The sequence below is a fragment of the Peromyscus maniculatus genome, chromosome 10 (assembly GCF_049852395.1).
Source record: "Peromyscus maniculatus bairdii isolate BWxNUB_F1_BW_parent chromosome 10, HU_Pman_BW_mat_3.1, whole genome shotgun sequence".
Classification (NCBI taxonomy): domain Eukaryota; kingdom Metazoa; phylum Chordata; class Mammalia; order Rodentia; family Cricetidae; genus Peromyscus; species Peromyscus maniculatus.
The window spans coordinates 98,539,389-98,611,477 of record NC_134861.1 but is presented as its reverse complement, the minus strand read 5'-3'; the positions used below and the strand labels follow the sequence as shown (position 1 = coordinate 98,611,477).

At 41.3% G+C, this 72,089-nt stretch overlaps 1 protein-coding gene, 1 long non-coding RNA gene and 1 pseudogene across 4 annotated transcripts; 1 reads left to right on the top strand and 2 right to left on the bottom strand.

The window, feature by feature from the left end:
- Positions 1-11,950: 11,950 nt before the first annotated feature.
- Znf326 (zinc finger protein 326) lies at positions 11,951-59,768 on the bottom strand. Of its 2 annotated transcripts, XM_076546875.1 has the most exons (13): positions 59,609-59,721; positions 57,395-57,439; positions 50,050-50,085; positions 49,844-49,955; positions 47,646-47,806; positions 47,401-47,517; positions 44,905-45,103; positions 38,139-38,250; positions 23,977-24,124; positions 22,817-22,916; positions 18,447-18,577; positions 17,141-17,236; positions 11,951-13,159 (listed from the first exon to the last, which is right to left on the bottom strand). In XM_076546875.1, exons 4-13 carry the CDS (start codon positions 49,881-49,883, stop codon positions 12,782-12,784), a joined length of 1,482 nt encoding a protein of 493 aa, XP_076402990.1. In that variant the 5' UTR covers positions 49,884-49,955; positions 50,050-50,085; positions 57,395-57,439; positions 59,609-59,721; the 3' UTR covers positions 11,951-12,781. The 2 variants fall into 2 exon arrangements, with proteins under 2 accessions (XP_076402990.1, XP_076402989.1); XM_076546874.1 differs by having other exon boundaries at positions 47,401-47,806; positions 59,609-59,768.
- Positions 59,174-63,583, top strand: LOC121820992 (uncharacterized). Of its 2 annotated transcripts, XR_013043081.1 has the most exons (4): positions 59,174-59,536; positions 60,130-60,290; positions 60,639-60,729; positions 61,413-63,583. It is a non-coding gene; the product is annotated as an uncharacterized LOC121820992 (long non-coding RNA). The 2 variants fall into 2 exon arrangements; XR_013043080.1 differs by lacking the exon at positions 59,174-59,536 and having other exon boundaries at positions 59,921-60,290; positions 61,398-63,583.
- A 6,418-nt stretch (positions 63,584-70,001) lies between these two features.
- On the bottom strand, positions 70,002-71,397 carry LOC143267499 (adiponectin receptor protein 1 pseudogene; annotated as a pseudogene).
- Between the last annotated feature and the right edge of the window lie 692 nt (positions 71,398-72,089).

The window sequence follows — 72,089 nt, the reverse complement described above, 5'->3', positions numbered from 1 at the left end:
CTGGCACCGTCCAGAAAAGACTGGAAAGAACTGGACGTCTTACAATGGTCTAAGTTACTGTGAACTATGAAAGTAGTTTCATTTCCCACGCTTCCTCCAGTCCAACAGGAGTCAAGAAACTGAGGAATCGCAGCAGCAGAGACTGTGACAGAGTTCTCAGACGCATCTTCTTCCAAGGGACATGTGACAGACTTTAGTTTTCCGGTGCTGGGGATGCAGGCAGGGCCTCAAGCATCCAAGACAAATGTTTTGTCATGCCGCTACACCCATGGACCCACATATTTCTTTTCTTCATATAAACACCAATCTTCAGGGTGGAGTTAGCCCTCGGGCTAAAAGGTTCCCACCCTTTGAGTGCCTACCCCGGTCTTCCCCAGTATAATCGCATCAGATCAGTCTTAAGACACTTCTTAACTTTTTCTTAAAATTGGTCGCAGTAAACAGCTCAGAGACACATTCTGCCAAGTAAAGTTTATATCCACGTTCCCCAAGACAGAAACTTGAGTACAAAATTATTCTTTCCAACTTTAACAAAGAGATACCGCTTCAGCAAAAGTAAGATTTACAGGGCCTGGAGCCCTTGGAATCACCTTTGAAAAGTAGGGCTCTGCTGCCCTCTGCTGGCCGCTATAAAATACTGCATAGAGCGGACCGAAATCATCCCATCAGCCGACCCACGCTCCCCCTCCCCACCCCCCACACACACCCTGAAGTTTGCTTCTGTTTTCATGCTATGATAAACACCATAACCAAAAATCACCTTAGGGAGGAATCAGCAGACTTGCCTTAAGAGTCGCAATCACTGTCAATCACTGGGGAAGCCAGGGCAAGCAGGAGTTGAAGCAAATTTCTCAAAGATTATATAACCCGGCCCACCTGCCCAGGGTGGCTCCACCCACAGTCATCAGACACCACAGACACCCACGGGCTCATCAGATGGAGGTTAAGTCCTCACTCAGCTGAGGTTCCTTCCAAGGTGTTTCTGGCTTGTATCAAATTGACACAACACAAACTTGTAATCCTCTCCCCTCGACCTCTCAATTAACTGGGATCACGGGCCTCTGCCACCAGCCCTAGCTTCTGTCACTGGTTCTTGATGTCCAAACTGCATGATCTCCAGGCCCTCAGAGCAAAGACCATTTCCCACATGGCCTTCCCTAATTCAGTCGGGATGGTCTCTCTATAATCACTCTTTGCCTCAAATGAACAAATCTATTGAGTTACTACTGTGTCCACAGATACGCTTAGTCTGGGCACAGCGGGGCAAAGAACACACAATCCCCATCCTCGACTATCAGTCTGATGTTTATCCTGTTCCAACTGGGATGGTTCAGATCTGTGAGTCCTGCATCATGGATTCAACCCACCATCGATGAAAACCTTTGGAAGATTGCACCTGTACTGAACAGGTAGATGTTTTTCTTCTTATCCCCTGAACAAGAGTCTAACAGCTGTGTTTCACAGAACCCAGTGTTCTGGATAGTCTAGAGATGCTTTAAGCACACAGGGTTCTGTCCATGAGTTACTGCAGATACTCTGGTGTGTCGGTGCCCACAAACCGAAGTCGTTACTGTTCTGTGTTGCTGTTTTTGTCCTCTGAACCACAGTGCATCAATGCTGTTCTGATTTGCTTCTATTCCAGGGATTTGCATGCTTCCTTAGATCCTGTGGTAGCCTCTGCTGACAAGCCAGCTGAAGAGTCAGCCCCAGACCCCTAGCCCCTCCCATCGCCCTTCAGGCACCGAGGCATGGCCCCATGACCAAGTGCCGTACAAGGTGGTGTAAGGAGAGATTTGCTGGGAAATTCCCAGGAAAATCCATGTTTTCCCAATAACAGAGAGATAGGCCCTGGGGATCCTGTCCCCAGTGTCCCTCCTTCCTGCCTCACCAGCAGGCATGCTACCAGAGCTGCGACAGCATGTTGAGATTGGGGGGGGGGGGGGAGGAGCTGACTCAGCCACCGGGCAGATAAACCAGGGAGGAGCCGTCTAATGCCAACCAAATGTATACCAAACAAATATCTTACCAAAACTGAGAGTGGGGGTGGGGAGGGCCCAGAAGTCTACAAGGGATTCAAACCATGCTAAGAATCATCCTGAAACACGCTGGTCCTGAGCAGCCAGAAAGACCCACTACGAACCTTAGTCCATCCCTTTAGATGCTGAGAAGCCAGAATCCCTGTCTCGTGAGCTGACGTTCTGGTGAAGGAGACAAGTGATAAACCATGTCAAAGAAGTCTAGATGGCACGTGATGGCAGAGCAGCGTGCAGGAGGCCCTGGGGAAGCTTCAGCTCACCCCTGCCCAGCGATGAGCGCCCGTCCATCATGCCAGGGCTAGGTGGAAGAGCATCGTGTGCAGCCGATGTGAGGCCAAGGGGCACAAAGGTGGACCGCGCAGCTGTGACACCATGAAAGCACGGCGGAGGACAGCTCAGAAGGGCAGTGGCGCACGCGTGAACTACCAACAAATGTGGTTCCTAGGAAAGGCACACGAGGCCTGAGTCGGTTCAACCGCATTCAGTGCGCGCGCGCGCACACACACACACACACACACACAAAGAGGGGCCATATCCATCCTACACAGAAAGAAAGGAGGTGGAAACTTCTCAGAAAAAACAAAAAAACTAGCGTCAGTCAGTAAATGGGCCACTAGAGAATTTTGCCTGTCTTTGTTACTGGGCCCGCCACTGGTTGGTTCCTGATGGAACAGGGATACATGTGTAACCGAGGGGGCAAGAGAACTGTTCTACACTGTGCTTTCTCCCCCCAAATGCACCTTCCTGCACTGAGTCCTCAGATTCCTCCAAAGCCCTGTGGTTGGGAAGAGAGCAGCTGGAGGGACTTGTTCCCTCATTACCAACGATGGCATCCGCCACACTGAGCCTGAGAAAGGCTGGAAGGGGTCTCTGGAAGGGAAGGGAACCCAAAGAATCCAGTGCTGCCAGACACACCTGGGTCACTCCTGAGTCGTCATTGTCCGTCTTTAAGATCCCCAGGCCGAGGAGTATGTCTGCTTTGTCCCTGGCCACTGAGTTCCTGCCGCTACCATCTTGCACATAGTGAGCATCCAGAGTAAATTCAATGGAAGGACAGATACATACATCTAAGAAAGCTATCTAACAACAAGCTCATTCGGGATTCCATACGTGGCATTCCCTGGGCTAGGAGATGGAGACAGAGGAGTGAGACCTTTCAGGGAAGCAAAAGTCAGTGGACAAAGGAATGTCCTCTGCATGTCTGCACGTGCTCTGACAAGCTTTCAGGGGCATGAGCCTCGGAAGCTCTAGGTAGAGAGAGGGGCTGGGGGGCCCTGAGACACTTGCCGTGAGCGATGAGTCAGGAAGACTTCTTCTGGCTTGGACTCTGCGTTAGGTAATCCTAACACCTTCACGAGAACACTTAGAGTTCAAATTCCACACTTCTCTTCCTCCTATTACCTAGACCAGTGGTTCTCAGCTAGGAATGACTTTGCCCCCCCCCCAGGGGGGGCCTTTGGCAATGACTGGACAATGTCTGATTGTTGTAACTGACTTCCTACTCCTGGACTTGGTTAGGCAGAGGCCAAGGTTGCTGCCAAAGAGGCTACAATGCACAGGCCAAGCTCTCACAACGAAGAGTTATCCAGTCTAAAATGTCAATAGTGCCAAGACTGGACGCCCGTGCTCCAGAATGAAAAGTCAGAACGTGGCTGAAGAGGAGGAAGGCTCAGTGGGTAGGAACGCATACTGCTCTTGCAGAGGACCCAAGTTCAATTCCCGGGGCCTAAAGTGGCAGCTCATTACCCCCTGTCCTCTTCTGGGCCCCACGGGCACCTGCTTCACACACACACACACACACACACACACACACACACGCACGCACGCACGCACGCACGCACGCACGCACGCACGCGCACGCGCACGCACACGCACACACACACACACTGTTTACTCAAGGTCTCTTTAACGCAGTTAACATGATCACAGTGATCATTAATTAACTGCCTCAACTGCAGGTCAATGAAGCACCAGCACAACTTGTAGTAACTATGAGTGAAGTTTCACACACACACTTCAGATATATTAATCAAGCATATTCCTCAGTATTACATATTAAGTCCAGGGTCTCAGGTAAACATTGCTCAATCAGCATTCCAGCCGGAAAAACACCATACGTGACTCTAAACCACGTGGTTTTCCTTTTGTCGCTGTCGGCTTGCAGCATGGAACAGACTTAGCCTGTTCCTTCTGAGTTCACAGTTACACCAGTCACATGTTCAGCGGCCCTCGGCGGGTGTGTGTGCTCCCTACAGGAGCTTTATGCGGAATGCGAATTGGGAGCGTCACAGGACTAGCTCTCGAGGATGCAGCGTTGTGCAAACAGCATTGCCTTATCTGACGTCGTGGCTTTGGATTGGTCTGTCTGGTCGCCCCAGGGCTGACTGGCATTACGGACAGGGACATGACTGTCGTACCCCAGCTGCTGCAGAAAGCTACAGGAAGGAAGGGAGACTTATGGGTATGTGGGCTATACTGGACCAAGGATGCAGCAGCCAACAGCAGGGAACCTGGGGCCTCTGAATCGTAGGCATTGTGCCAAAAGAACATGCAGAGTGAGGTGCCGAGGGACTCCTCCATCTGCAAGAGGGCATCTTCGCAAAATCTCCAAAGAATAAATTTAACAGTTATTACGGAACTCCACCCCACTGTCACAGACTCTGAACTTTATGCCACCAGAAGGGACACTGGGATTTTCAGGAAAACATCTGTTATTTAACGGTGACAGTGACCTCAGCACTGACAAGCAACTCAAGTCTCAGCTGAGAAGAATGATTTAACCCTTTGTGGTTGGCCAAGCTTAGAGAACTACCATTAGCAGTTATTGATATTATTGTTCACTGAAGATCTTTGATGCCAGAGGAGAAAGACCATTAATAACTAGGAGTAATTCTGTTGAATGAGATATTATTTTCTTCCCATTGTATCAAATCAACAGGTCTTGATTTTGTTAGTTTAGAACAAAAGCCTACACAAACCTTGAGAAGAAATGAGTGCGTACAATGTAATCATCAAAATGGACTATGAAAACTCAAGACTAAGTCAATTTTCTCCAGTAGTACAGCCACAAGCAAGATTCCCAGGCCCCGTACACAACCTAATGAAACTGTGGGCCATCCACAGAGACGTGAAGGCAGAGAAGGCGGAAGAGGAGGACTGTCAGGGAAAAGAGAAGGAACTGGGGGTGTAGGGGAAACAAGGGGGTAACAGGGGATGGATACAATCAAAATACATTATGTGCATGTAAAAATGTCATAATGAAACCAATCCTCATGTATAATTAATGCATGCTATAAAAACATTTTTGAAACTAATTCAAAGTAAGAAATCTTTAAACCCAAATGTCTACATTAATTCTACACACAGACTTACCAACCAACACTTGCTTTACTTCTATCTAGCTCTGATAAGTAAGTTCTGGCTTTAGGTAACAGTAGGAAAAGTGAAGCCCTCAGGCACTTGACAGAATGAGGCTCCTCATTTGTCTCATCTTTGGAGCAATGTTACCTTCTTCTCACGGGTGAGAAACTAAGGCATTTGCTCCAATGTCTTTCTTGAGAAAAAACTTTTAAATGACAATCCAGGTCTGGCAAGAATGGAGGATCTGCCAAATCCGAGGCCAACAACTGTTCCATGACGTCATCACAGGAAATCTGGTCGTCACTTCACAGAGAAGTATTGCTGCTGCTTTTGTCCACCACGTTCTTGATAACACCATTTCAACATCCCAGATGCAAAGCCAACTTTACATGCTCCCACACTGATTCAGCATCTTCCTCCTAAGCCTGGTATTCAGTTTCTCTTACCCGAGGAAGCAGTATCAACGTCTAGCTGTGTCTAGAAATAATCAGGAAATATGAAAGGGGTCGTGAGGAAATACACAAAAACTGCTAGAAGTGCTCTAAGTTCGTGGATTCTGTTTCTACTTTATTATTTCTCTATTTTCAATACACTGTAATGCTATTATATCTGTTCAAGATAAAACCAGAAATAATAGATTTGGAGAAAAAATTCCCCCCATCCAGATGTAAGTTCCCTCATCACAGGTGAGCACTATTTGTTTATCCTTTCAGACACTTTTCCTGTAAATAAACTACCTTTACAGGCTGTTATACAAATAGCTTGGACTTTATGTATCTATATATGTATAGAGAATTTCCCAAATGGAATTCTAATATATAATATAACTCGCTTTTTCTTTCCCAAGTCAGCACTTGCAGGCTTTTTCTTTATGATGGCTACAGAGCATGCACTTGTGATACCTGTCCCATGATTTAACCATTATTCTTACTGATAAGTAGATGGGTTATTTCCAATTTCTTGTCACTACCAGGAATGCTGTGAAGAGCAGCCTCAGAGAGACTTTAACAGTTTTTTGTTTGTTTGTTTGTTTTTCGAGACAGGGTTTCCCTGTGCAGTTTTTGGTGCCTGTCCTGGATCTCTCTCGCTCTGCAGACCGGCTGGCCTCACAGAGATCTGCCTGGCTCTGCCTCCCGAGTGTTAGGATTAAAGGCATGCGCCACCACCGCCTGGCTTTAGCAGTTCTTAAATGAAGAGTCGTCCGTCCCCCACCCCCATTTAATTATTTCTGATGCTGGGGCACATCCTGCCACTGATGATGGCGTGGATTTCTTTTATGAAAATCTTTGGGACATCTTCCTGTAAGAACAAGAAAGAAAGCATTTGCCTTAGTACAGCCTCATTACCTTTTAGATTAGAAGTTAACAGTTACCTCACGTTACTAGCATTTCAGACCCTACCATTTCAGCAAATGTGTGGCTCTTTAAAGATACAGCTGATGGATTGACGAGTGTATACATTAGATTATACTGCATAAACCCAAATTGCCCACTACATCTTGGAAAGGACATTTCTTCACCAACAGAGACCATTGCCAATCTCCGAATGAGCTGGAGCTATTGGTTTAATATTCTCTTGTCACTTGCATGTATTTACAAACATTTCTTCTGTTACTCTTCCATTTTGTTAGGATAATCTTTCACCCTGCAGTACTCCCACCTCTGCCAGCCTTAGGCTAAACTCAAACTCACAGGCTAGGCTTTGTACTCAGGATGTTCCTGCCTTGGCCTCCCACAAGCTAGGTTTACAGCTGTAGACCATGTTGCTCAGCTTTTGACTGATTTTCATGGACCAAGTCTGTCACTTTTTCCTTAGGACTTCTGGGATGGATATCTCGCCTAGAAGATTCTCTATTCCAAAACCAGAAGTGAGTTTCTTATGTCTCTATTTTAGCACTGCTGTGTGCCCCTCAGTCTACTTGGAATTTATGTGCCTTGTGTGGTACAGGCGTCTCTTTTCCCAGTGCCTCTAGCTCCTTCACAGGCTCTTTCCCACAAGTGATCCTAACATGATCTGTCTTTGTAAGCTCTTACTGTACTGGTTTCCAGTGTGAAGTAGGAACCATCTTGTCCTCGTTGCTCCGTGCACTGTCTTTGCACACGGGTTTCTGAGTCAGTTGCAGCGGCCCTAACCTAAGTGCTGCTGTCTGTCCTTCCTGCTGACCCTCCTGTGCAGCCACTGCCTCCGAACTGAAGCATCCCTTCCTACAGAGACAATCTTAAGACTCAGAGTTAGGAATCTTACAGATTCACAGAGCCTTTCCCCAGGGTCACGTGACGATAAACAGTTCCTGGGAAGGAGACTCTTGCTATAACCAAGCTGCCAACAGGTTGTGTAGGAAGCTCCAGGGAGACAGATTTCCTGAGTGGTCACTCATGCTGGGGGGAAGGGGGGCAGCTGCACCACACTTCCTGGTGATGCAGCTGCCTTGAGTTATGCTCTGGTAAGTGACCCCAATAAACTCACTGGCTCCTAAGCTAGACTTGGGTGAAATCAGTTCTTGGATGTGTCTTCAGTGCCCTGTGTGGCATTTATTCACGTCTCCCCAGGCAAAGACACAAGAGAAGCCCTGGCTTTCTATCTGAAGCCCCAGCCTTCCTGGAAGCCAACCGGAAGTTCACATGGCTGCGTTAAACAACAGAACTGATCTAGAGCAGTTCAGGGCTGCTGTTAAGGCAGAGCTGAGAGCCTTTTTCCTTTTCTCTCTCTTCACTGGATGGCTGGGGCCAAGGTTTTAGGCTGCAGAACAGGCTACCGGAAGGCTGTCTCTGACACACTGGTGTGCCCAGTGGCCCTGCACTCGCTGTTTAGACTTCTAAGACTCCCTTTCTGTGTGCCTGCCACTCAGTGCTCGGTGCCAGAGGCCAGAAGAGGGTGGTGGGTCCATCCCTTAATCCGGAGTTAGACAACTTAAGTCATCGTGGGTGCTGGTAACCAACTTCAGGTCCTCTTCAACAGCAGCAAGTGCTGGTAATCCCCGAGACACACTTCAACCTTCCATAAGCCACTTACTTTTAACTTTTACCCACAGTCAATATTCAAACAGTTGGGATGTAAACTTATTAATCCACTTGAAAAAAAAAAGACATATAGACAATCATTTTTTAATAGACAGGAATATAAACCAGGCAGTGGTGACACACACCTTTAATCCCAGCACTCAGAAGGCAGAGGCAGGAGGATCTCTTGAGTTCGAGGCCAGCCTGGTCTACAGAGTGAGTTCCAGGACAGCCAGAACTACACGGAGAAAACCTCAGGGGAAAAAAAGACAGAAAAGAGGTGGTTTTGTCTACTCAAGTATTTCATATTAACTAAAACATGTAGCTTCTTTCATAGAACTCACCCTTCCGCGTATTTCCGTAGCATATAGTTCAGATTTCTGTTGTAAATAGAATTTTAAATTTCCACTGGTCACTGCTAGGAGAAAGTTACAGACGTCCACGAGGGAACTACTAAACTACCTATGATAAGTCTATCAGTAACAGTCTTCAACTGGTATCTGGAGGTGTTGCCTCCATCACCACCCTGCCTGAAATGTCTGGTGTCCATCCCTAACGTTCTCAGGTTAGGTGAATTCGAGCAGCATCCTCTGGACTGTAACTTGAGCCTGAATGTTTGCTGAAGTTTACTGGTAACAGTCCTCGGCCATAATAAAAAGGTTTCCTTGGGCTGGAGAGGACCTGGGTTCAAGTCCCAACAACCCCATGAAGGCTCACAACCATTTGTAACTCCACTTCCAGGGAATCCAATGGCCTCTTCTGGCCTCCAAGGGTACTACACACACATGGCACATACATGCAGCCAAAACACCCATACACCAAAAAATAAAAAAGAAATCTTTTTTAAAAATTGTCAAGGTTTCTGGCTGTTCTCAGTTTAGCCTGACAACAAGTGTTAAGTCTAAGGAGGTACCTCCTGGTTCTATAAAGACTGCCCTGTGCCTGTCCTCCATTAATGCTCCAGGAACTGTTCAGGCTGAGTTCAATGGATTATGCTGAATTCAATGGAAAAATTCTACTTTGCCCTTAAAAACAAAAACTGGAGAATTCAAGAAGAACATGACTTTAAATGAACACAGCCCACCCCTGGACAGCTGCTTAGACGACAGTGCTGTGATCACCCTACATCATCTCACTGTTAGTGACGAGGACAACTTGAAAAACAGAAGCTAAATTGGCCTTCTAACCGTAAAGAAAACAAAACAACAGAGACAGTAAGGATAGCAAAAATTAATCTGCATGTAAAATACACTGCAAACCTTGTCAAAATTTGTCAAGTGGAAAATACATACATCTCAATGTCTAAAATATACTTTAATACCACCTTGCAAATCAGATGGTCTACATAAATACTCATCACTTCTTAGATGCTCCTCATTCTAATACATTATCTCTTAAAAATTGTTGCAGGGATTTTATATGTATGAATACATGACTCTTCAAATCTCAACCAGACCTCCAGAGACATTCTATTTAAAAATCTCCAACTTGGGACCAACACAATGGCTCAGTGGGTAAATGCACCTGCCTCCAAACTCAACAATTAGATTCCCAGGCCCACATAATGGAAGGAAAAAACCTGTTACTGGAAGTTGTCCTCTCACCTCCACATGTACTGAGTGACATGAGTGTACATGTTCACACTCGCAGACAACATATGTATTTACACCTTAGTGCCAAAAGGACCAATTAACAAATTATTATTCCTTTACCTTAGCTTTCCCACAGATATCTTTAAATAAAAGAGTAAAGCCAGGCGGTGGTGGTGCACGCCTTTAATCCCAGCACTCAGCAGAGCCAGGCAGATCTCTGAGTTTGAGGCCAGCCTGGTCTACAGAGCGAGATTCAGGACAGGCACCAAAACTACAGAGAAATCTGTCTCAAAACAAACAAACAAAAAGAGTAAAAAGGTTGATCAAGTCCTAGGACCTTTAAGAAGTTTCCTATGCAGTAAACAGACTCCTAAGTAGGATCCCAATTTTCTAGTTTTCAACTAACCTTCTTGTATTTGGTTCCAAATTACTACAATTAAACGCTTACCAGATTTTTCCGCCTTAAATGTAAGCTAAACAGTTTATTATTAAAACATAATGGTCCAGAAAACCCATACTTGTCCCTACACTTGTGCATGTGTATGTATATAGGCACACTGCGGGGGTGGGGGGGTGGGGGGGGTGAGAGAACGACACCACACGACATGACTCGTGTGGAAGCCTGAGGCCGACTTCAGGCATCTTCTTCCATCACCCTCCACCTTGTTTCTTGTTCTTTGGAGCAGGGTCTCTTACTTGTCAGTACAGCTAGTCTAGGCTCACCAACCAGCCCCTGGGATTTCATCCACACCGTCTTCACGCTGACATTACAGGAGGCTGCCACACACAGCAGTCATTCACACAGCTGCTGGGCATCTGAACTCTGGCCCTCAGTCTTACTCAATGAACATTTTATACACTGAGCCACTTCCCCAGCCCTAGAAAATCTAGTTTCAAAGGCCTGACTTTAGCTGGGCAGTGGCTCAGTAGCTAAGAGTGCTAACTACATACCCGAGTTCAAATCCCTAGAACATACATAAAAATCCAGGCATGGTCACACACAGGCCTGTAACTCCAACACTTGGATAGAGGCAGGAGGATCTCTTGGGCTTGTGGGCTACCAACCTAGCTTCAGCTTCAGTGAGATCCTGTCTCAAGGGAATGAGGCAAAGCATGGCAAAGCAGGACACCAAGCATCTTGCTCTGGTCTCCTGAGTACAGGTACATGCACCCCCACACAGCTCCCACACACATGTACACAAACATGTAATACTCACACACTTCTACAAATGCTCATACATTCGACTTCGTGTTTTATCATCTAAGTTGCCCATTCAATGCCTCAAATTTTTGAGAAGTTAATTTCATTAAAAAGTTGTCGCCTCTTATATAACTTAGTCTACTTGTGGGACTCCTAGCAGTGGGAGCAGGGCTGGCTCTTGGGACCCTACTCCTCATACTGGGTTGCCGTGCCCAGCGTTCACACAATGGAAGGAGCTTAGTCCCACTGCACCTTGCTATGCCATACTCTGTGGACACCCATTCGAGGCCCCGCCCCTTTCTGAACAGAAACAGAGGAGTGGGGGGGGGGGGTGGCAGAGGAGAAGTGGGGAGGGAATGGGAGAAGAGGAGGGAGGGGAAACTGCAGTCGGATGTAAAATAAATTAATAAATTTAGTCAATAAAAAACATTTTCCAAACTCAAACAAAACAACAAAAGGCCCCAGCTGCACCCCATCACAAGAAAAGGCATGTTAATGACTTAGGAGTACAGCTCATGCTGATCACTAAGAGGCTTGTGACTGTAAGAACACTGCTTTTCAGTTCTACAGGCGGCCACCTGAAGATAATCACGTAAAAGTAGGCCAGTCTCCTGTCCTCTTGATGAAGATGTAGGTACAGTTTATTTTGTTAAAGGAAAGTATTTGTTAAAGGAAAGAAACAATTCATTGTTTTTTTTTTAAAAAACAGAAAGCTTGGTTCTTGGTTCTTCAGGCAAAACAGACACGACAAAAGAACACAAATTCTTTGTATTAAATTGTATTTTCAGGAAGATTCCAGGTTTGACATAGGCACAGAGAGAAGAACAGACTAAAGCTAGTATAAACAGGATCAGTTACAGCCTGACCTCTGAAATGTGTTATAAAATACACAGTAGTCACACTTTTTAAAAATAGGATTGAGGAAAAATGTTTTAATTCAAGTCTTCTCAATCACTTGAAATACTTGTGAGCTAAACTCATACATTAAGGCAGATATTGATTTTTAAATACTCATTTAATTGATGAAATGTTTAACTTGCAATCAAAGGAGAAAGTTTTTGTTTAGAAAGAAAAGAAAAACATTTTATTGCTACAAAGGTAACTGTACACAAAAGCCATTAAGCCATCTTAATGCTAACTGCTATTCAATGTATATATAAAAAAAAGCAAAACAACAAAAAACCCACAATCAGGACAAAATACTTGCCCAGTTCATCTCTTCTAGAGTAAGTACTCAAAAACTGAATGCACACTTAAAGGCTCACTCCCAAGAGCAGCATTGAAGTTCAAATGATTACAACAGATAGAGGAACAATACACGTCTAGTATCCTGAACACCAGTTAAGGTAATAAAAATTAAGCTTAAAAATTATACAAACAATTTATCATATCTAAGTTTGGTATCTATAAAAACTAAACTGAAATCATCTTAACTTCATTTTATTAAACAAGTGCCAAACATTTAGAAATTATATAAAACAAATTTTATATGTGGAATGCATGCAATATGGTATCAGTTCGTATCATAAGCTATTAAATGTCTCCCCTTCCTACAGTAGGACAGAGTGTAAAGCTCCACCCAAGTCTAATGCCCTACACCTGACTGTGCTCAGGCTGCTCAGCAGGACAGCTGGCAGACTCCTCCTTCCCCTCCTCCTTCCCCTCCTCCTCTGCCTCTGCCACGTTCTCATCACCCCCTTCCCCTGACTCTGCCGTTCCCTCCTCTCCCTCTACTCTCTCCTCTCCCTCCACATCTCCTTCTCCCTCCACGACTCCAGCTTCCGCTCCTTCCTCTTCTTCTTCCACCTCTTCTGTTTCCCCCACTTCTTCTACTTCATCTTCCTCCTCTTCCTCCTCCCCCTCTTCCTCTTCCTCTTCTTCTATGGGTTCATCAATCTTCTCTTCATCCTCTTCATCTCCTTCTATCTGCTGATCCTGAGAATGATCTTGAACTTCAAAAGGATTCTCTCCCTAAAAAGAGAAATTGGCATTTAGTCAACACATTTGTTTTTGTATCAGTGATACTTGCTATATCATGGAAAAAATACTATTTGAAGTTCTTTTTACTTAATGGCAAACCTATTAAGGCTGGTGCTACACTTTAAGATGGATCAGACAGGAATGTGTAGAATGAAGTGAAATAATAAATACCTGGGTGGTGCAGGTTAGTGATACACAATGGGCTTAGGAGGCCCAGTGGTCACTCTCCATAAGAAAGAAAAGGGGAGGGGGACACTGGTGAAGACAATTCTAATGGCCACAGACAAGAACACTGAGAGCTGCTGGTAGCAAAAGACCACTGGAGTACACAGCAGGTGACTGGTGCTCAGAACCCAGAACCCTGGGTTCTGTTGGAGAAAACTATCACACAAGGCATTATGGAATTACTGCCTTCTGAATGAACTGGATGTTTCTTGTTGTAAACTTCTTGTGCAATAAAAGCTATGGTATCTCTCCATTTACCCTGATTTCCATGTAATTCATACATGTAATCTCATGAATGCATCTCAATCTTATGGGCACACATAACTGTGGATAATCTAGAAGATTGTTTCTTAATTAACTGTACAATTTTTATGAATAGAAACATTCTAAAATATGCTTCATACTAGGGCTATTGTTCCATGTGGACTGTAGACACTTAGAGGTCTTGTTCTCCATCCTTAGCCACTGACAAGGTAAATACTGGGCAGACAAAGAGTCTCTGTAGAACTTTCACAGAGCGGAATTGCAGGTGCCTGACCTTTTTGGATCAAAACCTTTCAGAAGTGATAGTGCAGGTGTCTGGCCTTGGTATATCTCAGTCCTTCTAGAGATCAACAGCACCTATGTTGTCCTAAGCTTCCTCCACTGGAACCTCCACACTCTGATTCAAAAAACAATTAACACTTTGTCTTTATTTCTACACCAGTTTTTAATGCAAGATTTTAGGCTCGTTACACTACCTATGTATATGTCCTGAAATTCAGATGGTTAACAGAAAAAAGGCTGTTAACTGACTAACCATGTGTGGATATTATTAATCATATAAAACAGTACATGTATTCTTTGCCTTTTCCACTGGTTTAATTTATTCCCTTGTAGCTATCCCTTTAAGAGATAGCCAGATGTCTGGTGGTGGTGGCACATGCCTTCCTTTAATCTCAGCACTCGGAGTTTGAGGCCAGCCTGGTCTACAGAGCGAGATCCAGGACAGGCACCAAAGCTACACAGAGAAACCCTGTTGAAACCACCGCCCCCCCCCCCCAAAAAAAAGAGAGATAGCCAGAACTGTTTACAACCTACAGCTGTTGTCAGTCACCAGTTAAGCTGACCAAGTCTTTGCCAAGTGTGACTCTTATCAGAATATTCGTCCCTGAGAGTTTACTTTGTAGTTTTTATTAACAAGTTGTTAAGGAATGGACACATATATGCTTGGGGGGAGAACGAGAGGAAGAACTAAGATAGAACAATGAGAGAACAGAAGAAGAAGAGACAGGAACTAAGTGTGAGAACAGAAAGGAAGCTGTGCAGAGAGGACTGACTTAGAAGAACGAAGTGAATGGCTAAGGAGCTCGGTGTGCATAGAGTCTTCCCCTATCCTAGATGACCCTCAGCTGGCTGTTAGGTTCTTCCACGGATCCTGGGAAAAGGCTATTTAGGAGCTGGACCCTAATAGTCTTTGTTAAAAGAATATGAAAGATGTGGGACATTAACAGAATAGGTACATTAGAATGGGGAGAGAGGAAGTGGGTGGGTACATGCTGCAGACAATCAGAATCTGATATATCTAAATGTTTACAGGCACCTATAAATTTTCAGCTCAAATAGAAGAATGTCCAAAGTAAAATATTTACATTACTAGATTACTTGCATTGAGCAGACAGTGGAATTAGAGTCCCATGTGGGATAGCCTAAGGTGGACTATAGGAGCAAAACCCTAGAAGCAGCCTACACAGAGGTGAGAGAAGCAGAACATTACTTGCCAAAAATGGTAGTTTATAGAAAAAAATGATAAATGGGCAGTGTTAAACAATAAAACAGATAAAGGTAAAAGTATTGAAAAAATCATTAGAGTCCATCACTACTGAATGAAGAGGGCTCCTAAGGATTTAGTTTTACATGTTTTAAACAAAAGAACCTTAATTTTTGTGTTTGCGTATGTGAGTGCATATGTGTGTTCAAGTGTGTGTGGAAGTCAGAGGACAACTTCTGGTGTCATTCCATTCTGTACACCATGATTTTTGAAGCAGGGTCTCTCCTAGCCTGAGGCTTGCCAATTAGGCTAGGCTAGCTCACCAGAGCCCCAGAGCCCCAGGGGTGCTCCTACCCCATCTCCCAGCACTGGGATAACACACTTCGTGCCCATGCTCAGCTTTCTTAAATGGGTTGGAGCTCACTCAGGCCCCTCATTTGCACAGAAAGTGGTTTACCAAATGAGCTGCCGCTCAAGCCCCAGTGTGTTAATTTTAAAGCAGTGGCTGTGACAACTGACCACTGATGACCTTAAGAGAAGTTTTAAAAGGATGATGGAGTGGGAGTTACAGCAATAGCAGCTGTCCAAGAGCACATCTCTACAATCAATTTCCTATCAAGTTGACAACAAGCACACTGCCAGGCACTGGAGCTCTTTCTGAAAATACTAATTTCTAGTCACTCTCAGACCTTCTGAATCAAAACTGCCAGGTAGAAGCCTAATAAGAAACACTTCAGGAGCTGGGTGCTGGTGGCACACATCTTTAATCACAACACTCGGGAGGAGAGCCAGGCAGATCTGAGTTCAAGGCCAGCCTGGTCTACAGAGTGAGTTCCAGGACAGGCTCCAAAGCCTGAGAGAAACCCTGTCTTAAAAAAACTAGCAAACAAAAAAACAGAAAGGAAGGAAGGAGGAAAAGAAAAGAAAAAAAGGAAAAGAAACAAAACATTTCAGGATACACTAATCTGAAAAGTTCAGGGAATTAATTCAGAGGGTCATTAAAAGGGCTTGGGTGGTTTCTATTGAACCATACCTTTCAAAAAGGCCCTGATTATGCTCTTCCAGGTGAGACCTATTCAGTTACAGTAAATTATAGGAAGCAAAGAGCCTAACGTAGGGCAAGCTATCTTTTCAAGTATGGTAAGAGGAGGCAGTGAAAAGTGAGTCCATGAAAAACCAGGTCACCTTTTAGTTAAGGGAAGTAATGAGCACTGTCTGTCTGGAGAAGACAATAATAAGGGGAGAAATCAGATCCAAAGGGGAGCGCGAATGATGAAACCAGAACACAGATGATGGGAAGACGTAACAGAGGTGAGGACCACACACACACACAGAAATCGGGTGGAGACTCGTGTTGCTCTCTACTCCCTAGTGCAAGCAAAACAGTACGGGAGTGGAGAGGACAGGGGTGAAAGCTGGGCTACGTGAAGAGAGGGAAGGAGCTGAAGTAGAAACTACACAAGACATAAGCCAACCAAACCAAACCAATGGCTGGGGACACAGCTCATAGGGTGCTTGCCACATAAACACAGGGGCCTCGGTTTGAGCCTCAGAACCCAAATTTAAAAGCCAGGCCTGGTGGCACAAGCTTGTTATCCCAGAGTTGGGAAGGCAGAAACAGCAGTCTTGATAAACATGCAAGCCCCAGACCAATCACAGACCCTGTCTCAAAAATAAGGTGGATGGCTCCTGAGGTGACATGATCGAGGTTGTCCTCTGGCATCCACATACACCATCACAGGAAGCATTTACAATCACACGAACATATGTGAATAAAACTAACATCTTGATCTTCTCTTCTGAGGGGATGAGAAAGGAATTATTGCTCCCCTGTCCTATAATCCCAATAATTAAGAGAAACAATGTGCTACCTGTAAGCAAGATAGTAAGTAAAATTCTTCCCAGTATGTGGTACTGTATTTATTTTAGTATCACACTATGACTATCACCATTTAATTATACAATACTTCCCAAAAAGCTTTTGTCCAACGTCTTACCTTAACGAAGCGTTCATACCGCGCCTTCACAATTGGATTATTTAAGATGCTTGTAGCTGTCAGCACACTTTCTCTTTTTATCTGTTCCTTATAAGCCTAAGAACAACAGGACACAGTGAGATACTAGAAAGGATGGCATGAAAAGTCTATAGATATAAAGTGGTATTTTACACAAGACCCTATATTTAAATGACTTTTGTAATAAATCAAGCTATGAATAACTATAGCTACCAGGCTTGTCATCTAAATCATTCATCACTCAAGACTACGAACTTTGATAAGCCAATAAAAAAGTACAGCACTCCCAAGTGCAAGTCTAGGTGTCTAGACATTTGATTCCTACCCTTTTCATTCTACACTTCACACTATCAAAACAGAATAATCCAAAAATAATCAGTCTTCTTCAGGGTTTCTAAGTAATTAAAAGAAGTATTATACAGAGGGGGAAAAGGTAATATGAGTGTGTACCAGCAAGACAGCATGGCTCAAAGTGTGTCAGAGAATCTGGGGTATGTGAAATTCACTTCATTACATAACAGAAATGTAAGACTCAAGTCTCTTCTATTTAAATTTAAGCTTAAATCATTAATTTTTAAGTCTTCAAATACATTTTACAAATTCCCCACAATATAAGCACTCATGTTTTTTGAAGTAAAGCTAACTAGAGAAAGCCCAGCATAAAGAGCAGAAATGTGTACTAAAGAACAAGTAAACACTAAGCTGTTCAGGGATATCCTATCCCAAAGTCACAACAGATAGTAAATGCTAATACTAATTTTAAATGCATTTTCCCAAACCATGAGAAAAATAAGCTAGTTGTAATAAATGCTAACTTTAATCTTTAAATGTATTTTCTTCAACTATCAGAAAAATTGGCAATAAAAATTCCCTTTCTTATTTGTTCTAACACGCACATACTCACAAAACCATTTTGTAGCAACTTTAAAAGAAAATAACAAAAACTGCTTAACAACTATGATTTACTGAATGTTTACTATTACCAGCCACCATTTTATTAGGTATTACAAACTAGTTAACTGAGTCCTTAAACAAGCACAAAGGAATGGTGCCAGTCTCATCTTACAGACAAGGAAAGTTAGATAAGGAACTCCTTAACACCAGGATTCAAATCCAGAAAGCCTTGCTCCAGAGTCCACGACCTCACCTGTGATAAAGCTGCCTCCCAGCAGACATGCAGCTGTTCACATTTCATATTATCAGGGCGGTATGTATGAAACAACAGCCAAAGCATGATTAAAAAAACTGGCACAGATTTAAGAATTTTATAAAGAGATTAAAAACTTACCTGCTTCCCTTTGACATGATCAGGAGACTTGAGGTGCTGCTGAACTGAACTATGAAAAGCAGGGATATACATGCTGCAGGCACCACAGTGAACAGTCTCTACTTTCACCATGTGATCATCTGCAGTAACACCTACAAAAAAGTTCATTAGGGAAGGAATGCTCTCACATTCTTCTTCTTGACAAATCAAGTTCTTACTAGTTTTCATCACCATTTGTATTCCTTACAAGAAAAGGATCAGAGCATATAGGCTTATGTCAAGTTCTTCCACATATCTCATATCTACATATGTACATTTTTTGGGTCTGATTCTCCTAGAAGGTGGAGTTAAAAGTGGTTGTGCACTACCCAAAGTGGATGCTGTAACCCAAACAACTAACAGTTTCTTAACTGCTAATCTGACTCTCCAGCCCCATATTCTCTCATCATGTTATTCACTCATGCTTCGAGTCCTGTTGGTCCATCTCCTCAAAAAGCATAAAGTAAATGGATGTTATTTTTAGCAAATAAGAATTTCCATTATTATGAACATAGGTAGGCAGGAAAAGCAAAAAAAAAAAAAAAAGATGCTGTAAGGAACAGAAGCATCCCTTCTCTGTCTTCAAAATGATTATTCTAAATGGACCCTGGGCTGGAAACTGCTCATGGGTAGAGCACTTGCCTAGCTCTTCCTACCAAGTGCAGTGGTTTGATTGAGAAGGCCCACACAGGTTCTGGGACCTGAACAACTGGTACCCTTGGTAGTGCTGTTTGGAGGCTTACCTTTGTTAAAGGAAGTATGTCACTGAGGGCAGCTTTCGAGTGCTTAACGCCTGGCCCTGTGTTCAGTTTGCTCTCTGCTTATGGTACAAGATGTGAGCTCTCAGCCCCCTATTCCTGCCACTATGCCTACCACTTGTTGCCATGCTTTGGTGTGCCATGCCTAGGAATTTTGGCCTTATACCGTACAAGATGAAATTACATGACCATACAGTAGAATCCAGTCAGAAAAAAAATACTAAAAAGTATTCAGAGAACATGTGACGACTTGAATAAATTCAGTATGTAGATTTATTTTATGTTTGAAAGTTTTGCTCATAAGTATGTCCATGAAGCACATAGGTGCTTGGTGCCAGGGGAGGTAGGTCATTACAGGGTGTTGGATCCCCCAGGAGGTATGAACGTTGTGGATGACCATGTTGGTGCTGGGAATCAAGCCTGGGTCCTCTGCAAGGTTAACAAGCACTCTTAACAATGAGTCACTCCAGCCCCAAATGCATATTTAAAGCAGGGTAAAGAAACAGACTTGCTCAACGTGTAAAAATGAACTAGAGGACACAGTGCTGAGATGAAGAGCACCTGGATAACCCTCACTTCTGCTCTGGTGAGTGCAGCAAAGCTACTTTTCAAGAAAAAGAAGTATTTCGAATTTGTTCCCCTGAATTAATTAAAGAGTGGCAATGGAAATGACAGATTTTAGAGATATGATGGGATTTTTTAATTTAGATTTATCTTTACTTTTTTAAAATTTTTTAATTTTATGTTCATTGGTATTTTGCCATGGGTGCTGGGTTCCCTGGAACTGGAGTTACAGATAGTTGTGAGCTACCATGTGGGTGCTGAGAATTGAACCTGGGTGCTTTGAAAGAGCAGTCAGTGCTCTTAACCACGGAGCCATCTCTCCAGCCCCTATCTTTACATTTTTAATTATGTACATCTGTGTGTCTGTGTGGGTAATGCTAGTGTCCAAAGAAGCCAGAAATGTTAGATCCTCCTGGAACTGGAGTTACAGGTAGTTGTGAGCCACCTGACATGGGTGTTGAGAACCAAATGAGGGTCCTCTGCAAACATTTCCTGCTCTTAACCCTGATCCATCTCTAGCCCCAAAATGTTGGTTTTTATATTGACTACTGAAAAGATGTTAGCAAGCAGGTAAATGAATGAAACAAGATTTCAGAAAACAGATCGGTGCTAGATCTACAGATATAAGGAGTTCGCACATACATATTAAACTCTGTATGTAGATGAGTTCACCTGAAAGAAATATAAAGGGAAGGAATAATGAGGATTATTACTGATGAAGTACAAAGACTAAAACCAAATCAAGGGGATCAAGCGAACATTAGGCCAGTAAGGTGCTGAGACAGGGAAAAAAAAAAAAGATTCACAAGCAAGGGAGTAAATGGAAAATGCTACCAAGATGATTTAAGGAAAAACAAACAGAACAGAACTGGATCATTTTGGGTTGGGCGTGGTGGCTCACACCTATAATCCTAGCTCTTCTCAGGTGGGAGAAGAACTGCTGCACATTCAAGGCCTGGCTGTTCTACTAGTAAATTCTAGGGCGATGCAGTGAGACCGTATCTCTAAATGAACTAAGGGACCACGTGATGAGAGTAGAAAGCTGTTTACTTCATCTAACCAACGAGCCTGAAGAAGAACGAGGCTTAAAGAAACATGGTTGTGGGGTTAGGAAAATATAATGCTCAGCGGTGGAGCTATTGCCGAGAGTTGTTCAAAGATAAAAAGAAAAGGCAAGTTATAGTACAATTAGCATGCTTTTTGTTCCTTTGTTTTTATTTTTTAAAGTAAGAACAGGCTTATAGGTTTCCGAGATGGAATCAAAAGAGAAGGAAAGATTGAAAAACAGAAAGCATATGAATTTCAGAGAAACCTAACAGAGCTGGAAAGAAGGCTCAGAGATGGAGAACTAGTACTGCACTTGTAGGGGACCTGAGTCTGGTTCCCAACACCTACATGAGGGTTCTGAGTAACTCCAGCTCCAGGGGATGTGAAGGCCTCTTCTGGCCTATGTGGAGACCACAGACATTAGGTTAGGCAATGGTAGCACATGCCTTTAATCCTAGCATTCCAGAGGCAGAGATCGCCTGGATCTCTGTTGAGTTCAAGGCCACATTGAAAACAGCCAGGCGTGGTGAAACACACCTTTAATGCCAGGACTTGAGATCTCATGCTTTGCTTGGCAAAGACTCATGCCTTTAATCCTAGGAAGTGATGGCAGGAAGCAGAAAGGTATATAAGACGTGAAGACCAGGAACTAGAGGCTTTTAGGCTTTTAGACTTTTAGGCTTTTAGCATCAGTTCAGCTGAGATCCATTCAGATGAGGACTCAGAGGCTTCCAGTTTGAGGAAACAAGATCAGCTGAGGAGTTGGTGAGGTGAGGTTGGCTGTGGCTTGTTATGTCTCTCTGATATTTTAGAATTTACTCCAATAGTTGGCATTGAGTTTTTATACTAATAAGATGCTGTGGGATGGTCAGTACGTCAAATTACTCTGATTGGTCAATAAATAAAACACTGATCGGCCAGTGGCTAGGCAGGAAGTATAGGCGGGACTAACAGAGAGGAGAAAAGAAAGAACAGGAAGGTGGAAGGAGTCATTGCCAGCTGCCGCCATGACAAGCAGCATGTGAAGATGCCGGTAAGCCACGAGCCATGTGGCAGGGTATAGATTTATGGAAATGGATTAATTTAAGCTATAAGAACAGTTAGCAAGAAGCCTGCCACGGCCATACAGTTTGTAAGCAATATAAGTCTCTGTGTTTACTTGGTTGGGTCTGAGCAGCTATGGGACTGGCAGGTGACAGAGATTTGTCCTGACTGTGGGCAAGGCAGGAAAACTCTAGCTACAATAAGACCATTTAAGATTCGTGTTACACACAACTCCCCCCACCCATATAATTTAAAAAATAAAAATAAAATAAATAGAGTTAAGAAAAACAGGGCAGGGCAGTGGTGGGTGGATTAAAAGCACATGCCTTTAGTCCCAGCACTCGGGAGGCATAGCCAGGTGGTTATCTGTGAGTTTGAGGCCAGGCTGGTCTACAGAGTGAGATCCGGGACAGGCACCAAAACTACACGAAGAAACCCTGTCTTGGGGGAAAAAAAAAAAAACAAAAAACCAACAACAACAACAACAAAAAAAACCTTAAAAAAGAAAGACAGGGCAAATTAAAGAAGGATCCTTCATTTAAAGCAGCGGTTCAGATATTTGCATTATGAGTCATAACAGTAGCAAAAATTACAGTCATGAAATAGCAATAAGATAATTTTATGGGTGGGGGTCACCACAACATGAGGAACTGTATTAAGGGTCCCAGTGTTAGGAAAATTGAGAATCACTGATCTAGAGGAAAATTTCTTTAAAGGTAAATATTTTTGGAGACAGGTTTGCCCACAAGCTGAGAACTGCCCCTCTATACTGAACAAAAAGAGGTAATACTACTAAACATGTAAGTATGGAAACAAGAAGTTAGAAGTCTGCTCTGATAAACCAGTCAGAGATATAGCAGGTACAAATGTGAACTACATCAATCTCTGATATATAAAATACAAATGTAAATTTATAAAACAACTTGACTAAATACTCACCTTCCATGACATCTTTTTCAATTATTTTGTAAGCTTCTGGGTGATTAAGTGTCTGCTGCTTACGAATAGATGCTTTTTTAAATTTATTCACCATACATTCCTGGAGAATAAGAAGAAAGAATACAAACGGTTCCAAGGCACACCCAGCACATGCTCAGCACCACACTCATCTTACGGGAACACTATCACTGGCAGGTATTTCTGCTCTGTAAGAACTAATAGCCTTTCACAAGAAACCCACAATTTACTTGAAGAGACTATTGTGAAACACTAGAAAACGGCTTCACTTTCAAAATGTCTTCTGGGCACTTGGAGAAAGATTAAAAGCTGCACCTTGAGTTGACCTTCTCAAGTAAGGAGGTGAATCCTAATGACAGAGAGGAGCCCATTACAGGAAAGTGACAGGAACCAACTGTAATAAAGGACACAACTAGGATAGATGCAGAGGCCTGGGTGAACAGATTAGTTCTGTGCAGTCAGTAGTCCAGCTCCAGCCTCTCGCAGCATCTCTTCTTGTTTTGTTTGCTTTTTCCAGTCCCCAGAGTATCTCTGCAGTCTTGGCATTTACACCTAAACATACTATCTGTGTACCTGTGAACATGTTTTATTTTCAATTATAGTTGGCTCACTAACAGTAATGCTTGCAGTCTTCAAAATAATCTATTAAGTTGACAATTACACAAAGAAAATACAAAGACACCAGACAGATCCTGTCTCCCTGGCTCAAAAGTCTGACTCTGCTACCTAGTAACAAGGTCACTTAGCTTCTATGGACATGATCTTTCAATCATTACTTGAAAAAGAAAAGAGAGAGAGAGAGAGAATTATGGAGGCTCATCTGAAATGAAGAATTAATGTACTAATCATACTTCCAGGTACACGGTAGATTTCTGTAGGAATGATAGATGAATCCGAATCAACATAACAGTGACTAAAGGATCTCTTTCTGACAACTTTCCCAGAAATAATTATGAAAAATGATTTCTCATATTACAAATTCAAATTTTTAATATAGAATTCACATCTAATTAGTTTTACCAACTTTCCTTAAATAAGCAATTATTAAAGTTTTAGAAACATAAAGGTGAGAGAAAAATTATAAAAAGTGAAATAAATTCAGATCAAATAAAACATTTCTCATTTCAAAAACATCTACTTACATGTAAAAACTCCATAACTACTTTATCAAATTTGGTTTGTTTCTGAATGTGATCTAATGTTTCCTGGTGTGAAGAACTTTCCAGATGCAGTTCAATATTTTTTTCTTCAAAGGTTCGAAATTTACAAAATGAACATGTGAATGCCATTCTACAAAGAAAAGAAATTTTCTTTAAATATTACCTTATTCATTTAGATCATCTAAAACTAATTATACTAGCTGAAATAACTTTCTTTCCACCTTAGAACTCTGAAATTAAGGCAGAGGAAAAAATATTTCTTTGAGTGCCTATGGACAGCAGTCATTAAAGTACTTTGTGTTTTAAGCCTCTGGGTATGAATACGACAAATAAGGGGATGACCTTAAGCCTTGGCCATTCGAAAGCTCGAGTTAATATAAAGAAGCATTGACTTCCAAAATTCCACAACAAATTTTACACTCTGGCCCATCCTCGAGTTTCTAAACCATCAACAAAGCCAGGTAGACACAAACAATTATTCAATCCCACAGAGCTCTGGGGATGTACTGTCCCCCAACAGCTGTCAGGATGACTGACAGGTCTAGACTGCTGCACAAACATACATTATGTAGAAGATGAAAATCCACCCAGAATGAATTCCTCTATAACTTTCCTACTTTCTATGTATGTTATTTCTTTTTCCTTAAATTATAATAGTCTCCTAACTGGGTTCTGACTCAGTTTCCATTTTCCAAGGATCTTTTCACACTGCTATTAGACTTATCTGCTGAGTTACTTAGGAGTTAATGGCTCAGTTTATATCATGTGCAATCTTGGGCAGTTATTTAACTTCTCTGGCTAATGCAGTCTTCTTATGTGAATGCAGTCTTCACAGAGGTATCACATGGAGCCCCTAAGATGGCTCCTGTCAGGGCTGGAGAGAAGGCTCAGAGGTTAAGAGCACTGGCTGCTCTTCCAAAGGTCCAGAGTTTAATTCCTAGCAACCACATGGTGGCTCACAACCACCTATAATGAGATCTGAAGCTCTCTCTGGCATGAATGCAGACAGAGCACTCATACCTAAAAAAAAAAATGACATAAATAAATACAATTTAAAAAGATGGCTCCTTCGATTACTTAGGTTACGTCCTCTACAACAGGCATTAGCACATTACTGCTTACATACCTCACTGACTCCTTTAACGCTCAAAAACTAAACACAAAAATGCCTTCAGCTGCTATCCAGGACACTTCCTAATCTCTACTCTCTTTTTATCTATGCCCACTAATCTCGTTTAACAGTATAAAGTACATACTACATCTTTATTAAATGCTTTAATTATGTTACATTTTTAATCACTAATTCTTTCCAAACCAGTTTTCTATTTTTGAGGTATCAGTAAAACACCTATTTCTTTGCTTTTACCTGGACTGCTTCACACAACTCTTACAATTCTACCATTCCTAGAGCAGTTCAAATACCATCTCCACTACCGCACTGTCTCTGGGATTCACTGCCACTCTGATTTAGATCTCTCTTCCGGCACTTCTTCACCATATACTGTTGCTTGTGCATACCTCTTACACACACATCTCACCCCAGGTTCTCTTCAGTAGTGTAAGTGCATAGTCACCTTCGTTATCATATTGAAAGCATTCAAATAGCAAGAGACCTATCCAAAAGTAGTCATTTACCATCCATCTCAAATCTTCCTAACAAAAGTAAAACCACTCTGATAAAATAAATGTACACATGACTGCAGATGTAACTCACTGGTAGTGCATTTCTTTAATATGTATTAGGTCCTGGTTTCATCATCAGTACTGTTTTTTAAGCCTAACATACTGTAGGGTATTTTTTAAGACTCATAGTCTATAAAATGACAATTTAACTGAAATGGTTATGGTATAGGGAAACATGAAAATTTCAGTTCTTGTATTTCCTCCAAATTGCAATGTTTATTCTATTAACACAGTGACATCACATTCAAATTTCCAAATTTTAATGGGAAAAGTACTCATAGAATAATTAGATACAAATGTTAACCTTATAATGCATAATCATATTTAGACTCATGTATTTAACATAAATTGTTTAATTCATTTCTACAATACAGTAACATATCTATTATGTATGCCAAATGGAATTTAAAGAGATAAGAAGCAGGGCAGGGACAAAAACAGTCCTATTAAAATTGTAACCGCACTGCCCAGCCAGACCTCCCGTGTCCTTCTCCCGGTCTGTCCAAGTGAGTCTCCCTGACCCAACCATTCACCCCTTCGCCCCAGGCCCCACAGCTAATGTCTTGGCCTAGGTTTCTGCCAGACACTCCCTAACTACCTGTCAACCCATAGGCTTCTCCATGTCACCTCCAACCTTTCCACCCACCCTGATCCACATTCCAGGCTTGGACAAGATGCACATCCTGTACACCAACCCAGTCCACCTCACTTCATTCCACCTAAGCCATTTCCAACCGTTAGCCCAATAAATCCACTGGCACATCCTCTCTTCTGCCCCAACCTGTTCTGTCCATATCAGACTTAAAACTAACAAAAGAAGTCCACATGCCCAGATCACATAGCAAAAATATAAACAATATGAAAGATCAAACCAGTATCTCCTCTCCTACCAGTTCCGCACAAATACTTGCCAATAAAAGTTACCTAGATGAACCTCAGGACACAGACTTTAAAAGAACAATCATAAACTTCATCAAAGAATTAAGGAAGTTTAAGGAAGACACAAAGCAACATCTCAATGAAATTAAAGAAACGGAATTTAAGGAAAATAAATGCCTGAGTGAAGCCTAAGAAAACACAGACAATGCTGAAGGAAACGATGGCGCTAACCCAGAACTTGAGAATGGGATTCAATAAGGAGATAAAAACATTGAAGAGAACTCAAGCTAAAATGAAGACGGAAATGAAATCTCCAATATCGTAACTAGAACTCAGAGGAAAACCTTACAAGTAGAAAGAATCAGGCAGAAGATAAGATTATCAGAATACAAAGTAGAGGTCCCGGACCAAATAAACTAAAAATTAGAAAACAAAAACTACAGGAAAGAAACATATCAGAAAAGTGGGACACCACGAAATAATCAAACCTTCAAATTATAGACATGGATGAGGGACATGAATCCCAAGTCAACGGCATAGACCAGGTAATCAACAAGATTACAGACAAAAAACTTTCCCAAACTAAGGAAAGACACATCCATACAAATACAAAAAGTACACAGAACACCAAATAGACTAGACCATAAAAGAGACTCCCTATTGGAATATCAGAGTTAAAACAGTAAGTATATAGACAAAACAGAAAAAGTGAATTGAAAGCTGCAAGAGAAAAACTGCAAGTCACATATAAAGGAAAACCTATCTGAATAACAGGTGGTTTCTCAATGGAAACTCTGAAATCCACAAGCCTGGAGCAATGCATTCCAAGTCCTAAAAGCCTGTCAGCCAGCCCAGACTAATATACCCAGCAAAACTATCCACCATGACTGAAGGAAGGAGAAAAACTTTCCAAAAAATAAGCACCATAAAAAACATATCCAGCCGGGCGGTGGTGAGGCATGCCTTTAATCCCAGCACTCGGGAGGCAGAGCCAGGCGGATCTCTGTGAGTTCGAAGCTAGCCTGGGCTACCAAGTGAGTTCGAGGGCAGGCACCAAAGCTACACAGAAAAACCCTGTCTCAAACAACCAAAAAAAAAAAACCTCAAAAAAAACAAACAAACAAACAAACAAAACATATCCAACAAACCAAACCTAAGGATAAGACAGGAAGCAACAGTTTGGGCCAAAACGAGGAATAAACATAGCAGAAATTGTAGTAAGAAATGTGAAACCATAATTATTAAAACACAAAGTACCAGGGTTGGAGATTAAGCTCAGTGATAAAGCGCGCACAAGGCCCTGGGTTTGGTCCTCAGCTCCGGAAAGAAAAAACAACAACAACACAAAGTACCACTGAACACAAACAACACCAAGAATTAACAACACAATGACCATAATTAAAACATATATTTCAATAATAACTTTAAGTATCAGAGGCCTCAATTCTCCATTCAAAAGACACAGGCTGACTGAATGGATCAAGAAACAAAACCTATCTATCTGCTGTCTATAAGAAGGACATCTTTAAAGACATGTACTGCCTTAGAATAAAAGGGTGGACAAAAGTACTCTAATAAAATGGTACCAGGAAGCAATCAGGCATCATTATCCCAATATCTGACAAAATAGATTTCAAACTAAAACCAAACAGAAGAGATAAAGAAGGACACTCCATTCTAATAAAAGGGATTGTTAACCAAGAAGACATGACTATTCTAAGATTATAAGCACCAAACTGTGGGGCATGCTATTTCATATATATAAAAAAAAGTACTACTACTGGATTTAAAGACACACATTAACATCAATCAATTAATAGTAGGGGATTTCAGCAGGACTGCTGTGGTGATATACTGTGTACCCTAATAAATTTGCCTGAAGATCAGAGAACAGAACAAGCCACTAGATTAAACATAGAGGCCAGACAGTGGTAGCACACACCTTTAATCCTAGCGCTCAAGATGCAGAGATCATCTGGATCTCTGTGAGTTGAAAGCCACCCTGGATTGCATGAGATTGATTCAGTCTAGGAGAGAAACAGAGCCAGGCAGTGGTGGCACACACCTTTAATCCCAGTACTGGGAAGCACACATGCCTTTAGTGGCTGGGCAGATTAAGGTATATAAGGCATGAGGAGACAGAAACTAGAAGCCTTTTCAGCTGAGGAATCCCTTTTGGCTAGAAGCTCATTCGGCCAGAGCTCTTTCTGGCTGAGGAGTTGGTGAGGTAAGAGGTGGTAGTTGTGGTTTGCTCCTTTGCCTCTCTGATCTTTCAGCATTCACCCCAATATCTAGTGCCAGGTGTTTTATTAAAAGACCATCCAGAAATTTGGGTTACATCTCCTGGTGACACACACCTTTAAACCTAGCACTCGGGAGGCAGAGGCAGGCAGATCTCTGTGAGTTCAAGACCAGTCTGGCCCTGCAGAGTGAATTCCAGGACAGCCAAGGCTACAGAGAAACCTTGTCTTAAAACACACACACACACACACACACACACACACACACACACACACACACACACACACAAAATTAGGAGATTTCAATACTCCTTTTTTTTCAATAAACACATCATCTAAAACAAAAATTAGTGAAGCATCGGATTTAATTAACATCATACATCAAATGGACTTAACAGATACCTACAGAATATTCCACCCAGACACCCAAGACCACACATTTTACTCAGGAGCACACTGAAACTTTGTTAAAATAGATCATATCCTGAGAAACAAGACAAATCTTTACCAATTCAAAAGTACTGAAATCATTCCTTGTATCCTATCTGAGCACAAGGCAATAAAATTTGAAGCTGATAGCAAGCATCCACTGCTGAAGATGACAGAAAGAAGAAATCAAGAAAGAAATTAAAATTTTTCCTGAAGTTAAATAAAAATGAAAACACAACAAAACCTCTGGGATACATTGAAAGCAGTCCTGAGGAAATGTGTAACTCTAAGTCCCTACAGTAAAAATTAGAAGGAGCACAGATAAATGATAATGGTGCAAATACAAAATTTGAAAAAAGAACAAACCAAATCCAAACCCAATCAGCAGCAAGAAATAATAAAATGAAAGGTGAAATCAATGAAACAGAATCAAAGAAAACAGTACAAAGAATCACTAAATCTAATCTGTTTGAGAAGATTAACAAGATTGACAAACCCATGGCTCAACTAACCAAAAGGAAAAAAAAAAAGAGGACCCAAATTAACAAAATAAGAAATGAACAAGGAAGCATTACAGCAGACACCAAAGAAATTCAGAATATTATAAGAAAATATTTTAAAAATGTGTACTCCCATTAAGCTGGAAAACCTAAAAGAAGTGGATGAATTCCTAGATTCTGCCAAACCATTAAAATTAAACCAAGAAATCAGCAACCTAAATGGACTCAGAACAAATGAGGAGACTGAAATAATAAAGGAAAAGAAAAAAAGCTTTCCAGTTAAAACAACAAAAAAAAAAATTTTAAAAAGAAAACAAACAAATAAAAATGTCCAGGGCCAGATGGAGTCGCAGCAGAATTCTAACAGACATTCAAATACCACAGCAAACCCTTCTTCAAAAAAGAATTCTTCAACCCAACTCAAAAGAACAGAAACAAAAAGAGCAGTCCCAAACTCCTACTAAGCCAGTACCACTATAATAGCAAAACCAGGTAAAGACAGCACCCTTCAAAGAAAAAACTGCAGGCCAAGATCCCTGCTAAACAGACTCAAAAATACTCAATAAAATATCTGCAAACAGATTGCAGACATGCATTAGAAAGATTATCCACCATGTCCAAGTTGGCTGGTTCAACATACAAAAGTCAATAGATATTGTAAGTCACACAAATGAACTTACAGAGACAAAAATTAGATGCAGAAAAACTGACAAAATCCAACATGCCTTCAAGATTAAAGTCCTAGAGAATGTAGGGCTAGAGGTGACTTTACCAACATGATAAGATCTATGTCTGAGAATTCCACAGCCAACAGCATCCTAAACAGAGAAGATCTAGAAGCAATCCCCAAGTCAGGAACAGGACAGGGATGCCCACTATCTCCACTCCTTTTCAATACTGTACTCCCAGCACTGGCTGGAGCAATAAGACAAGAGAAAGAAATTAAATGGATACAAATAGGGAAAAAAGTCCAAATTATTCTTATTGCAGATGACATGGTACTATACATTAAAGATCTCCCTAACTCCTAGAAATGGTAAATTCAGCAAGGGGGCGGGATACAGATCAATAGCTTTTCTATACATCAACAACAAACATACAGAGAAAGAGATAATGGACACACTTTCATTCATAATAGCCTCAAAGAAAATAAAATATCTAGGAATAAACCTAACCAAAGAAGTGAAGGACCTCTACAATGAAAATATATGTAATTCAATAAAAAATGTAATAAACCACATAAATTGACTTAACAACAAGAACCACATGATCACCTCAACATATGAAGAAAAAAGCCTTTGACAAGATCCAATACACCTTCATGATAAAAGTCCTGGAGAATGTAGGGCTGAAGGGATCATACCTCAACATAACAAAAACTATGCATGAGAAACCCACAGCGATGTCATCATAAATGGAGAAAAGCTCGAAGCAATCCCCCTGAAGTCAGGAATGAGACAGGGCTGTCTACTGTTCTGATTCCTTCTCAATAATGTGCTGGAAGCTGGAACAGTGAGGCAGAGAAGGAAACTAAGGGACACAAACAGGGAAAGAGTCACACTATTCCTAGTTCCTAGTTGACATGATAACATGCGTTACAAAATTGTACCAGAAAACGTCTAGAAATGATCAATTCAGCCACGTGGCAGGATACAGAATCAACCTGCACAAATCAATGACTTTTCTATACACTAACAACAAACATACAGAGGGAGGATCATGAACACACTCCTGTTCACACACCCCCATTCACACACTCCCATTCACACACTCCCGATCACAACAGCCTCAAAAAAAAAAATAAAATATCTATGATTAAACTTAGCCAAGGAAGTGAAGGATCTTGAAAATGAAAACTTTAAACCTTTGAAGAAAGAGATAGAAAAGACACTAGGAAATGGAAAGATATCTCATGTTCAGGAGTTGGCAGAATTAACATTAGGAAAATGACCATTCTAGCAAGTTCAATGCAATCTCAATCAAAATCCCCATCTCATACTTCACAGAAGTAGAAAAAACTATCCTAAAATTCATATGGAACCATACAACACCCCTGGTAGCCAAAAAAAAAAAAAAAAAAACTAAACAAAAAGAACAATGCTAAATGGATTACCATTCCAGATTTTAAGATATATTGCAGAGCCAAAGTAATAAAAGCAATATTGTACTGGCACAAAAAACAGACATGCAGGTCAATAGGACAAAATCAAAGACCCAAGCATGAGTACACATACCTTCAGTCACTTAATATTTGACAAAAATGCCAAAAACATAAGCTGGAAAAAAGAAAGCATCAATAGATGATACTGGGAAAATTGGACATCCATATGCAGAAGAAAGACATTAGACCCATGTCTACCACCTTGCACAAAAACTAATTCCAAATGGATCAAAGACTTAAAAGTGGAACCTGAAACTGCTAGAAGAAACACAGGCAGTGCCTACATGATATAGGTGTAGGAAGGACTTCCTGAATAGGACCCCATTTCCCAGAGACCAAGGACAACAACTGACAAGTGGGGCCTCATCAACTATGCAGCTTCTGCACAGCTGAAGAAACAATCAACCAGGTGAAGAGGAAGCCACAGGGTGGGAGGGAATCTTTGCCAGCTACACATCTGACAGAGGATTAATATCCAGGATTTGCAAAGAACTCAAAAAAACAAGAAGACTCATTTAAAAAGTGGACCTGGGACCTGAACAGAGTGGTCTTGAAAGAAGAAAAAAAGGTGGGGGTGGGAGGGGTGGAGTGGGGGCTAAGAAATATCTCAAAAAAATGTTCATGGTTCCTAGCAATAAGAGAATGCAAAACAACTTTAAAAGGTCGTCTTACCTCAGTCAGAATGGCAAAGATTAACAAAATAACCAACAACAAATGCTGGAGGGGATGAAGGGAAAAGGGAACCTGCTGTGGATATCATTCTATATAAATAAAACACTGATGGCCAGTGACCAGGCAGGAAGTATAGGCGGGACAAAGAGAGAGGAGAATTGGGGAAACAGGAAGAAGGAAGGAGAGACACTGCAGCCACCGCCAGGACAAGCAGCATGTAAAGACACCGGTAAGCCACCAGCCACGTGGCAAAGTATAGATTTATGGAAATGGGTTAATTTAAGCTATAAGAACAGTTAGCAAGAAGCCTGCCACGGCCATACAGTTTGTAAGCAATATAAATCTCTGTGTTTACTTGGTTGGGTCTGAGCGGCTGTGAGACTGGCGGGTGACAGAGATTTGTCCTGCCTGTGGGCAAGGCAGGAAAACTCTAGCTACAGGAACCCTCATTCACTTTGGTGGGACTGCAAACTGGTGCAGTCACTATGGAAATCAGTGTGGAGAATGCTCAGAAAGCTACAAATAAATCCACCATAGGACTCAGCTACACCACTCCTTGGCATGTGCCCACAGGACTCGGCATCCTGCTCTGCAGACACTTGCTCTGCCATGCTTGCTGCTCCTCTATTCACAATAGCTGGGAAAGAAAAACAACACTACTGTCCTTCAACTGACAAAAGGATAATGAATATGGTGCATAGACTGTATAGTACTATTCAGCTCCAAATAAAAATGAAGTCATAAATTTTGCAAGTTAATGGATGAAAGTTAAAAAAATATCGTATTGAGTGAGTTACCCCCAGACTCAGAAAGACAAACGGTGTGTGTTCTCTCTAGGTGCAGTAGTGGCACACAAAGCTTGGCAGTAACCAACAGCTCTCTGATTGGACTAAGAGCTGCTCAACTAGAGAGAGATCATGCCTGATCCCAGAAACCTAGCCAACTACCTAGGGCTAGTGAAGTCATGGATCTTGAAAGAGAAACTTCACCACAACTACCACTTTACCAAACCAGAATAATCCCCACGTGCACTCTAAATATTTGTCCTTATACCCACAGAGAAGTGTAGTCTTTACCCCTTGTCAAGGAAACGTCTCTGTGCAACTGACAAAGACCATTTACAGAAAACCACAACCAATCGAAATGCAGAGTTGTGGAGCCCAGTCCCCAAAGCAACTCCCACACCTAAAGCCTGGGGAACATTGTAGAAGAGGGGAAAGACTGTAAGAGCCAGAGGACCAGGGAATTTGTTGAGAAACTGTGTCTCCTAGTAATGTCAGATGCTACACCCACAGACTCTCACCAACATGAGCTGAACAAGAACGTGCCAAAGTGGAGGGCCTCGACCCTACACAAACGACTACAGACAACTGAGGGATGCTGGGAGTGGGGGAAATAGCTCCCCTAGGGAAGAGCACCAATTGGTTGTTCAACGCCAAGCACTGGACCTTAAAACACACATACAGCCGGGCGGTGGTGGCGCACGCCTTTAATCCCAGCACTTGGGAGGTAGAGGCAGGTGGATCTCTGTGAGTTCGAGGCCAGCCTGGACTACAAAGTGAGTTCCAGGAAAAAGGCGCAAAGCTACACAGAGAAACCCTGTCTCGAAAAAAAAAAAAAAAAAAAAAAAAAGGAAAAAAAAAAGTGTGCTCTACCACTGCCCAGCTTCTCTATCGGGCTGGAGAGATGGCTCAGAGGTTAAGAGCACTGCTTGCTCTTCCAAGCTTGCTCTTCCAAAGGTCCTGAGTTCAATTCCCAGCAACCACATGGTGGCTCAAAACCATCTGTAATGAGATCCGGTGCCCTCTTCTGGCCTGTGGGGATATGTACAGACAGAACAATGTATACATAATAAATAAATAAATCTTTATAAAAAAAAAAAAAACACATACAAGTAACATTATTCCTAAATATCTTATATTTAGGAGCATATATGTAGGCACAAATACATACATGCAAGTAAAAATTAATGAAAAAAAGTCCATGAATTTCAAAGAAAGCAAAGAAGGGAATATGGGAGGGGTTAGAGGGAAGAAATAATGTAATTATATTATAATCTCAAAAATAAAGTATTATACAAAAACAAACTGTAAGTCCTCTTTATGGAGTAATTGTAGTATGTTTAATTCTATTGTTTCTCAAATACTACTAAATTAGGAGCAATAAACCAGAAAAAGAAGAGTTTATTAAAGCGAGATACAAGATTATAAACGCATATCCAAGAGCCTAAATTCAAAGACAGAACAAATAAAGTTTGCAAATTCGGATGCAACTTAACATTCTTTCTACACCTTATACACATTCATAGCAGGTAACAATAGTTTCCTGTTTAACATGAATGGAAATTCATACTGTAAATAAAGCCTCCCTCAAGAGATTTCAAGCACTATGTGTTCAAGATAAAATGTGAGCTACACAGAACATGGACACTTAATACATATCATTTCATCCTTTTCCTGCTACATACACAACTTAAAAAAAAATTGAGTAAGAAATTTTCTGTATTTATACTTTAGAAATTTTATATTCTTTTGCTGTGGGATGGGGTCTGTATGTCAAATTACTCTGATTGGTCAATAAATAAAACACTGATTGGCCAGTGGCTAGGCAGGAAGTATAGGCAGAACTAACAGAGAGGAGAAAAGAAAGAACAGGAAGGCAGAAGGAGTCACTGCCAGCCGCCGCCACGAACAGCAGCATGTGAAGACACCGGTAAGCCACAAGCCACGTGCCAAGGTATAGATTTATGGAAATGGATTAATTTAAGCTATAAGAACAGTTAGCAAGAAGCCTGCCATGGCCATACAGTTTGTAAGCAATATAAGTCTCTGTGTTTACTTGGTTGGGTCTGAGCGGCTGTGGGACTGGCGGGTGACAGATTTGTCCTGACTGTGGGCAAGGCAGGAAAACTCTAGCTACATTCTTTATTCTAACATAAGGGGGAGTCTTTAAAAATTTTCAAGGTGGCATTCACACCTTTTATCCCAGCACTCAGGAAGCAGAGACAGGCAGATCCCTGTGAGTTCAAGGCCAGCCTGATCTACAAAGTGAGTTCCAGAACAGCCAGAGCTGTTTGTTACACATAGAAACCCTGTCTCAGAACAACAACAACAACAAAATTTCCTGATAGACAGAGAGGCATATGCCTTTAATCTTAGCAACTGTAAAGCTGAGGAAGGAGGCTCACAAATTCAAGGCCAGCATGGGATACATAGGGAGTCCCTGCTCCCCTGTCTTTTTCCCTATAAATAATTTAATTTTAAATACGTATTTTCCTACTTTTATGCTTATCTCCATGTTACTGTAAATTCTATAATCTTCATTTTTAACAATGAGCTCATAAAGCAATGAGTCAAAACTTCTATCAACTTCATCATTCCCTGGAACTGATATGTAGTTCCCGTTAATACTTAAAGTAAATCATGTTGTAATGAGAATTTCTGTAGATTAAACTCTCCTGTGTTTTAGATTATTTCCTTGGTAATATCAATGAATACAAAGTTGTTGAAATTTTTAAAATTGCCACCTGATTTCTAATAGTTATAATATTATATTGTTCCCCACTAAATTTTGAGTTAATTTGATTATACCTCAGCTAGCAAATCAGTCTTTTTCTAATAAAACAGCATGTTATTTATTTTTCATTTTACTTAAATTACTAGAAGTCTCAACATTTTCCCTAAAGATATTAACTAGCTATATTCCTTCACTAAATTACACATCAGACATCTTAGTTTTCTTTCTTTAAAAAAAGGGGGGGTTCAGATGCACGCCTTTAATCCCAGGACTCAGGAGGCAGAGCCAGGTGGATCTCTGTGAGTTCGAGGCCAGCCTGGTCTATAGAACAAGATCCAGGACAAGTACCAAAAGTACACAGAGAAACCCTGTTTCAAAAAAACCAAAAAAAGAGGGGCGGTAATTTTTAATCAAAGTTAATGTTTAAATTAGCTATCAGTCAATTCTTACAATTATATTTTCTAAGACCACTTGCTTTTTGAGTCCTACAGCTGGAGAGATGGCTCAGTGATTAAAAGCATGTGCTGCTCTTGTAAAGGACCCTGGTTCAGTTTTCAGCACCCACATGGCGGCTCCAGTTCCACAGGATCCTATGCCCTCTGACCTCTACAAGTACTGCACATATCTGGAGCACATGCATACACACAGGCAAAAATTCATATCCATAAAGTATAAATCAATCTTTTTAAAAAGGTTTTGAGTCCTCAAGGAAAATCTATTCACTTTTTAAAATTCATTTAAGTTTTATTTATGTGTATATGTGTGTGGGTATCCAAGAAGGCCAGAAGAGGCCACTGGATCCCTTGATGTTGAAGTTACAGGCAGTTTTGTGCCTTGTGACCTGGGTGCTAGGATCCGAACTTGGGTTCTCTGGAAGAGCAATATATTCTTCTAACTGCTGAGTCATCTCTCCAGCCCCTCATCATGTCTTTTATACCCACAGATAACTGACTTGAAGCCCAGGGGAGTATCTTTCAGAGAAGAAAATCCTTTATTTTCTTCTTTCATTTTCCATTGTTTTTTAAATTTCTAACCTTTCTAGATAGGATAAAGATCTAAACTGACTTTAAAATTTAATTGTTCAACCAAATCTTACTTAGCACATCATTAATAATATATATTACATTCTTATATAAATGCAGTCTGTTCATAGGCTTATAATTCTGTCATTTGCCTATTACCATTTTTTTTCAGCCCTGGCATCATGTTTATCACTCATCAGTATGCTTCATTAGAACCTTACACATCTGTACATCTGCAGGCTCATGAACAGGTTGGAGAGAAAAGTTCTACTTCCTTGAGACAGGCTCTCTCACTGAGTACTGACCTAAGTTGACAGACAGCGACCTCAGCAACCCTCCTCTCTCCAATCCTGACAGCATGCCCAGCACACCCACCTCTCAATGGGTGGTGGGGTTCTCACTCGGCCCTCATGCTTGTGCAGTATGCATTAACGTTCCAGTATCCCAAAGGTCAGTGCTATTCATTTATTATGCTTTTTCAGCATTTCCTCTGGCACCTCTATTTGAAATAAGTTATACACTGACAATACTCAAGCTTTCCCAGCGAAGACTGTCACTTTGTCTCTGCACAGTCAAAGCTCAAGACTATGGTCTTTGGCCTCCACCACCCAAGTGCTCAGATTGTAGGTATGTGCCGGCATACTTGGTTTGTGCATCACTGAGTAGTAAGTAGTTGATACAGGTCTCTGTGTATCACAGGGAAGCACTCGACCAACTGAGGTACACTCCTAGCACTGTTCCTTTGTTCCTTTAGTCACATCTTTTCCGTTGACTAGAACTTTCTCATATTCTACTTCATAGAGTTCCCATTTCTAAGAGACTTTTCTTCTGAAATAGGGTTTTAGTGTGTAAAAGTAAAAGCCTGAAGTACCATAGCCTCACAAGTACAGATTACAGGATGTGGCACCATGCTTTGCAAAGGTACCCAGCTTAGAGAACTGTCTTATTTTTGGTTGTGAGCCTAGCCTTTAACGGCTGAGCCATCTCTCCAGCCCGAGAACAGTCTTTTATAAGCCTCATTTTTTATTTTGTGAACACAAACCTGTATCCATCTCCATATTTCTCACTGTTTTTTTCTCGTCTACGTCTTTGCTTCTCTCGTCGAGCCTCAATTCGCCGCTTTTCTTCTTCTTCATTTTTAGGATCAATTTTTGCTAAGATATTAGGGGGAAAAAAACTTCATTTTAATACATACACTGTAACATTCTTTATCTGTTTCATTTCTTTGTGGTTATTTGCTATATATTTTTGTTTAAATCTGCTCATTTTTGCTTATCCTTACCAAAATGGATAGTATCCATAGAGCCTAAAACTCATCTTGAATAGCTCGCATACTTTGAGAAACACTGAAGGAGCCTGACCTGGATAAAACTCCAATTCCAGGAACAGTCAGGCCTGAATGCAAAAAAAAAAAAAAAAACCCTCACATCTATATTGTGAGGGTGGCCCCAAATTTTCTTAAAATGGGTACCTACAGATCTCCAAAATAAAAGCAATTTTTAAAAATTTATTCTAGGATAAAATAGACAAAACATAAAATTTCCCATCCAAGCCATGTTGAAGTGTTGAATCCAGTAACACAAACGGCATCCCACGTTGTGACACCTAGTTCCAGAGTACCTTCATCCCTCCACACTGTAGCTATGGTCACTCCCCAGTCACTCCCCACTTCAGCTCAACTCTAAGATGTCAGTCTTTACTCATGTCCTCTCTATAATCTCAGTATTTGATTTAAATAGAATCAGCACATCTCTCTTTTTGGTCTTGCTTTCATTTAGCATGTTTTCAAAGTTCATTAGTTATACCATGTATCAGTACTTCACTCTTACAATTCAATATTCCACTGTACAAACAGATACTCATCGAAGAAACACTAATGTGCTACCACTTAACATACCCCTCTGTACTGTGTAATGGCTCCTGTTTTTATACATCCTTGCCAACACTTGTTATCCACCCCTCATTATAACATCCTAGTGGGTATGGGCTGGTACAATGGGATCTCATTACTTGGGGCTGCAGAGATGGCCCAGTGGTTAAGAGTACATACTGCTCTTATAGGAGACACAAGTTCAATTCTCAGCAGCTATGTCCAGCAGCTAACAACTGGCTGTAACTCCATCCAGCTCCAGAGAAATCTGACACTTTCTTCTGGCCTCCTAAGGCACCTGCACTCAAGTGCATAGACTCACATATAGCCATACAAACCTAAGAGAGGAGGGCAGAGTGGGGAGGGAAGGGAAGGATCTTACTGGGCTAGGATGGACTTAGCTGGGAGAGTGCCAGCCTAGCATTCATGAAGCCGTAAGTTCAATCCCCAGAACCACAGAAACCCATGTTGTGGCACATGCTTGTAAGATTCGTAAGAAGACTGAGGCAGGGAAAAGAAGCCCAAGGTCATACTTAGCTACACAGTAAGTTTGAGGCCAGCCTGAGTTCAGATCCCTAACACCCACTTAAAAAGCTGGGCCAGGTGACAGACACCTGTCATCTGAGCACTAGAGAGGCAGACTGAGGAGAATCTTTGGGGCTTGCTGGCCAAAAAATCAAACCAAAATTGGTAAGTTCCAGGTTCACTAAGAAACCTTGTCTCAAAAGAAGTAACTAGAACAACAACTGAGGAAGATGCCTAGTGGTGTCCTCTGGTCTCCGCATACGTTTATCCCTCGCCTCCCCCGCCCCCACATAAACATATAACACAAAAATAAATAAATCAGGACCAGTGGCCTGTGATTATACTTTAAGCACCTGGAAATGGAAGCAGGAGCATGAAGAGTTTAAGTCATCCTCCATTACAAAGCAAGTTGAAGGCCAGCATGGGATAAATATATTCAAAAACAATTAAATATAAATAAGTAAATAAATGAAAAATGATATGAAGCAAATTCTGTTATGACCATAACATTAGGCACAGAAGCAGCGTTAGAACAAATCCTGGCTTTGCCACTTACTGGTTGTTTGACCTGGGAAGCAAATCACTTATTCACCTTTGCTTTGTCAGTTGTAGAGAGTTGGACACAAATGACTTCCCCTGATCAATTTGGCTTGAAAATTATACCAAGTACTGCATGTGTGCTCTTTAACACAGTGCCCATGTGCAAGAAACATTCAGTAAATACTAGGTTACTATCAGCACTTCAAAATCTGGGGCTGGGGAAATGGTACTGAATGAATGGTCTTCCACAGGGCCTGGGTTCAATTCCTGGCAGCTCAAAACCATCCCTAACTCCAGTTCCATGAAGCAGGTATGCACATAGTACAGACATGCATACAGAGAAAACACCCATACACATAAAATAAAAATAAATAGGGCTGCAGAGAGCACTCAGTGGTTAAGAGCCCTGGCTGCTTTTCCAGAGATCCTGAGTTCAATTCCCAACAATCACATGGTGGCTCACAACCATCTGAAATTGGATCTGATGCCCTCTTCTGGTGTGCAAGTATACATACAAAGCACCCAAAGGCACGCCGAAAGAAAATGAAAAAACAATTTTAAAAACATGTATACATGTAAACTGTATACATGTATACATGTAAACTGTATACATGTAAACTGTATATACTTACATTGTCAGTATTGCAAACTCATATAATAATTCCTACTTTATTAAAACCTATTTAACTCGAAACTACTCTGGCTTTAGTGTTCCTCTACTCCTTTTGGGAAGAATTCTTACTATCACTTTCTTTAAAGCAATCCCTTTGACAAGAACACATAATAAGAAGTTCATTGCAATACAAACAACGTCTTATTTTTCAAACTGCACTTAAGAAAATTATAAATTTTTTAACCAAAACAATTTTAAAATAGCCATTCACTGTAATTATGCAAATCTTCTTCAGCTCCAATTCAGTTAGGTAATTGCATAAAATAGATGCTAAAGAAGACAGCAGTTGACAAGGGGGATTACAATACCATCTACTTAGAAAAACCAAAAAGAGAAAATCAAAGCAAAATAAATATGAAAAACAAAAACTCAGTATACAGTCAAAAACACACAAAACATGTACTGAATGTTATGCTTTCTCAGAAAATACTAATAGACATGTCCTTAGCTTTTTTATTTATAGTCTTATCCTAATCTAATCTGTTCAAACATACTTTACCCAATTTAGTAAAATAAAAGTCACATCACCCTTTCTCCCTGTTAAGCCTGAGGAACAGATTAGCTCTTAAAAACTTTGTCTTTCTAAAGTACAATTAATTCTTTTAAAGTGTATTATCAAAAAAGAAGTACCAATTTAAAAATGAAAAATCAGTAATGTGCACAAATCCAGTGGTCATTATTACCTCCGATATACGCAAACATCACAATCAACTTTAGAACACTTTTACTGGCCCAAAAAGAAATCTTTATCGCCTTTCATGTCCCAAATTCCCATTCCACAGACCAATATGTTCTCTGTCTCTACCGATTTCTCTATTCTGAACATCCCTAAGAATACAATTATGCAACATGGACTTTGTCACTGGTTTCTTTCATTTATCATCATCTTTTCAAATGTTCATTCAAGTTACAGCATGTATGCTTACTTCATTTTATTTTATAGCTAAATGTTCTATTAAAGCATACCACAGAATATGGACATACCACATATTATCCTTTCATCCCTTGATTAATATCTGGGATTTTTCCCCTTTTGACTATTTTAACAAATGCCTTATAAACATTTGTATATATTTGTATCACTTAACACTAGGGCTTTCAAGAAAAGGCATAGATACAGAATATACATATACAAACCTAGCTGACAAGGTCTACAATACATCTAAGGTATTGCAATTTGTATATGCAATATTGTATATGCAATATTGTATATGCAATATTGTATATGCAATCCATCATTGGCCAAAACATTTTTTCAGCATGTAACTATATATGCTTTTGTGTGGACTGCTAGTTTTTTCTAGGCATATATCCAGGAATGAACTGCTGAGTCATATAATTCAGTTTAATCATCTGAGGAATGCCAGACCCTTTTCAAAGTGCATGCCCTGTTCACATTTTTACAACAGTGTAGAAATTTCTCCACAGCTACCAGGCACATTGATGAATGCCCGTAATTCCAATGATCAGGACCTAATGCATGAGGATTGCTAAGTTGGTGTATGTGCTGCCAAAGCTTGCTTGACCACTGTAGTGGTTTGAATGTAAATGGCCCCCATAATTTCACAGGGAATGGACTATTACAATGTGTGGCTTTGTTGGAATGGTTATGGCCATGTTGGAGGAAGTATGTCACTGGGGGCAGGATGGGGGAGGGGAAGGACTTAGTGCTCAGGATACCACCAAGTGTGTGTCAGTCGATTTCCTGTTCCCTGCAGGATGTAGGACTCTCAGCTCCAGCACATCTGCCTGCACGCTGCCATGCTCCATCATGATGACAATGGACTGAACCTCTGAAACTGTGAGCAAGCCACCCATTAAATGTTTTCTTTATAAAAGTTGCCATGGTCATAGTGTCTTTTCACAGCAACAGAAACCCTAACTAAGACAACCACTGGAATTGGAAGCCATCTCAGACTACATAGTCAAATACATAGCCAGCTAGGACTACAGTGCATGACCACATCTCCAAAAAGGAGGAAGGGGAAGGAGGTAGTGAAATGGCTCAATAGATGAAACATTTGTTCTGCAAGTCTGGCAACTTGAATTTATCCCTAGAACCCATGTAAAGGTAGAAGGAAAGAATCAACCAAGTTGTCCTATGACTTCCAAATGTTCTTGCTCGCTCTCAGTAAATCAAATTTTTTGTAAAGCAATTTCTCCACAGACTTGCTAAGGCTTGTTATCAATCTTTTTTATTGTAGCCATTCTGGAGAACACAGAGCATCTATTTCTGGTACTTGTTTGCATTTATATGATAAGTGATTTTTGATGAGCTTTACATATGCTTATTGACCACTTATATGTCTTTTTGAATAAATTTTGCATATATTCCTTGCCTAGTTTTCAGTTATTTATGTCTTTTTGTTAGAGTTAAAGTTCTTTATATAATCTGGATATAAGTCCTTTCTCAGATACATAGCTTGCAAAAATATTTTTTGACATTTTATGAGGGACAGAAGATAAGAGTCTTTTCTACCCTAAGCTGATTTCAAATTAATTCTCCTGCCTTAGACTCCCAAGTGCTGAGATTACAGATGTGCACCACCACATACACAATTTCTTTTTACTTTTTATTAATGGTGGCCTTTGAAACACTAAAGTTTTTAATTTTGATGAAATCTAATTTACTCATTTTTATTTGTTGCTCATGCTTTTGGTGTCCTGTGTAAAAATTCCTTGTTAAATCCAAAATCATGAACGCTTGCCTAAACTTTATGCTAAGAGATTTCTGAGATCTGTTCTTAGGAGCAGTTCTTGCATGGAAATCTTTGTATGACTAGTCAGCTAGCCCAACCACTTACACAAAGACTCTTCTCTCCTGTCAACAGTCAAGCCAGTGGATCATGTCTGGCTCCTTTCCACAGACCCACACACGTCAGCCACTGTGCCAATACCACTTTGTCTTGATTAGCCTTGAATTAAGACTGCAAATTGTTAAGTGTGGCCTAGTCACAAATCCTGAGGGCTATGAGAATCTACAGTCCAAATTCGGAACTAATACCTTTCTGGACAACACGCCTTCCGATCTCACCTAGCTCTCCCTGAATTTAGATCTTCTCTAACTTCCCTCACCGCTGGCTGTCTCGTGGCTCACGCGTCTAAGGTCTGCGTCTCACACTTGTTACTACGTGCGTCACCTCTCTCGGGACTGTCATAAATGACCGAGGCCCATCTTCAGATGGGCTGGAACTTTCCAACACTCTCTAATAACAGAGACAGGGTTTTCCCTAAGATACCGTCTCCAGACGACTAAAAGTAAACTAATTTTCTAGAGGAAACAGTTTTACCTAATGCCAAAGACTAGAAAAATGTTCTTCCCTTTGTCCTGATACAGAGAATCTTGTACATTATGAGACATATTCCTCCAATAATAAATATAACATCCAAGAAAGGGGTTTGAATCAAAATCATCTGCAAAGCCTTTTAAAAATATATTTTGGCCACCGGCGGCGGTGGTGGCGCAAAGCCTTTAATCCCAGCACTAGGGAGGCAGAGCCAGGCGGATCTCTGTGATTTCAAGGTCAGCCTGGGCTACCAAGTGAGCTCCAGGAAAGGCGCAAAGCTACACAGAAACCCTGTCTCGAAAAATCAAAAAAATAAAAATAAAATAAAATAAAAAAATAAAAATAAAAATATATTTTGCTGGGTGCAGTGGCACACACCTTTTATCCCATCACTCAGGAGACAGACAAGTGGATCTCTGGGAGTTCAAGGCCAGTCTGGTCTACATAGCAAGTTCTAGGCTACCCAGGGCTATATAGTAAGACTTTGAGGGGTGGGGTGTAATTAAGCCTCCACCACACAAAAGTAAAGAAAAATAAACTGACCAGTGTACATTAATTTTAAAAGTACATTTGAAGGCTAGCAAGCTGGGTCAGCAAAGGCATCTGCCACCAAGCCTGATAGCCTGAGTTCAGTCCTGGGATCTATACGGTAGAAGGACAGAAATAATTCCCTCAAGCTGTTCTCTGACCTTCCACATGCATGCTGTGGCATGCACATGCCCACATACATACATATATACAAAAAATACATATGAACAGTAACAACTGATTAATAACTACACAGCGGAGCCACAGATCTAATTTTCAGTTACAATTATTATGCACTTTTCTGTATGAACACTAAAAATGATCATAAATCAGTGTGTTCTAAAATGTGAAGTGCCCTAAGCCACAGCAACAGTCTTGCACTTACCAGGTGATTTGCTGAGGCTCATCTTCTCCATAGGTTTTGCTAGCTTAGGTTTCTTGATAAAGGCTCCCCCGGGTTTATTAAATATTTGCATCATTTTTCTTTTTATTCCTCTTGTGGTAGCAATCGTCACATTGGTGGATTTGTTTTGATAGTCAACAATAATTCCAGGTCTATGAATGCTTCCAAAATCACCCATATGCTGCAAATTTGTGAAATCAAGAAACATTAACATAATGTCAAGATAAAATATGGATTTATACAAAATTTTGTCATCTAGTTACTAGTTTTCACCTGAAAATTCTGTGGAACTTAATTGAATTTTACATGTCCTCTCTGAGAAAGCACATATAAAAAATTTATAAATTATTACATGAACTCAAATCCAATGAATTAGTATTTCCAATATTACAAAGGTGGCTATGTTCTATTTTTTAATTTTTACAATTCAGAATTATGTGAGATCATAAACACCATGTGCCTGTCAGAGGGTCACCACTTGTACAAATCTCTGACAACTCCTCTTCAGAGTTCCTACTTGATGTTTTCCCATCAAAGACCTTAAAAGAAATCTTTTATTTTACTAAAACCTTGCATAAAACTAAGATACACAAAGATGATCATATTTGTAGTTTAAAGTAAAAATGATCCAGAAATCATTTAGGATTTCTCACTGTTGAAAATGGGAATGAGAAGGCGAGATGGAACATTAGTATGAAATAGGAGAGTTAAAGCATAACCATGCATCAACTTCCAAGACACACTTCAGATAAAGAATTGCATCTGACGTTCCATTCACATTCTTACCTAAAGAAACATTAAACCCCAAAGCCCCAAGAAGCAAGTTTACAGACGACGAGTCATACCAGCAAATGACTCTGTGTCCCTTCCTCTTCTCTTGTCATTAACAAAATCCACTCTACCAAGAGGTCATGTCCATAGACATTTATTCTGCTAATCTTACTTCTAGAAGGTAAGACTGAGGAGTAATCTGAAGAGAAGGACCCAATGGGAATTGTACAAGTGAAGGTTAAAATGAAGATCCTACCAGTTCATCTATTTGGCTAACAGAAGGAAAGAAAGAGAAGTCCACTCAGACTAGAAGAGTAAATACAAGTACAGGAATACTCAGTTGTACATCAAGAAAACAAAACTGGTACCTGAATCTTCATTAAGAAAAAATCCTTTGCCCAAAATATTACACAGCATGGAAGAGGTTAAATGTTTCCCAATTTTCAAACTAGAAAGTATTTTCAATTTCAAGCCCAAAGCCTACTACTCCAACTACTTTTAATTAACCTACAACCCTCAAGTATGGTGGACCAACACTGCTGCCTACACATTAATATATGACTAGAAATATCTATCTAACCTAGGAGATTTACATGAATGTCTCCATGTAATTTATATGGACACATCAGAAAAATCTTCATTATAAACATTAAAGGTGCAATGCATTTTATGTAAGTAAAGAGTGACTATTAAAAATGCAAAATGTCTACACAAGTAAGACAAACTACACTGATGACCAAAGGCTAATGAACAGTCAAAAACACATGCCCTACTACAGTGTCTATCAGAATACTTTCTTCTACAAGAATAATAAATACAACTGACTTTGAAAAAACATCTTATATTACAAAAATATAAATATACAATAGTATTTATATGATCAAACTACATAATCCCATAACCTATGAACCCTACTAGGTAAAAATTTATGAAGTTACCCAAGACCACAAAGCATAATTGTTACAATGTATATCCTGAAATTAAACACCTATAGGCTAATATATTTATCCAGTTAGACAATCACTTGCAAAATATTACTTCCTAGGAAGCAAGCTGAAACAAGTAAGAGATTCTTTCTCAACAGAATTAGGGAAAAGAAAACAATCACCAATAGGACATATAGTAAGAGAGCAAGTTAGCAAAATAATACTGACCACAAATCATTCTACCATCTATTATACATATCAACTTCTTCATGTGTAAACATGACTAAGCTATCCTAATCTACACTGACTTTTGACCTCTTGACTGTTTAACAGGAAACATGGAACTTTGAAGGGATTCTACTTGCTAGAGTTTACTAACAAAGGGTAAATATTTTATTATACATTGCACCTTTAACCTACTCAGAGCTCAAAAGGGTTCAGTTACCTTTTACAATAGTCCAACAACTATCTCACCAGCAAAACTGCTAGTGTTTACAAAGAAAAATGCAACTCCTTTTAACCCCTTTTAGACCAAACCTAATATCCTCACCTTTTTCATAAAGGGAGATTTGACATAACTTCATGAATGAATCATCTCACACTGCAACTTATTTTCTGAGGTGCTAGAAAACTTTTGCAGCCAACCTAAAGCTTTATGACTCAGCCTCTGCTTAAAACACACTGGGACAAACAGTGTTTGTTCTCGTTGAAAACCATGGTCTTGAAAGGGTTTAAAAGAGTGACTAGTGAAAAGAATCTGAAAAGATTCTGTTGTACTTACTCCTCGGCCTCGGCCTCTGCCTGTTGATGGTCCTCCAAAAGCATCATAGTTTCTGCTTCCAAACGTACTTTCAGGATAAGCAGGCGTTCCTCTCCCCCGAGAGCCTACAGGTGCAGGCTTCATATGGGGTGAAGAAAAACTGCTGTAGGAAGAGTAATTCTCTCTTCCTCTGTCCTCCATAAACCCAGGCCTCAATTTTGAACGGGAGTAAGGTTCTTCCCAGCTAGACCCGCCCTGGTTTCTACCTCCGAAAGAGTCAAGGCTATTCCGGTAGGAGCTCTCAAATCGACCACCATAACTACCTCCGAAGCGGCTTTGTTCGGGTTCATTAAAACCATAGCCAGATCTGTACAGATCTCGCCCACCCAGAGAAGACCTGGAGTCGTAAGACTCATAAGGTCCAAACCTGGAAAAGTTGCACAGTGAGGGAAAAAACAAAAGTAAGCTTACTAATGTTAGACAATTCAAAAGACAAGTTATCAGATGACATTTATCAACTAAAATTCATTTATACCAAAGTGGCTTGCATAGTTCTACTTCTGCTCACACTTGATTAGGGCTGGGCAGTTCAACATGAGACCAGACAGAAAGCTATCTGAGTCAGTTTCTAAATATAAATTGAGTTTAGTTAACCTTAGCTTAAAACTCTGCTTTTTAGCAGCTTTTCTATTTTATTTTAGTAAGATTTGTCTGTCTAATAACTAAAGCCCAGCCCTAGTCTTAGAAAAGGTTATTTACTAAAGTTCACCAACTAATTAAACTTTTCTTGAATCCTTCCCTAATATTGAAAATTACAAAGCATTTACAATATTTTGGCTTTTTAGGGACACAAAGACTGCATAGATGGGGGGGTCTTTGTGATACTAAGTGATCCTTTGCACCTCAATAATCTATATCACAAGACTGCCTCATTGTGTCTGTAATAACCAAAGCTGTGAATTATCTCAGGTTATAAAGTTTGACATTCTGTCAAACTTCAGCCAAGGCCAATCCTTAAACACGCTAATAAGACTAGTAAATCTAACAAATCTAGAAGAATAAACATGTAAAATAGAACATAAAAGTAAAAGACCACCAACATATACCCTCTACATATGAATATTCAAAGCAGATGAGAAAGAATACATTTTATAATGCCTTCAGTTATTTGAAAAAGTATTTCCTATCAAGAAATTATCACATTAAAAACTACTCTAAAATGTAACCACACTGTCTCAGCAGAAAAAAAAAATCATTTTACTTATCACAAATCCAAAACATAGATTACAGAAGTTGCTTATTACCTTACACACAGTTTTTAAAAAGCTCACAATTACACAAGAGATGAATGATAACAACTACAGAAATAGTTTATGCACACTACACTTACAATGTAAGAGGGCAATAACTGATATACTAAAACATTTAAATGATGTTACATTAGTCAGTGATTTACAAGTCACTCAGTAGAAGATACTATTTAATTCTGAAGCCTACTAGCCATATAAATCCTATTCCTCCCAACTTGGAATTCCAAAGCATTACATAAGGACAGCAAGTAACTGTTTTCGTGACTGTACTCTACTGTAAACCACAGTGACACACTTCAAGCACAAAGAAAACAAGCATCGTTCAAGTCCATCCTTAAGGAATCCAGATCCTTCAGTTTATGAAGGATGATGATCTCAAATGTCTAACTAGTTTTACTTTGTATTTAGAAGGAAGTTTTATATCTCAAAAAAACAGACCCCTGTAAGGTTATTAAACATGATCAATCCTAAGACCTGCAGTTGCTTAATCAGTTTAAGTCTCAAAGAATATCAGCAGTAAAATAGGAAGTCTAGACTGTAGTTAAAGGTGCATGACCCTCATTTTTAAGCAGTGTTTTGGATTTTCGCAGCAGCTGCCAGCAAACAACCTGAACATGATTTAAAGAACACTTCTACTATTACAATATGCTCTTCAAACTTGCTTTAAAATTAAAATGAAATGAAATCTATCTTAAATGTTTCTTAGAAACTGAAAGCCGCTAGACTGGTTCAGTTAAAGCCATTCTAGGCAGACTATTTTGCTGTTACACAGTGCCCACATTAGGGGGAAAAATTCTTTTCAACAAGAAAAGTAAGTCACAAATAAATATTTCCAATAACATTTTGTATCATTTGATCAGGACATTTTGACTGATAAATTAAAAATAAAAAGTTTTTTTTTCTTTTTAAAGTATCCACTGTCAAAGAATGTCTTATTCTAGTATACTGAAATAAAAGATAAATGGTGTTCTCCGAACATAATGTCTGCCAATAAGACTAAGAAAATTTTTATGTCTATTAATTAGCACCTTTAAATATTTCAGGTGATTCAATACCAAACAGCAAAGTTCAAATATCACAAAAGCCTAAGGATTACTTAATACATCCAGAATCTTATAGTTCTAATTATCTGGCCAAGTGATTAAGCAATTTACCTGCTACCCCCACCACCACCACTGTGATTGTCCATGCCATAGGACTGGTTTAGGTAGGAATCCATGGATCTTTGACCCCCATAGGATCCATGGCCATAGTCACGATCCAGCCCTAAAAGAGTTTAAAAAGAAAAAAATTAAATGATGCTCACCTTTACTGGTACCCAAAAGAAGAATTTTTAGATAAATATCCTGGAATGTCAGACCTCCATAAGATCCAGGGCCATAATCACGATCCATTCCTGAAAGAGTGAACAAGAGATTATGAGTAAAATACACCATTTTCTTCACAAAAATTTTTTATTAAACACAATACTGTCACATAAATCATCTAAAGCAATAATCTGCACTAACATTTTAACTCAATATTAAAGATAAAAAGTAACAAATTGAAAACTATTATTTGCTAACAAGGCTTCATATTTCAAGGAAAAATAAACTATCAGCTACAAAACTCTACATTAAAAATATTTTCAGTGTAAGCATATTTAGTGGACTATAAGGCTACTATTATAATGCCCTGAATTTGGAACTTAGTACTACAGCATTAAAAAAAAGATAATATATAACTTTATATATAACTACTACTTTCAAAAAGTCAGCATCTAATAAATAAAGAGACTTTTTGTCCTAAGAATACTACAATGTAAATATATTCTTTTTTTTTTTTGTACTAACTACTCCCAAATTGTCTAAAAACTCAAGAGCACCTATATTTTCAATTAGAAACATTTAGTTACTGATACAGATAATTCTAGGAAGTAAAATCACAAACTAAGATCAATCTTTGAGCCCTGTGCCTAAGAATAACAACGCCTCAACAATACTTCAATTCTCTAGTCTTTTGAATAAAAGAAATAAGTGTGAATTTTCATAACACAAACAGTAAAAAATTCTAGTGTAGGAGTAAACAAACTTATATTAGAAAACCAAAGGTCATAAAATTGATAATGACTATAAAGATGAGAAATTATTTAAATGTTTACTATAAAGTCCTTTAAAATGCCTCATTACCACTCATCCCATTTTTATTATAAATACAACAGTATACATAGCAAAAACCTTAATCTATATTTTTACAAGCACCAAGTCATACTTACAATTATTTAATGTTTCTAGTCTAAACAAAGATGATCAAACTTTACATAAATACTATTCACAATCTTGCCTTTTAAGTCTGAAAGTAACCTTAATCAAATTTAATCTTTTCACTTTTTAGATTTGCAAAATAAAGTCCAAAAGGAGGAAATGAATTTTCCAGTACCATGTAGGTATTTTCTTATTTAACCTCCTGTTTTTTTCTACATGAAAACATTTTTTTCTCCCAAGGATCTAGTTGGAATCTTTTAATTTTTTTCACATCTATTTCAACTACTAAACTATTCAAGAAAACGTTCACTGGTGGTCTCAGCTGAATATCATCTTTCCTCTTTCTATTCACAGAACCTGTAGAGTTTATACAATATTACAACAATATGCTGTTGTGGCCTCATCTTAAATTTCTAATTTTTAATGCATCTTAGAGGAGCAGTTATCATAGAATGGTTTGCTGATCAGAGTTTCTGAGACCCATGAGGTCAAAACTATTTTCATAAATAACAAGGATGTTATTCCTGTTTTTACAGCATTTGCACTAAAAGTATACAAATGTTGGATAACTGGCATTTCAGTACATATCAGGAAATATGAAGCACCAGACTAATCTAGCAGTCATTATATTAAATATCACTCACGCAGTGAAAAACAACAAATTTTTACATCACTTTTGCCTTTGCCCTTGACAGAGCAATTAATAATTTTATTAAGTCCCGGCATCTGATTAATTACATCTTTTTGTTACTCAATGTAATGAAATAGAAAATGCACATAAAGCAATTTTGCTACATACCAAAGTATCCGAGTTCTAAGATAAGCCACTGTACCATGTTTGGTTTATGAATCAAATTAATTACTTTTTATAAAGAACACTTTTCAGTAGGAAAACTAGAAGACAAAAACTACGTTTTTCATGGTACCATAAACTTGGTCAAAAGCCCATGGCTGGGGAGGTAATGGGTCCAAGGAATCTATTGCTTATTGTGGTTTTATTAAATGAACTCAGTGCAAACTCCTTCTAAATATTTATGTTTATACTTATAGGATAATGCAGCTCTCACTTTTTTTTACATGGGCAGTAGTTAATGTACAGATTCATAATTGGTCAAAGCACTGAGCAAAAATAACTGTTACGTGTCCAACCCTGTCATGGACATCGGTATCATCCCCTCCAAGGCTCAGGGACCACTGTGGAAGCCAGGGCAGAAACAATGGAGGAGCCGAAGTATCAGGAGGATGTTGTGACACGCTTCCTCTGGACACGGCAGCTGCACCATCACCTCACAGCAGCTGTGGTATCTGCACAGGACCAGCCCTGTCAACAGTCCACCGTGGACTGGAGATGGCTCACGAAGCACCATCAGCAGGCTGAGGAACTAGTGGCTGTTCATGGCTGCTCAGGGAGAGAACCCTTCTCCTTCAGTGCACCCACTGAGAAGGGGCCCGTGCTCCACTCCTGCTCAGTGAGCAACTCTAGTGACATCAGTGGTCACAGAAGAGACATGAACACAGAAAAGGAACTTGGGAAGAACTAGAAAGGATGGTGTGGGTGGATATAATGACACATTTCTATCAGGTATGATACTGTCAAAGATATGGGCATGTAGTAGACATTTTCTCACAAATGCAGTGAAACTTGTTACAATGAAAAAAATCATTTGCTGCTAATGATAAAATTCATACTTTAAACTGAAAAAAAAAATCAAAATTTTTAAAAACTTTTATCAACCACTGTCAACTGGACAGCTTCCCAACACTTAGAAGGTTTTCTAAGCAGTTTGCAGCATTAGTGTGGATTTTATACTGTACACTAAAACCTGTCACTATTTGGAAAGTCTGCATAATTCATTAATTCAGTCAATCATTTGTTTGAAATCACAGGGTATTTGACACAGCATGTGCCTGTACCTCTCATACAGAGGATGACAATAACATCATCAACATTAAATTCCCTGCAAGGTCTCACGTAAAGAGTAACCTCACATTAACTTTACCAGATACAGAAAGCAGAAGGGTTAGTTACTTCTGCCAGTTTCTGAGTTAGCGGAGACTGTCTTAGCTCTTACTTTTAAATCCGTGATTTTCTTTCACTACCGTCACAAAAGGACTAGTATTCTGAGCACTTACAGACCTGGCCCTGTGCAGACCACCACCAGAGCTCTTATACCACAGCAGATCTCACTTACGTTCATACACTGTGATTAAAGTCGGAGAGTCCATCATACATTATCAGTGTATTTACAGGGAAATAAATTCTGTGAATAACTTTTCTCCTAGGTTACCAAAATAAATTTTAAAACTATTTTTTAAAATGTAAAAAACGAGGACATTACCTCTTTATTATTAAATGAGAAAGTAATTTATTCAGAAAAACAAATCTGCCAGTAATTTAAATCAAATCTATTTACTTGAATCACTATTACATAAAAATGTGCTGAGTTGTGGAATATGTGGTCAAAATACCTCCCCAGCTGTGTGACATGAGGTCCTGAATGGAACTACTTTTCATACTCCTGTACTAACAGTATTGCCAACTACCGTAACCTTCACCTCTATCACTCCAAAGTCTAACTGGTTTTCCTACTTCAATTTTTACTCCCCTCCTGTCTATTCTAAAAATAAAAGCTAGAATAAATGTTACAATATAAGGCAAATCATGTCCAATGATGTCTTCCCACCTTATGACAACTGAAAAGCCAAAGCCTTAAAATAACCTGTACAATCCTTTACTAGTGTTCGTTCTGTGTGTATGTGCACATGTGTGTAGGTGCACACAACTGTGCACACGTATGGACACCAGAGGATAAAGTCAAGTGTTCTGCTCTATCAGTCTTTGCTCCATTCCCTTGAGACAAGGTGTCTCACTGAACCTCGGAGCAAGGCTGACAGCCAGCCTGTCACAGTGATCCTATCTCCACCCCACAGAGCACTAGAGTTACAAGTGCATGCACAGCTGTGCTTGGCTTTTTGCTTGGCGATGGGGATTCAAACTCAGGTCCTCAAGCTTGCACAGCAAGTGTCCTTACCCACTGAGCCATCTCTCCAGCCCCAACTAGTCCTTAACCAGAAACAACTCTCCCACACCACCTCCCTCCTTCCTACACCCCCACCAAGGCACACTGCAATGTCTCTAGTAAGCAGTTCTAGTTGTCACAACTAGGCAGGAGGTGCTACTGACATCTACCTCATAGGGATCAAGGATGCTGCGAACCAAACATTCTGCAATGAATGCACAGAACAGACAGACAGATAGACAAACACACACGGAGACACATACACACAAATTACCCTACAATAAAAATATTAGTAAAAATATCCAATATGGTAGCCGGGCGGTGGTGGCGCACACCTTTAATCCCAGCACTCGGGAGGCAGAGCCAGGCGGATCTCTGTGAGTTCGAGGCCAGCCTGGGCTACCAAGTGAGTTCCAGGAAAGGCGCAAAGCTACACGAGATAAACCCTGTCTTGAAAAACCAAAAAAAAAAAAAAAAAAATCCAATATGGCAACAGTGTCCAAGTTAAGAAACCACACATGCTCTGTCCTATCACCTCTTAACCCCTCTGACTACCTTACAGCCTCATTTGTTTCCTTCACTTACAAGAGGCTCCTTGCTGTTTCAACAGATGTACACCCATGTTTCCACTCCCTGCTCCCTCTACCAGGAATGCTTTTTCCTTGTATCTGCAGTGCTCACTAATACATCTCTTCCAGGTCTTCATTTCTGTTGATTCTTACATATAGACAGATTGATTGCCTGTGATTTTTCAATGCCTTCTGGCTATACCACACCTCTCTAGCCTTCTCTTCACACTGCTCAGCAAAAATCATCTGTTCTGGTCAAACCAGTCTTCCTTTACCCTCTGTGAAGCTCAGTGTTCTCAGTCCTACCTTCGCTCATACATTTCCCTCTACCAAGAATGTCTGCCCTTTTCCATGGGCTATTTACCTAAGAAGGGTATGAAATAAGGAAAATATGGGAGACACTGGAATAAAAATCCTTCCCAAAACACGGTGTAAAGAACATCTGTACCACTGCCTTCTACTTTATTTCAATAGAAATAAGAAACCCAAGGCTAACAATGTATTATAGCTTCATTTGGAACAACAAATCTTTTGTTAGTATTTACTAAAGTCTGTTCCATTTGTTGTCCAGACTACTTTAAAGTTTGCATCCTTACCTCCTTGAATTCTATGCTCAAATGTTATCTTTCTCTTGAGCCAGTGACTCTAAAATCACAGTGCACACATATAACCTGTCTTTCTCCCTGAATTATTTTTTCTCCACAACAATTTTTATCTTCTAACACAGAGTATGTTCTTTTTAAAACTATTTTCTGCATGTTTCATCCCTTTAGACTGGAAATTAGTTCCACAAAGACAGAATTATTTGTCCATTCTGTTCACAGGTTCTCTGTTCCTAGCTCTCAGACCATTACCTAGATAAACAGCAAGTACTAAAAAAGTATTGTTAAATGAAGTCAAAATCCCTGAAATTAAGTTTCTCATTTACAAAATGCAGACAACTAAGACCTCAAAGTATTTTCAAGTAGTGGACATTAGCCAGAGGTAAAAGCCAAAATCTTTTATTCAAAATACTCTGCCCACACAGAAAGGGACCCTCTACCTAAAATTAAGCATCAAAAGGTCTAGGCTACCGCCTATACAATATTCATGTAGAAAATGTTTCTAGGAAATTCTGACAATATCTTCAAATAAGAATCACTACTGGAATTATATCAGAAAAAAATTTAAAAACTGCAATATTAGGGATTTTGTAATACATTAGTAATGAACTAAACTTGATTTATGTGATTTTTGAATTCCAAGTACTATCTTTAGAAATCAACTCTAATTCTCCACTACAGCTTTCTATCATTCCAAAACCCACTTGCCTTATTTAACTTCAGTTTAAAATCTTGGATTCATTTTAATTAACTCTCTGTTTTCTACCCATTATTAATAGCTTTCACATTCTATTAATTTCCTATAGGAAACATCATAACATTTTTTAAATGAGCATTATCATTTCCCTACATTCAAATGTATTAAAAGTTTTTCTTGAGCCAAATTTCTAGCCTAATGTGGACACAGAATTAAGCATCCTTTGTAAATTTCACTATGTCACTATTCTCAAAAATATATTCCTCAGCACTCACTAAATACATACTACTTTATATATGACATTAGACTTTCTCAAAGTAGTATCTGAAGTACCTCTTAATCTTAGGGATGATAAAGATTAACTACATAAGGTTGGGGATTTTGCTCAGTGGTAGAGCGCTTGCCTAGCAAGTGCAAGGCCCTGGGTTCAGTTCTCAGCTCCGGGGGGGGGGGGGGGGGGGGGGCATTAACTATATATACATAAAAATGCGTTTGGAGGGATGGCTCAGCAGTTAAAAGCAAGAGCATCTGCTGCTCTTGCAGAGGACCCAGGTGTGGTTCCTAGCACATCAAGTTGCACACAACCATCTGTAACTCCAGTTCCAGGGGATCCAATGCCCTCTTCTGATCTCCAATAGCACTGTACATACATGGTACACATATAGAAAAGCAGGCACATAAATAGTATTTTTAATGGCATAGTCTTTGGTAGCACATTTGCTTTGGTTTCGTAACTATTTGATAAAATAGCCGGATGTTTCTCTGGTAATCAAAGATATTTAACACTGCTCCCTCATGTCTTTCATATAATGGTTTGGTTTGGTTTGGTTTGGTTTGGTCTGGTTTGGTTTTAACCTCCAAATTACTCTGTACTTTCTTTTCTATTATCATCTTGTATGGCAGGGCCTTGACTCTTAATAGTTTTCAAAACAATATGCATGGTATTCTGCACGACTCTTATGATCAACACTAGGCTTTTGTTAACAAGCAGCCAGGGCTCTTCATGTGCTCCTTTGGACAGATCTTTATCATTCATATGGTCAGTGAAAAATGGCCTCAACAGCAAAGCCAACATGCATTCCAACAAAGACAGCATAGGACCAAGACTAAGTCTACGTAATCTATATAAGTGAACACCAATGTCTAATTCAAAAGTAATTCAGCCAGTGTCCTGCCACTGGTCATTCAGAATGTAGTCATAAATTAAATTAAAGAATCCTAAGTAAAACAAAACAGATACAAAGTCAAAGTAACTTAACTTCTTTTTCTGTTCCCAAGTGCAAATGCTACATAGAGCTGAAGCTATCACTCAGTGGCTGAATACTTGCATGACCTTCATGAGACTCCAGCAAGTGTACACATGCGCGCACACACGCACACACATACACACACCAGAAAAACACTATACACAGAATGACATTAACACTGAGATTTAGGAATCAAGAGTCAAAACAATATCTGAAACAAAGTAGGTCAGCTTTTTGCATTGATACTTGTGCTTTTATGGGTATGTAAAGAAAAGCTAAAATATATTCCCTCAACAAAATTAAAAGGAAATGAAAGAGGATACTTACCATTAAAGCCCTGGTAAGTATTCCTGGAAGCAGAGTGTATGTAATCTACGAAGACATTCAATAGAAAGGAATTAGTGCAATGTTAACAAAACCCAAAATCATACTCATCTACTTACAATCAATTTTTAAATGTCATTAACTCAATTACCAAAAAAACCATGGTATAAATAATTACAAAATCCATTTGAGAAAACACATCACTCCTTCACTGCCTAATGGCAATGTAAAAACAGTTTATAGTCCATATATGTAACTGCCAAAAGAGAAGACCCAGTACTAATTCACACAAAGTAAGAAAAAAGGAAAGCAGATTATGTATCAAATGATGCAAAAAGGGAGATACATTTGAGAACTCATGGTATGGAACAGAAATGTTTCAAGGTCAGCATTGGTTTTAGCACTTAATCTGTTCTCTAAAGACTTCAGGAGCTCATCTGAAAAACACACATGCATATATGTATGAGTGTGTGGGCTGCATCCATCCAAGCATAATGTTAAAGCCTTTATTTAACTCTACAAATAAAGACTGAAAGAACAGAATTTAATACAGAGCTTCTGGAAATAACAGAACCCTGGCACAAGACACAGGATCAGATTCAGATACACTCAAATTCTATGGCTCAACTGCAGCAGTGGCAGCTGAGGATGGGCAGTTAAGATGTTATTATCACTGATATTATTATTGTTATTATAATGATAATGAAAAGCAAACATGCCAAGTTTACCGTTATTTTTCAATTCTCTACAGAAAAGGCATTTCCTTACTGACTTACTGTTCCTCCTATCCTCCTCCCACTTGGCACACACACACAAATAAACACACACACACACATACACACACACATACACACCCCACAAGGTTAACTTCGGGGACACCACGTATGTTGGCAGTGTCATCATTTTGTTATGAAAACATTATTTTTTCTTTTCAATGTCAACTCTGCCTACTACAAATAGTTGTAATTTCGAGTCACCTATATCAGAATGAGTCACAGCCCAACACTAAAGCACAAACTGGGCAGTACACTACTCTGAAGAGCTGGACTATTCCAAAGCAACTGCAAAGTATACCAAAAGATCTCCTTTCCTGTCCTTACATTTGACAGCCTTAACTTGCAGCAAATCAAAAATCAAAAGCTCATTCAATATAACATGAGCTAAGATCACATCTTCTTCAATGTTAAAGACCTTTTTTTTTTTTTTTTTTTTTTTTTTGTGGAGGCAGAGGCTTCCTTACAAGAAATGAACCGGTTTTATCTTTTATCTAGAAATACCTAGTTCCTCGAGATGACACTCAAGCTTCATCCCACAAACTGCCCCAGGTCTCCCTAACACTGCCACTGGTGGATCACGTTATCTTGACACTAATCGCTATATAAAAGTTGAGCCAAGGTCTGAAGACGCCGAACTAACTGTACTTCACGGCCCTGGACAGAACGGCTGAGAGAACCGGCGCAGGAAGGGCTGAAAATCATCCTAACGATGCCGTTTTATTTATTCAGTAAGTCCAACACGGGCTGCCGTGCACAGATCTAGCTGAACGTGAAGGGCACCTGGGGCTCGCTGTGGACAGGATTCTAACTGAAGCAGCGTTCACACGCCAGCCCCGCCACCACCCCTAAAAAAAAAAAGTGCCCTGGTGCACGGAACTGCTCCAGACGAGGTATTTCCAGGCAGGTAAACGGGGGTGAGTTATTAAACAGCCCGGCCGGCTACGCGGTGTAAGAACTTGCAGGTTCCGGCTCGGGGGTGGGGATTGGGGTGCGGGGGGATGGATGAAGCCCACCCCGATGGAACGCTTCACACTCGCCTCCCGCGGAGACGCCGAGGGTCGGCCGAGCCCGGGGCGAGCCGTGAGGAGCGAGGGCTCCACCCGCCCGCCCGCCGGCCGCGGCCCCGCGGGCCCCGGGCCGCCCCCTCCGCGCAAGGCCGGGAAGTTGCAGGCGGCCCCGGGGCGAGGCTGAGGCCGGAGCCCGGAGGCCCGCGGGGCTCGCAGCGAGGCCGACCCCGCGGGCGGCGGTGGGGGAGCAGCCGGGGGGGGCCTCCCCGGCCGGCCGCACAGCCGCGGAGGACAGGGCCCCGGCCCCGGCCCGCCGGCGCCGCGCGGCCCGCAGAACAAAGCCACACGGCCATCTTGAGGCGGTAAACAGACCCCCGGCGCAGGCCGCCCGCCGCCCGCCCGCCTCGGCGGCCCGCCCCGCGCGCCGCGCTCACCGTCCTCGAAGTCCATGGCGGACGCCGTCCACGGGGCTGACGGCCTCGGCGCCGAGCTGTGGTGGCCCGCGGCAAGGCGCCCGCGACCCGACGATCTCCACACCGACCGGCCCGCGCGACCGAGAGCGGCGCTACTGGCCGGGAAAGCCGCAGGCCACAGCGAGGCTGGGGGGCGGGGCCGCCGGGCGCTGCCAGTCGCGCCAGCCCGGGCCTTGGATTGGCGGAGGCGGGGCGGGTGGGCGGGGCTCCCGCGGCGGGGGGCGGGGTGCAGGGGGGCGGGAAGCGAGGCCGCCGCCAGGGCCTCCCGGGTCCCTGACCCTCTGGAGCCGGGGCGGACGGAAGGTGAGAAGGGACCGCCGCCGCGGAAGGGTGGCCGGCGTGCGTGGCATGTGCTGGAAGGGCTCCCGGGGGCCGGCCATGTTTGAGCCTGGCAAGAGCGACGGGGTCCCGGAGGGACTGCCTCCCTCTTGCACAGACTAATCAGATCACCGAGCGACCTTTGGCTTTTTGGTTGGCTGCAGACAGGACCGGGGAGGAAAATTTTCATGCACTTTCATGCACGGGAGCTCCTTTCTTGGAGACACAGAAGTCTGGGGCGTGCAGAGGAGCACAGAGTGCTAAATACGAGACAATCATAAGACTATCCCAAGACAGGCTCTTAGCCACGGCTGGGTTTTAAGGTGTAAGTAAAAAAACAACTGTGAAAATTCACAGATGGGAAAGATTTGGCAGGAAGAGTCCACAGCTCGAAGGCACACACACACACACACACACACACACACACACACACACACACACACACACACGGGAGCGGGGATATTATTCTGCTCTGGAAATCATGTTGGGGACAGAGGCAGAGGTATTATTCACTCAGGAACAATATGGTGAAGACTATTTTGGTCGATGTGAGTTGAACCATAGTTTTAAATAATGTCCTTTTTTTTTTTTTTTCCAAAGAGCAAATAGTAGTAACAACGAATTGGTTTCCAGATAAGAAGCTGAAAATCAAATTATTTTTGCGCCTTTTCAGGGTTCTTTTCAACTTGCTGAACCGAGTTCTGAGGAAGCAGGAAATGAACCGGGAAGAACAACAAGGTGTATTGCAGTAGCCCCGAATCTGGGTAGGGCATTGTTTCCTCCTCGTCGTTTTTTCCTTCTCCACCTCACTGACTCATCTTGCTCTCCACCCTTTTCTTGATTCCCCCTTTTTTCCTCCTACACGTGTTTTCTGTTCACCTGGGTTGAACATGTTGAAAACCGAACCCACAATTTCCCTTCTCAAACCTGTTTATCCTCCTGTCTTCTTTCATCTGTTCATGGCACCGTAAGCCGCCACCCACTCATCCCAGCCGGAAGTTTGAATGTCATCCACTCAAGCCTCCCACCTCCAATCCACATACTGAACCCTTTCATCTGCTTATCGCCACCTAAAATGTCTTGTCTGTCCCACCCTTCCCATTGCCACTGCCTGCGTTAAGACACTCATTATCTCTCTGCAAAACTCCTGCATTCACTTTCTAATTAATTTCTCTGCCCTTCAGCCTCACGTATTCTCAGCCTCCTCAGGCTGAAGTGATCTAAATGCAAATCTGAACATGTCGTTCCCACAAGGAAGGCATTGAGTAGATCTAATCAAAGTTGCCTAACATAGAACACAGGCAGAAGATGGGGGATACTGCTACCCCCTGCCCTCTCCCTATATCTCCTTCCCCTCCTCCTCCCCCTCCCTGTCCTTCCTCTCGTTTATAAAAACTTCTTAAATTATGAATATGCGTTGTCTGTGTGTAAGTGCACATGGTTGCAGGTGCCCTTGGAGGCCAGAAGAGGGCACCAGATCACCTGCCACTGGAATTACAGGTGGCTGTGAGCTGCAGGACATGGGTGTCAGCAACAGAACTCAGCCTCTGTGGAAGAGCGGCAAGCACTCAGCCACAGAGACATCTCGCCAGCCTACCCTCCCCATTTTGGTTATCATCCTCTGACTCTACTTCCCCAAACATCCTTTTGCTTTTTCATGGTTCTTGACTTTGTATTAGTCCCTCTACTGGGAACCATCTGCAACCTGATGCATCCTCAAAACATAACTCAGAATTTACTTTTATAGAATACGTTCCCAGATCTCATTCCCATGTTCTAGACTTGTACCTTTGAACACGATTCAAACTCGTTAAAACGAGTTCATCATCAGTCAGTCATGCTGGCTGGGGGCCAAGAATATCCATCCTAACAAACTTCCAGAAGCAGCAACTGATAGAAAACCACATTTTAAGAAGCAAGGCCTTACAGCGGTGTCTCCCTGCATTAACTAATTTGGCTTTATACCCTGTTTATTCAAAGCTCCTTGCAATTATAATAAGGTCTTCTTTGTACCCTTGGTGTCAAGAACATATGTTTACTAAGTAAAACTCAACTCTCCCTCGATGTTTTTAATGCTTTTCCAGTTATCATTTTTCTCCCAATTTACCTTCTAGCAAAGGAATGATTTTGTAACTGAAGTCCTAAGACCTTAGCATGGCTGAAAGGGAATAAACATTAGGTCACTCTATTTTGTGTTTCTCCTCCTCTCTCTCTCTCTCTCTCTCTCTCTCTCTCTCTCTCTCTCTCTCTCTCGTGTGTGTGTGTGTGTGTGTGTGTGTGTGTGTGTGTGTGTGTGTGTGTATCACCCGCTTCCCCTCACCTTCCCTTCCCTCCCCTGGAAGAGAAAATGGCCAGGCACGGAGCTACTAACTCAAGAAGAAGCTCAAACTTGTACTGAGAGCCAGCATACTCGTGTCTGTTCTCCCTCTCCTTCCTCTTGCTAACTAGGAAGCATTGTCGCTTGGGTAGTTGGTCATATGGAGTCACACCTGGTGTCTCAGTCACCGTCCCATTGCTGTGAAGAAACAGCATGAACGTGGCGCCTTATTTTAAAAATTATTTACTTGAGGCCTTACTTACAGTTTCAGAAGGTGGGTCCATGGCCACCATGGCGGGGAGCATGACAGGGAGGCATGTTGCTGGAGCAGTAGCTGAGAGATTAAATCTGATCCACAAACAGGAGACAGAGGAACTGGGCCTATCCTGAGTTTTTGAAGCCTCAAAGCCCACCTCCAGTGACACACCTCCTCCAAAAAGACCACACCAGCTAATCCTTCCTACATAGCCCAAGTGGAAACCAAACATTCCAAAATATGAGAATGGGGGCCATTCTCATTCAAACCTGGTGTGGTCACCCTGCACTGCAAAGAAAGTCACCAGCCGTTCCTACATTATTATTTATTATTATTTATTCAACGGATTCTGCGCCCTACCCACATACCATGCATCATCATCGTATGTCATTGTTATTACTTGCCTCCCAGAGTCCAGCTACTTTCCCTCTTATTAAGCTCAGTTTTGTACCCTAAGGGCCCAGTCCTTTGTACAAAGCCATATGTCTTTTCATCTTTTGTATATTTTACCGCAGACAACAGGTTAATGAGCTACAGACCAACAGGTCTATAAAAGATTTGAAAAGATCTGGGGGCTGGACTGTTTACATGCAGAGGTGCAAAGGCTATGGGGATTGATGTCAGGCACAGGCTCCAGGGACAAGGAGGAAATGAGAGGTCACACCTAGGACCTGTTCCCAAGGGAATTACATCAGAGACGCTGCAGCCTTGAACCCAAGAGGAGTTAAGTATATGAGCTCCCTTAATGACCCGGAGTCCTTGGTTCCTCAGCTCAGAACCCTCTGCCTCCACACCAACAGCACGGGATGTCTGCCATGTCTGGGAACAAAAGAGCATTTTCACGCAACTGCACCATGATTGGCTCATCTGTGTTCCTCTCTGTTCACTGTAAATGTTGCCTCTTTCTAAACATCTCCCTAAGGTCGTAATCAGAATCCCACTCCACGGAACACATAGAGCTGCACGTTCACAGTTGCACAGTAGGATTTTTGTTACCACTTATAAGTTCGTTATGGCCTTGCCTGGAACCTCGTTTATGCTTTTTCCCTTAGAAGGCCTGGTTGTCACCATGAATGCTGAATGGGGAGGAGCATTTACCAAATCTGCCTACAAAGACTAGCGGACATTGGATCCCCAAAACTGGAGTTCAAGGTGGTTGTGAGCCATCTGATGTTGGTGTTGGGAACGAAACCTGAGTCCTTTGGAAGAGCAGGAAGCACTCTTACCTGATGATCCACATCTCCAGCCTGATTGGAATGTGTTTTATACCTAAGACTTACTTGAAGTTTCTCCCTGATTTTAGTATAAGACTTTGAAAGGATTCGGAGTCTCCAAAAGCTGAAAGGAATAATTGCAGAGTTTTTCTGCCTGGCCCACAGTCAGGACAAATCTCTGTCACCTGCCAGTCCCACAGCCGCTCAGACCCAACCAAGTAAACACAGAGACTTATATTGCTTACAAACTGTATGGCCGTGGCAGGCCACAGCAAATAATAACAAAATAATTAATTTTTGTTACACACTAAATACTAATGAGTATTCAAAGCACTTTGCATGTATTATCTACCTATGATGTGTGTACTCCTATCACCCCCAATTTACTAATGAGGTAACCTTATTTGCTCAAGATACCCAGCTCACAAAGCATAGAGTCAAACTCAGTCAGCCTGGGCCTAGAGCCCAAGCTCATATATATAATTTATCATTGTGAAGTACATGCCTACTGTGACCTACTGAGCAGCTGTTATATGCGAGGGACTTTTAAATAAATTTCTTTTATTAAAATGTAATTACATTGGGGCTGGAGAGATGGCTCAGCAGTTAAGAACACTGGCTGCTCTTCCAGAGGACCTGAGTTCAATTCCCAGAAACTACATGATGGCTCACAACCATCTCTAGTGGGATCTGATGCTCTCTTCTGGCATAAAGTTGTACATGTAGATAGAGTACTCATATACATAAAATAAATAAATCTTTTATATGTATACATAAATAAATCTTATATATAAATAAATCATATATCTATGTGATATATATATATATATATATATATATATATATATATATATAAAATTGCATCATTTTTCCCATTCCTTTTTCTCTTCCCAGCCACTGTCATGTACTCCTCTTTGCCCCCTCCCAACATCATGACCTCTTCCCCTGGGGAAGACTATTTCTCTCACTCTCAGCATCCCTCCATTGCCTGTTGTTCCCCGTCTGTGGACAGGGCCCTGTAAGATTCCCTCCTTCCATGCTGACACGTCTATTGGTGATCTACTTCTTCAGGTCTTGTTTAGACAGCCATCTTGTTAAGGTATCATGGGTGCCGCTTCCCTGTCACTCCTAGGAAACACAACCCCACAGCAGCTGTCCTGGTCCTCTGGCTGTTACAATCTTTCCAGCCCCTCACCTTCCGAAATGCTCCCCGAGCTTTATTAAGGCACAGGAATTATGTTACAGATGTATCAGTGAAGTTAGACATCCCGCGATCACTTGCTCTCTGCGTTTGACCAGTTGTGCTTTTCTGTATGTTCTCCACTTGCAAAGATAAATATCTTTGACATAGTGTGAGGACGACACCTATCTATGGTTATGAAGACAGATAAGTAGAATGCAGTTAGGAATTATGCTAGTTTAAAATAGTGAAATGGTGGTGGTAATATGTTCTTCTCTAAGATCCATTACCTCGGGTGGTTGGCTAGGTTTCCCATACCAGCCATGATTTCTGTCTTAGTAAGTGACTAATTGGTCTAAAGACTTCAATTAGACAGACATTGGTTGCTGCCAAGATATGAGTGCCACTGTTGCATCTTTACAGTTACTAGGCCATCACTAGTAACCCCAGTTAATCATTGCAGCTGGGTAGGAGTATTGGTTTTCCTTGGAAATGTGCACAGCAAAGATGGCTTCAAAGATGGATTCAAAGATCGCTTCCTTGGACACATACTACATATGCTGTACTTTCCTGGGAAACAAGGTTTGTTTTTCTCTAAGGGATCAGCTAAAACTGCATTATCCAACCATTTTTCTCTCTTTTTTATTTTAGCAAAGTAAACATAGATTTATTAAGGTCAAGTAAGAAAAACCCCAAAGAGTAGGTGTCTTGGCTGGAGTTTCTATTGCTGTGAAGAGACACCGTGACCATATCTTATAAAGGAAAACATTTAATTGAGGTGGTAGCTTATAGTTTAGAGGCTCAGCATTATCATGGTAGGACATGGCAGCAGGCAGGCAGAAATGGCGCTGAAGTGGTCTGAGACACTGGGTGGTATCTTGAGCATATATGAGACCTCAAAGCCTGCCCCCACAGTGACACACTTCCTCCAACAAGAGTACACCTACTCCAACAAGGTCACAGCTCCTAATAGTGCCACTCCCTTTGGGGACCATTTTCTTTCAAAACACCACATCCCACTCCCTGGCCCCCCAAAAGCTTGTAGTCAAATTATAATGCAAAAATGCATTAAATCCAACTTCAGAAGTCCCCATAGTTTATCCCAGTCTCAACAATGTGTTAAAGTCCAAAATCTCTTCTGAGATTCATCTGATCTCTTAACTATAATCCCTGTAAAATCAAAATCAAAAAGCAGATCACATACTTCCAACATATAATGGCACAGGATATATATTACCATTCTAAAATGTAGGGAAGGGAGCATAGTGAGGAAATACTGGACCAAACCAAGATGGAAAACCAGCTGGGCAAACTCCAAACTCAGGATCTCCATGTCTTATGTCAAAACAGTCTTCCGATCTCCAACTCCTTTTAGCTTTGTTGATTTCTTTCTCTTGGGCTGTTTCCACTCCCTGTTAGCAGCTTTTCTCAGCAGGTATCCCACAGCTCTGGCATCTCCAACATCTTGGGTTCTCCAAGGTAATCCAGGCTTTAACTTCAAAGCTTTATGCAATGGCCTCACCAGGCTTCCATTCAGGGACACTCCTGACATATGCCTGACCTCAGTGGCTTTCCTTAGTCGAAGAGGCAAATTCTATAGCCCTTTTCTTCTGTCCTTAAGTCCAGAACCACGTGGCCAAAGGTGACAAGTTCTGCTGCTTGTTAGGGCTGAAACATGCTCCCTCGTTTAACTACATCTTCACCAGTTTTCTGTCTTCCTTCACCGCCTAAACTTGGCTGTCCTTGAACTTGTTCTGTAGACCAGGTTGTACTTAAACTCAGAGATCCACCAGCCTCTTCCTCCCCAGTGCTGGGATTAAAGTCAAGCACCACCACACCCTGCTCTAAGCTTTTTTTAAATTCCTTTTCTCACGTTGGAATCTTAGCTGGGTGGGGTCTTGCCCTGAGGTCACCACTCCCTTTATTCCATTTCTTAATCTTGTTTCTCTCCTTGAACACTGGACTTAGCTCCATCCCACTTTCTGGTGCTCCTTTTCTCCTCAAATATTTTTCCTTGCTCAGCTTGCTCCTTTTCATTATATATCTTCATTAGAGTTAACCCTAGTAACCACACAGTAGAGTCTGTACTAGGCTGTTTTGAGATTTCCTATTCTAAATTTCTTTACTTTCACCTCAAACAAACTTTTCAGACAAGGGCAAAAAGCAGCCACATTCTTCACCCCCTCACAGTGAGACACTCCCTCCAACAAGACCAACCCACTTCAACAAGGTCACATCTAATAGTGCCACTCCCTTTGGAGGCCATTTTCTTTCAAACCACCACAATGGGAGAAGTTCTCAAGGTACCCTCTTTTTTGAGGCCACCCTCATTTTTTGTCTTCCTAATATGTGACAGTCCATCGTAGCTTCTACCAGGCAAACTGGGGGCCAATTAGCTGTGATGCCTGTCAACTCCAGTGTTGTGAGAAGAGACAAGGCCCAGGGCTGGAGATGTGATTTTGCCGTTGAGAGCACTTGCTGTACACTTGGGAAGACCAGAGTTCAGATCCCAGCGCCCACATAAAAATCTGGGCAAACCACAAAAGCTCTGAGGGATCTGAATGTCCTCTTCTGGTGTCTCCACACACATAGGTTTGCACACACACAAGGGCGCATACACTAGACACAGACAAACACACAAATAAATAAATTTTAAAAAAATTAAAAAGAATGCTCGAGGCTCCCCAATGAATTGGTTTATTTGTCGTAATATAAGTCTTGTTGAAGAGGTCACCCCCTTGCTCTGGCTCTCCTAAGACCCTGGAAAGTGAAGATTGCTGCCACCAGTTCCATAGCAGCGTATTTGGTACCTTGAGACATTGTTTAATGTGGTTTTTTGAATAAATAAAAAAGGACTCAGGAACAGGTCCTTTATCATATATCCCTCATTATACACTGAGGCTACACTTAGAAATATAAGTACAGGCACATAAAATGCTTAAATGTAAAGAACTTTCCTACAAGAGAAAAGGGCACCATCCTAGAATGGCCAGCAGAGGGCACCACACACCACATGGAGTGAAGGTGTGCGTGTGCTTTGGCGCACCAGTACCCTCTAACCGGAGGACAGTGAAAGGAACCCACCAAGGCAGAGACTGGATCAGTAGAGCGGTGTTCTCCACCCACAGGCCTTTCTCTTTGAGTGCGGTCAAAGACATAAATGTCCCTATTGGCCTCATTTCGTCAGATGTTACCTTTAGAGCTCATTTAAAAAAAAAAAAACATGCAACGATGCGAACTATATTAAAGTCACAATTTGACTTTATTAACAAAGGCTTCGGAAGTGTAAAACAGAATAAGAATAGGGGAGATGGTCACTTTCGTGCTGACTCTCATATGTGTGTGCACACTTACTGTACATTCTCTAAGATAGATTACACATAGATTGACACAAGATACATTTACTTACACCTGTATTTAGAAAAAGTTTTATCCAATCAAGTACCCTGACTCTGAAAATACAATGGAAGGGGGCTCTTGGCTATTTAAATCTATGTTGTTGACTGTGGGCTCTACTCTGCATCCATCTAGTGCATTTTTAGAAGTGCCAATACTCATTGGTTCCCCAAAGTTTCTGACTTGATGATAAACCATCACCAGTGCTTAATCACGGGCAAGATAACTGAAAGAAACGCTATTTTGTGTTTTGGTAACTTGTGCTTGAGAAAATGTCAAGTCTGGAAAAAGAGAACCTTCTAGAGACTGAGTAGGCACGGGTGATTAAACCCAGCGGGTTAGTGCTGGGAAACCGTAAGAAGCCTAGGCGTCGAGGCTGGTACAGACACGTGTGCCTCTAACAGCGCTGAATACTGGCCTTGTTCCAGTATTCCCACTAGCTGGCCTGCAGCCCTTGGGAGGTGATTAGTAATGATAGTAAAGGGCTTTTAAACTTGAAATGTGTTCTGTAAATGCTAAGCCCAGGAAACACACAAAGGATTTGCATTTCTTGAGACTATTTCTCAACCAAAGACAATCTGATGCATCTTTTAGCCAGTTTCTCTTTTGCAACTGAAATCTCTCTAACCTTTAATCTGAGGGAAACAAAAGGAGTTATTTCTAATGGCTTTCCTACAAATCAAAGTCCTAAGAAGATTACCTCTTTCATGATTTCAGAAGTGGAGTTCCTGCTTCAGCAAAACACCAGGTTTTAATGTGGGTTGTCTGGATGAAGCCTGGGCAGTTTGCTGGCTTGCTCAGAGGCACGTTCTGCCCAGGAGAGGGTCAGACTGGGTGGTCCAGGATAAAACCTGGTGCCAACCTACACCAATTTTTGTTGTTTCTGTTTTGTTTTTTAAGGTAATTTTGTCTGTACTTTATTATCATCATAGTCTTTGCATCAAGGCCCATAGCAATGATAACAGCTCTCTCGCTCTCTCTCTCTCTCTCTCTCTCTCTCTCTCTCTCTCTCTCTCTCTCTCTCTCTCTCTCTCTCTCTACTTTTGACAGGGTTTCTCTGTGTAGCCCTGGCTGTCCTGGAACTCTTTTTGTAGACCAGGCTGGCCTTGAACTCACAGAGATATGCCTGCCTTGGCCTCCCGAGTGCTGGGACCAAAGGCGTGCGCCACTAAAGGTGACACAGGTTTCTTTTAAATCTTGGTGTTAAATATTAAATGTCTTCCCCATCTTAATTTTACACTATTCTGTCAAGACAAAAAAGTTGTTAAACTGAAGTTACTTGAAGCCAGAACAGAATTCCATGATTAGTTGGGCTACATCAGGCAGTGGCTTTGTTTGTCTTGCCGTACAAGCAGATCTAGGCCCTAGAAAGACAGGGGCAGGTTTTAATTGTTTTTTTAAAATGGGCTATAAAAATGGACGGCCTGTTATCAGCCAGGTTACAAAGCAGAGATCGCAGCAGGAAGGGCTCTTTTCTTTAAGAAACAGCAAAAGGGGCCGGGCGGTGGTGGCGCACGCCTTTAATCCCAGCACTCGGGAGGCAGAGGCAGGCGGATCTCTGTGAGTTCGAGGCCAGCCTGGGCTACCAAGTGAGCTCCAGGAAAGGCGCAAAGCTACACAGAGAAACCCTGTCTCGAAAAACCAAAAAAAAAAAAAAAAAAAAAAAAGAAACAGCAAAAGGTAATTTCAGAAGAATCACAGTTCAATTTTTATCCCTAAATGGCTAGAGGGATGGGTGACATTGCAGCATGAGCTTCCAAGTCCAGCAGGGATGGCGCCCCAGCCAGCGAGTGGAAATGGGGTCCTTATTGCCAGGTGGCTGTGATGGTGAGCAGAGACTGACTGGTACTCACTCCTCTAAGAGGTTTCTTCTAGAAGCACAGATCTCAGACTCTTGCTTTTTAAAAGCTAGTGGGAAGCTCCTCTTCCACCCCTCCAATGGGAGGGCTTAGAGAAGGAAGTTGGACAACCACCTTCTAAGTCACAATGGAATTCCTGAAGCTTTGAGACCCCACAGAAGTGGATGGAAGCTGATGCCACCACCAGGATGCTGAAAACGCAATGAGACTGGAGCCACGTGTCAAATTTTCCAGGAAAGAGGCACTCGGGGATCCGAGCGGCATAAAGGCGAGCTCTGGTGCTGTATGCCACAGCTAGACGAGGAAGAACTAGCCCACCTGGCCCACTGTGGTGGCCTTGACAAAGCCTTGGCACTAGCAGACTACATGATGGGCACACCACCATGGGACAAGCCGAGTCCCAGGAACACTCCTGCTCTTTTCTGCCAGTACTTAGGAGTGCAAACTGATCCCACCGTGCCACAGTGATGTCAGAAATGCCCAGGACAAGATGAGGGAGAGGGAGAGGAGTTGTGGCTGCGGGGAGCAGTAGAAAGAGTAACAGAGTCGGGGGTAAAGCTCCCCATAACCAGTAGAGCGATCCTGGAATAGTCTAGTTTAGAAAGAGTCCAAGAGACTCCAAGTCATAATAGATGGTATGGAAGAGCCAGGAGAAGCTGAGACAGAGCACAACACCCAAAATTAATGTCCCCCAAATCACTTTTTCCTGTAGGGGAGCCATGAAGTATATATTTGGTCTGAGCATGGTCAAGATTCCCAAAAAGAGAAACAGCATGAAACCAAGCAGACAGGTCTAGAACAGTGGTTCTCAACTCTCCTAATGCTGTGAACCTTTAAGAGAGTTCCTCACGCTGTGGTGACCCCCAACCATAAAAATTACTTTGTTGCTACTTCATAACTAATTTTTCCACTAATAGGGATAACAGTACAAATATCTGATATACAGGATATCCGATATGTGACCCCAGAGGAGGTTTGACCCACAGGTTGAGAACTACTAGTCTAGATGTTGACAGTTTCTGTATGGATGCAGACGATGCTCTTAAAGCAAGTCCAAAAGGAAGGCATAAGTGGTCCATGACCGTGTAGTAGGTATTCATTGTTTTTCAGCCAGTCAGGAAGTGTATCACATGGATACCCTCAGCGTCTCTCCCGGCCCGTATGTAAACTCCTCCATCTGCTCCCTGGCACAGAGGGCTTGAGGGAACATCAGTACCTGTACCTCCTCCTCCTCCCCTTCCTGAGGCACTGGGCATGTGTGTCCTTCAACCTGGGGTTCTTGATTTCAGGTCCATGATCGTTCAACTCTGTAGTTTCTGGGCCAGTGGTGAGCAGAGCATCACAGCAGGGGCACACGGCAGAGCAAAACTGCTCACTAGGCGGGTTCTGGAAAGCAGAGGAAGGAAGACAAGGCCTCCTCTTCAAAGGCATACCCTTGGTGCTTCGTCCTAACATTCCCAACAACTCCCAATAGCACCAGCTAGGGAATAAGCCTTCAACATGCAAGCCTCAGGGAGGGGGGGACATTACACATCCAAACTGAAACGTCCTGCACTGGCCCCCAAAGGTGCATGCCTATCTCACAGATCTCACAGTGCAAGCATAGTAGACCACTTCCAGGAGTCCTCATAGTCTTGACAGCTCTACCAAGCCATGAAAGGTCCAAGACCAAAGCCTTGTCTGAGACTCCAAGCAAACTGAACTGTTGGCTTCTGTAAAAGTCAAAAAACAAATTACGTACTTTCCAAAATACAATGGCACAAGAGAAGCAGTAATAACCATTCCCCAAAGGGAGGATAAAGGCTAGAAATGAGGGATGGAGTCAAAGCAAGACCACAATCCAACAAGGAAAGCATGCTACTCAATCCTGCCACTCTGACCCTGGCACCCAGAGCTTGACGT

What these genes read in the sequence shown, in the direction of transcription:
- Znf326 (XM_076546874.1), bottom strand. An exon ending in TGGCCCTGGATCTTATGGAG is followed by an intron (nt 49,956 to 50,049) that starts GTCTGACATTCC and finishes AAACTCTTTTAG; the next exon opens with GGCTGGATCGTGACTATGGC. An exon ending in ATCATGTCAAAGGGAAGCAG is followed by an intron (nt 17,237 to 18,446) that starts GTAAGTTTTTAA and finishes TGTTGTTCTTAG; the next exon opens with GCTTATAAGGAACAGATAAA.